Raw genomic sequence first — 72,089 nt, 5'->3', positions numbered from 1 at the left:
AAAGATCATCTAGTTCCAACCCCCCTGCCATGCACATGGAGCCCTTCCACCAGCCCAGGTTGCCCCAAGCCCCATCCAACCTGGCCTTGAACCCTTCCAGGGAGGGGGGCAGCCACAGCTTCTCTGGGCAACATGTGTCAGTGTCTCACCACCCTCACAGTGAAGAATTCTTTGTTTCTTGAAAGGATCCATCTTATGAAGCTTTACCCTCTCAAATAAGATTCACTTTCATTTATTTGTGAGGTCTCGGCGCTTAGAGGACAGTTATAAAGGCCTTCAGAGGAGGATTCATCTCAGATACCTTAGCCACCAAATTAGTATAAGATAAATCACCATCTGCAAGTGCTTGTACCTCTCTACTGGCTACAGAAGGAGCCTAGACATTTATCTAGAATGAGTCACTTAATTTATGGATGGTAAATTAATTAAGCTGAACTAAGCCCTTAAAATTTAGGACAATCTCCTTACCTTCAAGATAACTTGATAGGGTAAGGTGCTGTTACCTCATCTGCCCATCATAAGTCCAATATTGTGAATTTGACTGAAGTTGACCTATAAAGGCACATCCCTAAATTTAAAAGCATGAAGAAAAGGAAAATTCATTACTTCTCCTGAGAATCTTTTCTTTCTAGATGATTAGTCATTTTCTACCTCTATTTGAAATGTTTGTCTGGTTTGGTATTGGAATTTTTCTAACCTTGATTCCAAGCATTGGCTCTTGTTACACTTTTCTCTGCTGGATTGTAGAGCTGTTAGCAATTGTGCTGGGGTTTTTTCTCCTTTTGAAAGGCTTTATTTGCCTAATCAAATCACTTTAATTTATTTTGTTCAGATAAACAGATGGAATGCACTTTACTTAAAACCAGAAATAAACAGGAATGGTAACCTCAAAGCAAGGTAGATTTCTCCCAGTTTTGGGAGTTCATTTGTAGATGACATGAACTTTTCTACTTTTTTCTTATGCTTCCAGGGCATAGTGAATAAATACATGGGGTTCTGGAAGGATATGAATAATGGTAGGATGCATTTCTACCACTCTTTTTAGAGGAAGTTACGCTCGTTGAAAATGGATTGTAATGGGGAATAAGGAAAAATATTGACAAAAATGTTTCTTAGTATGATATTAGCTTTTGAGCTGCTTCTTTTTTTTTTTTTTTTTTTTTTTTTTTTACCAAAATGTCTCTTGCAAAGCTTCAGCATCTCAATAGCTCCTCTCATGGGCTAGACAACAAACAAGTAACAATCAGCTAGAGAGGTTGGTCCATAGGCTATGGGAGGAGACCATGACAGGAGGTGTGGAAGGAGGACTATGTCTGGAGGCGAGTCCCAGGGTGAGATTACCACAACTGATGTTGTACAGGAGGGAAGAGGAGAAGGAATGTCCTCTCACTGATTTGTACATGGCTGGAATTTTTTTCCAGGAGATGAGCAGCCCACAGGCAAGGAAAACTTCCCAAAGACAATTTAGGAACTTACCTGATTTCCATGGTCAGTCTTCCCAAACTGCATCCTTCACAGCTCCAGCTCCAGTCACTACAATAACTGTGTATCTCTGAATATTTTTTTAAAAGACATGGTGGAACAGTTTAGGGAATTTGCATGATTTATTTTTCAATTAAAATTTCAAAATTCAATATTTCCTAACCTTTCTGAATGTTCAGAATGAAATGTTTCTGCTTTGAAAACACCATTGGAAACAAACACATATTCTTTTTATTTGAAAATGTAGACAGTTTCAAAATAAAAGTGAAATTATAGATGCTACCTGAGCACAGCATTCCTATTGATCACAGATAGGCCTTGTAATGTTTTTTTTTTTTCAAAACTTTAGTCAGTGGGTGTTGCATTTAAGGTGAAAAATTAATTTGATAAAATACGAATGCCCTTGTGTTCTAGCTGGTCCTCAGAGATTAGAGGAGCGAGGGTTGGCTGGATTTATCTCTTAATAGCTATGCCAATTATTTCCGTGACTATAGGCCTGACACCAGATGGATGAACAGCCCCTGTGCTGTAGGTCTGGTTGCATTCAAAAGAAGCAGTCAGGCTAACAAATAGTATGGTTTATTATTATGCAACATCAACAGATTTTTTGAGATTGCCTACCATAAATGCACAAACTGCAGGTTGGCTATATGACATTACACACAAAATGATTGCAATCAGACACTTAATTCTCAGGTAATCACTCATTGTGGGAAAAGAACGGGAGATAACGTCCACAGTTGTGCCAAACATTCCTTGAGAAAAGCAGAAGAGCAGGAGATAAATCTGTATAGTTGTGTCAAATATTCCTTGAGAAATGTGGAAGAATAGGACCACACAGCCTCCACCTCACTTAGCATTCCTCCTTGGTGCCATGACAACACAAATCACCAGATCTTCACCCCACCCTGTGCTTGTTCTGGGTACCATGTGTTAAGGAAATGTGTATTTTGCAGTTTTTTCGCTGTTCTGTATTTCCCACACTTCCAACAGTGGGAAGCTGCCATTTTGGTTTGGGAATACAGTCAGAACTATAAATATTTCATGAAATGGTTCTTGCTTTACTCTTCTTCTTAATATCACTGTGAATTAGGGAAATTACATTATCATATTTTCCTATTAAGTCATCGAGGTCACAGAAACCAGGAATTTGAAGAAATCCTCATGACAGCATGGCATTGCGGGATGCCTGCAACCTGTATTGCACTGAAAGTAGTGTATTCTAGCTAAGGAATTGAGTCATTCTTGTTAACAGAGGCAACAGCCTCCTGAACCACAGATTTCTTCTGCCAGGGCAGCATGGTATGAAAATACACTCTGTAAAGTTACTCTTTAGCTGCTGGATACCTGCAGCAAGCATACCTCATGACTTTACCAACAAAGATAGATTTTCTTTTCTTTTCTTTTCTTTTTTTTTTTTTTGTATCTGATAAAGTCCTATGTATATTAAAGCATCCCCTGGCAAACTTGTGGCCTCAGCAGTGAGGGTAAAATATCCCTAGGAAACAGGTTTCCTTTTTTCTTAAGCATCGTACTATGGTTCCTCTAATTTGGCCTTTGCCAAAGTAGGGTAGAAGCTGGTCAAAAGCTCCTAAAAAAGTGCTTGAAAAGGATGTTTTTCAAGCTCTGAAAGACACTTTCAGACCTACAGCAAATACATTCAATCCAGATGTTGCATCAGCAGCCCTGAAACCAGCTGGCTTGTCCCACGCCAGCAGGTACCTGTGGACGTGTCCACATGGACTCTTGTTTGGCCATGTACATAAGCTACTTTCCACTAGCTGAATCCCTGGGCAGAAAGGCTCAGGAAAGGGTTAAGCAGAGACTGCTGGCTCCTGAAACACAGCCCCATGCATCTACATTTGCTCTGCCTACCTTCTTGGTGTGTGGGTACTTGAAAAAGGAGCCATAGGGGGCATAGTCAGTGTTTTAAATCTACCTAGTTATCCAGGTATGTTACAAGAAGATGGAGGTCTCAGACATATATTTTGAAGATTATAAGGGAACTGACATGTCATAAGATAGTCTAAATATTTCAGCTATAATAACCTTCACCTTTCCTTTCTCTCCCTCCAGTACCTATCTTATTATATTTCGTTGTGTTCCTCAGGGGGTTTAGTCTGCTTGTTACAGCTGGATAATTCTTTTATCACTCTAAGGCTGTCTGTTAGATCTCTCCCTCTCTAAATCTTTCTCCTTAATTATTCCCACACACTTTTTCTTTTTTATTACTAGTTTTGAGCTGGAGGTTCACTCAGCAGGCCTTGGCAATTCCCAGCAAAGCCCCCACTCACCATCAATCATTCTCCCTCAGATAGCTTTGAATTAGATAAGTCCTTTCTATTCCCATATAACAGGATACTCCAGAGGCTTTGAGTCTGGGGAGAGCTGTGCCGAAGTAAATCAGCACTAACTCAGTGGAACATGCAAACAAGACTAGTCTATAAAATGGAAGGTGCCCCCAGAGATTGGCCTTGCTTTCTGAAGATCCCTGGTTCTGCAATACAAAATACCAGTGTTAAAAGCTTGGTTTCTATGTACAGAAGGGGGGAAGACTGATGAGAAGTGGCATTGTAAAGAACAATCCATCAATAGGAGGAGAGATGGACACTTTGCGTAGCCTTTATGTTTTATGGATTGATGGTTGGTTGGATGGACGGACGGACGGACAGATGGACGGACGGACAGATGGACGGACAGAGCTACTGTTTGTTCTCAGGTCTGAGATGTGCAAACAAATATTGACTTTATTCCAACCTCTGCCACTCCTTGTGTCTAATCTGTGGGCAGTGAAAGGGAGTGGTTCAGCAGAACCCTCTCATGGAGTGTCAAGAAAGGCAGATTTAAAGCAGCTCTGTTTCTGACATTTGCATGCAGAGTACATGGCTAGAGAATGAGGCATGATGAGCCTTCTCAAGAAGTTGAAGGTGGTTCCATTAGCTAAAGAGTCCAAGACAAATGACGCTGGGCATCATGCCGAGATCTCTGCAAGCATTCCCTGCCTTTGAATATCCTTTCTGCTTGGGCTGCATTCCAGCTATGACCTGGCCTGTCATGATAAAACCTGAGCTCCTCTCTGCCAGGCTGCAGTTGTTGTGTTGAGCACAATTCATCCTTTTTCCATTTCTCTTCCTCTGATTCTTTCACGACTGCATTCAGACACTGCGTTAGTTATTATCTAATTCCTTCTTCAATGTAATGGGCTCAAGAAGATGGACACAAGGTCCCACAGTGTCTATCATTTCTTACACATAGAAGACAAGTTCTTCCCACAGTTTGCCATCTCATTCTACACAAAATAAAGGAAAAACTGGACAAGAAAAGAAGGTAAGGAGAAGGTGGAGAACATAACAGCAATGGCAGCATGAGGTTAGCAGGTTCCAGGGTGCAGAATCATCAGAAGTAGAAACACTTTCCCCACTTTGTAACCCTCTTCAAGACCTTGCTCTAGACATGTTTTCTCTGTTTCCCTTCCAGTCTTGTGGACATTTAGTTTTGCTTCCATGGGCAGGTATGCATTGAACTTTCCTAGAGATGAGCCTGAGTTAGTATATCAAAGTGTTTTCACGGTGCTATGCAGGGTTTCAAACTTTGAGTGCAGAGTTGGAGTATCTTTGGCTGGTGTGGTGGGCAAGTTTGAAGTGTGGAAACAGCGAGCTGATAGATGCCTGGAAATTTTCCAGTAAATATCCTGGGATGACATCTATTTGGGGTGTTTACAGCCCTGCAATGGTGCTTGGCATCGTAAAAATTATAGCAAATCACTAGCCCACATATTCCATGTCAGGAGAAGGGTGTTCAGCTCCTGTCTTTGAATTCCGCCCTCCCACAATGAATACACCATATCTCAGAGTTTCCCATATAAAAGCAATAAACAAGTCTTCTTAAGCCAAACTAGCTTCCTCTTCCTAAAAAGCAGCCTTTGTTCTGTCTTAATTAATATATTTTCCCCCATGAATTCTCTAGATTTTGCACACCTCCTGCCATGACACTTAAATACCTCCTCTTCCTTCTGTCCCTCTGTGCAACTATGGTCTTGGTGTCTAGACTACAGAATTCTTCATGATCTTCATCGCCACTGCCAAGGAGCTCATGGTTTGGTTCACTGAGTTATGCCCACGCATACGTGCCATGTGGGGTGTCATGATGTGTTTGGGGTTTGGTACATCCCCATGGCCCAAAAAAGAAAGGGTCACTACCACAAGTGCAAGTTGCAGGCAGGACTCCAGCACACCAGCAGATATCTGCAGCTTTTTATCACTGTCCTATATGTGAGAGAGAGTTGCAGTCTCGACTGCATGGAAGAAATATCAGATAAAAATTGACTGGAAATCTTCCACTGGAGATGTCAAGATTGACAGGGTCAATAGCAGAGCAGGAAGGCTTTAAAATAATGATGGTGAAGGGCTGTAAATTAGCTCAGTTTTTGTGGGACACAGAACAGAGGAACAATTTTCTTACCTGTTTCTTGCCTTGGCTGTTCTTTCAAACTCCTTTGTTGCTTTTTGTTTCTGTGTATTTCAGCTACCCTGTAAGAAGCTGGGATACACTGGAGAGGCAAAAAACAGACCTGTCAATCAGTGTAATCATCTGGAAAGCTTTAAAAAAACCCACTATTCACAGAGACAGAAGACTGCAAATGGTCATTAAGTCATCTGTGTAGGTGCTAGGACACAGGGAACCTCACAAGGGAGAGTTTTAGAACAAAGTGATTTTGACGATGAACTATTTGAAGCAAAACACATTTGCTTGTGTTTGTGTGCATGCATGAGGAACATGTGTTTTTGCAAATGATCACTTTCCAGTTAGCAATAGGAGAGGCTGGAAGGCTGTTTTGACGCCAGGACTCTAGACTGGTGATTTCTGACAGCGCAATGTTCATTTGGCTGAAACCCTGTAATTGCAGTTCAGCAACCCAAATGGTTGCCCTGGAGGAGGAAACCACCCTCCCACCTTCAACTCAGTGTTTGCCCAAATCAATTATGCTCATTCATTCAGGATATTGATTTTGCTTCAGTCCTTTGATCCAAGCCCTCCAGGCAGGCGGGTAAATCAGCGCAGGTGACGGAGTCCTGCTGCATCCTCTTAATGTTGGTTCTGACAAGGTGCAGTCGCTCTGCCCCAGCTCGTGGATGCTCCTGTGCTTTTATTATAGTCACACTTGTTTGGAAAGCAGTCATCCAGATATGTCCTGCCAGAGACAGGCATGTTCATCCCATCAATAAGCAGCACATTCTGCACTCATATTTTGTCAAGGGCTGACAGGCAGCCCAAGACACCATGCAATTAAAGGCCCTCTGCTTCAAAATCTGCCAAAGACTGTTAAAGGATTCGCCCCTTCACTGGAAAGTTTTCATGCCTGAGATCTGATGGGTGACAATAACAAGCCTGGGAACATGGACAGGATCCAAGACACCTCTCTGACCTACTCAGTATCAACCCACATAGATCTACACTTTCCGCTCAACCCTGCAACTCTTTCCCCGGGACAATACGAAGGTGTTTTTCTCTCTCCCACATCAAAACAGGAGATTTAAACTTTTTTTCAGGCTGCAAACCCACCAAAATCTAAGCCTTCAAATGTCTGAGTGCTTTGACACTCAGTTTAAGGTAAAAAGTAGTAGCAGCATTACATTTATGTCTAAAGAGAGATCAGTTTTTTACCACTCACCCCCAGGTTGGGGTATGAGATATTTCTGGCTCAGTGGACTGTGCCATCATATTAGCTCATGTTTTTTGTCCACACTAGAGGTCAGAAATGTCCCTATAGGACTACAGTTCTCTGACATGCCTTGCATCCCTTACAACTTTCCAGCATCTCCATGATTTACTTTCCTGAGGTTTTAATCTGAATTTCTGTGTTTTCCTGATAAGATGTTCGATCAGCTCCATCAGGTTGACTCAGAGCTGCTGACAGGTATGTTATTTTTTAAGAACTACAACTTTCCAAATGCCAATCCTTTATATCAGAGACCCAAAAAACATATTCTGGCAGGTATATAGGTGCTTGATTGTCACTGTGATATAATTTAAACACAGATATATTATTTTATAATGGAAGTCTGGACTGTGTTTCCCCAAACTCTATTTTTCCTTGCAAGTTTCTGCTAGTATTTCTACATGCTACCAAGTCTTGACAGCAGGGTTTTCTGAGAGTCTTAGGAAAATGTTTCACACAGACAGTCCAAATGCACTTTCCAGGCCTGCAGAGTTCACTAAGCAAATGATCCACCAATTCGGAAGTTACTGCGTTTGATGGTGTATATCATGAGTGGTTTGGAGACAACAGGTTAATTGTTCTGTTCCTTCCAGTGAGAGGTCACCAGGAGGAAGAATCAAAAGAAACAAAAGCAGGTGATTCTTCATCCAAAGTGTAGTTAAGCTGTCCTCGGATATGATGAATGCTAAAAGCTTAGCTGAATTCATGGAATAAATGGATAGCTCCTGGAAGATAAATCCATCAAAGCCTGCCAGGAGCATCTCTGTCGCTGGAAGTCTCAGGGATAAAAATGACTGAATGATGGGAGACCAGAGTTTAAAAAATCCCTCTGTGCTTATTCTACTTATTCTCTTTCCATGCTTAGAGTCTGCTTTTGGTCACTCAGAGACACAATAGTATCTAGATAGACCTTTATCTGACAAGTATGGTTAGTTTTATGATTTTTGTGGGTAAGAGAGATAAATGAGGTTACACATAAATTATATGACAGAGGAGAACTGGGGTGAAGCAGAGAAAGAGGACTGAAAAGCATGAGCAGAGAAATCATCAGTACAAATATGAAGCTCAGGAACCCATCTGCACCAGAGTCAGATAGGTCAGAAAATTTCCTAGATGGTTGTTACAGCCCATAAAATTCATCCTGACCTTTCTCCACCCATGGTATGTCTGACTATTGAGCTGGTTTCAGGTCACCAACCATGCCAGCCTGTCACTGGCGCCTGAGCAGGAGATGCTGAGATCCTGAACATTCACTGTTCCCTGTACACCTGCCTCCTGATGTACCTCTTTTTGGAATGCTGGGTCTGCTATTCCCAGGCTTGGAGGAAACAGCTGACTGTTGGAGGTCTTCTCTGAGCCTGTAACTGTGCTAGTAGAAACTACACAGTCAACGGATAGGATACCCAGAGGGTCACATGCTCCCCAAACATCTACTGTTTGAAAGACAGTGAACTAGCTGGTGAAACATTGACCTAGCAGTCAGAAGATCCGTCTTTCATTCCCACCGCCAGGTTTAATGTTCTCAATAATCGTGTACAAGCTCTTTCTTCCTCTGCATCTCTTTCATGCTTTGTTTTCTCCATTACTCTTCCTATAAGAATTGTGAGCCCTTCATGACAAGGTTTTCACCAAGTCAGTACACCCCTGGCAATGGGAAGGGCCACCTCGGTTCAGCCTGTTCAAGCTCTCCTTAGACCAGTTACAATTTAGCCTGTTAAAGGAAAAGGAAGATGATGTCCACTGACTGCAGTCCTGCAGAAGAGCAAGACTTAGGATGCCCTCCAACATGGGGGAGTGCTCAGGTGTTCAGCAGATGCTACAATAGTCACATGAAGTAGGCAACTTTTCTCCCAAGTACTTGAAGTTGAACAGCTCAGCCAGGCTATTCATGGCATTCCATACTTCTCCCATGCTGCAGACACCTGCCATCAACCTGGAGTGGAAATCCTTTGTTGGCCAATGTATCTGTTATCACTTCCCAAGATAAGAAAGTAGTTAAAAAATAACAAAAGTATTGAAAAGTGAAGTTGCATATTCCTGTCCACATCCATCCGCACTCAACAATCTCATTGTCAGGGAGTCTTTAACATGAGCACCTAGAGCATTTCTGCCCATGATGGCACTGACCCCTGCACTGGGGTCAATATGTGGGGACCACATTGCTGCTGGGGCTGGGAGGCATGACAGACAATGAGATCTGCTGCAAGAGGACAAGGCTACTGGCTGGGATGACCAGTGCTGGCTTCAGATTGAAGTTTCTGTTTCATTTCCCTAAGAAGGAAGGATATCCCTTGTACTTATCCCAGAGAATCTGTTTCCCCATTACCTCCCTTTCTTATCCCCGTGCTGTTGCTGAATTTTGAGCCACTGGCCTCACTGAGCTGCTGGAAATGTTGACATTGCAACTCCATATGGGTCCTCAGAAGCAGAAAGGAGCTGTAGATGGGACTTTTCCATCTGCCAGAGGGCTGGGCTGTGGACCATGCAAAAAGCTGTGGGTAAGATCAGGCTTGGAAAGATCTGCTCCAGTAACCTGATGGCTAGTACACTGGGCTAGTGGCCAAGACACCTGGGTTTTCTTCCCAGCACTAACATAGCACATGATATTGAGTGGGCTCCAAGGTCTGAATCTCCAGAAATGGCCTGCGACAATGCTACATCTCATTTGTTTTTAGGTATTCATTACCTACAAGTCAGCAGCCACTTTTCTGCTCAAAGTTGAAGCGTGGTCTTTATTTGTTATCTTTCATGGACTAACAGCTCTTTGGTTCTATGCTGTTCTTGTTCAGACATAAGAAAAGCATTAGTAGCAGTCCTGCAGGAGAACATGGGGACACCAGCACTGCACTGGGACTGCTGGTGTTAGGAGCAGTGTTAAAAGGTGGTCCTTCCAGAAATCATTGCATGGGAAGCAAGCCCTCAGCATCCTTCTGCCCTCTGTGTTTTCCTGCATTAAGGATTATTCTCAAAAGCTGAATAACATCTGGCTTTTTCTGCTTCTTACTTTGTTCTATCCAGTTACACAAAAAAAAAATAATCCCAGCAAATGCAGGCCTGAGAGGAACTTGAAATCAGTTTGAATTTGAGGAAGAAGGTTTTTTTCTTCACATTTTTTAAAGATATGTCTCCAGATCAGCTTCCTAAAGAAGTGAGATTTTTTTCCTATTTATCTGAACCTTTTGTTTGTCCATCACTTTCTTGAAGAGGGTCCCAATACGGAGAGTGGCCCAAGTAACAACAATCACACCGATGCGGCTACATGTCGTCCCCCTTTATTGCCCGAATCACTTGGTTTTATCCTTTGCAAAGCAAGCACCTGCTGTTTACGCGCCCCATATCCCTTGATTATTAGTCATAAGCAACTTGTCACACCCTCAAAGGGAAACTGTGATAGGCAAGAATCTTGCTGTTTGCTGCATATTTGTGCTTAGCGTAGCCAGATACATAGCTGGGAAAATTCCTCATTAACAGATACAGTTCCTCACAACACAGCCCTTCAAGGTCATCCTCATAACACAGGTGTTGTTAGCAGTCTGATCTCAGGCCTGGATTGTCCAAACCCTGCAACAAAGTATCATGGCCATTCTCTGTCAGAAATTCTACTACACTTTCTAAAATTCCTTGAAATCCAGTGAGTAGTTTCAAGCAAATTTGACAGCATCACAGATCTTAAGCAGGTAGGTTCCTGAATATTTTACAATAGGAAAAGGAAATTCAAAATTTGATCCCCACAGAAGCAAAAATTATTAAGCATAGTCTTTATTACCCATTAGAAAGTCCACAAGAGAAATCAGCAAAGGCATCTCAGCTTGACCAGTTCTACTGCTCACAGTAAATTTGAAAATTATTTTTTTTTCCCTAATTGAGCCCTCATGATTTTAAAAATTCTATTTTTATTTCTGACTTCATTTGAATACATATATTTTTAATTGGCTCACTGTATCAGTGGCCATCATGCTGGCAATGTGTTGACTGATCACTCTATAAATAGAGCATTTCTAATGCTGCTGGAGGCACTTCAGCATTTTGAATCACTTTCCACTCTACTGTATCACTTTAAAGTAACAGAAGTGATGGCATGTTTTTCCTTCTGAGTCACAAAACACAGTAGGGTTGGGAGGTCTTTGGCAAGAGGCCCGTAGAATGATTTCCAATTCTTTCTCTCTTTTCCCTCTTTCCTTGGATGAAATGTCCACCAACTCACGTTTGAGAGCCCAAAACATTTTTAATGAAAGAAAAGAGGGGAGAGAAGAGAGGAAAGAATGCAGAAGACAGAGGAGAGATGAGAGACAAGAGACGAGAGATGAGAGGAGAGAGCAGAGAGCAGAGAGGAGAGAGGAGAGAGCAGAGAGGAGAGAGACAAGAGATGAGAGACGAGAGACGAGAGATGAGATTTCAGTGGGAAGGGACCTACAACAATCATCTGAACAAAAGTTAAAGCATATCGTTAAGGACATTGTCCAAATGTTTCTTCAACACTGACAGGCTTGGGACATCAATCAGGTCTCCAGGAAGCCTGTTCCAGTGTTTGACCACCCTCTTGGTAAAGAAATGCTTCCTAATGTCCAGTGTAATCCTCCCCTGATGCAGCTTTGAACCATTCCCACATGCCCTATCACTGGATCCTAGGGAGAATAGCTCAGCAGCTCCCTCTCTACTTCCCCTCCTCAGGAAGCCCCAGAGAGCAATGAGGTCACCCTTCAGTCTCTTTTTCTTCAAACTAGATAAGCCCAAAGTCCTCAGCTGCTCCTCACAGAACATGCCTTCCAGTCCTTTCACCAGATTTTTTGCCCTCCTCTGGATGTGTTCAAGGACTTTCACAGCCTTCTTAAATTATGGGGCCCAGAACTGCACACACTACTCAAGGTGAGGCCACACCAACGCTGAATACAGCAGGATAATCCCCTCTTTTGACCAGCTGATTCTACTGTGTTGGATGAACCCCAGGATATGGTTTGCCCTCTTGCCTGTCAGAGCACAAGTAAACCATGATTGAAAATTAGGAGATGCTTTAGTTATTTTTTTTACCCTGAAACCAAACAGAAAGAAAAACAGGAAGAAATCCCATCACCATCTTTACACTATAGCAGTACATCAAAATCATCAGCAACAGCCACAATTTGGTAGTGATCATTTCACAATGACATGTGGCACCTGCCTCTCTTCTCTCCTTCACATGTGAATAAAGAACTTTGAGGTGGTTATTTAGTGATTGATCAGTATTAGAGATGCCTTGGACTTTACTTCAAAACTCTAGTCTTTGTTACTGGTGGAGAAAAGGCATGATTTTAAATGGATTTTGACTGGACAGCTACTATCAGGATCTGAAGGCAGGAAGCTGTAATCATTTCAGCAGTTTAGATAGCTAGGCATGGCACTAGTCCATCAGAAACCATAGACTGTTCTTCATTGCAGGACACTCTACCTTTAATATTGTTTTGCCTTTCTAACAGTGTTGTCCAGGTCATTCAGGAATTGTTGGATCTGGTGGATAAAATCCTCTACCGTGTTTTATTGTGGGGATCAGAAGAGAAAAGTCTGAAAAATATATGATTTTAATCTAGTCCTACATTTCCAGGACATACATAGTATAAGCTCTCCACAGGAGTAGACAAAATTCATTTTGTTCCAATGCATATTTTTTGCTGCCAGTCTAATATCAACAAGATTTACTGGAGTCAACACCTGTTTGTATTCTCACACAGTTCTAAGATGTTTCTTGTCCTGATTTAGAAACTGGCAATGAAGAATTACACTCAGCAACCCTTAAAAAAATTCTATCCATCGATTAATATTAAAAAGAAACTTGAATCAGATTTCTTCTTTGAATTTATCTAGCTTTAGTTTCCAGATACATGCTGTCATACCTTTGTTGGCTAGGCTAAATAGTCTGTTCCTGATGTAAATTTTTACAGTCTGTGATCAAACAATTTCTCGACATTCTTTCTGATAAGTAGGCTCTGTTCTTTTCATTTAAAGCCAATTCCAATCCCTTAATGACTCTCATAGCCTTTCTCTGAACTCTCTCCAATGTATCAACTTCTTTCCACTGTAACACAGGCCATAATCTCACCAGTGACAAATGCAGAATTAACACAACTTTGGTCAAACCGAGGATCCATGTTTATGCCTCAAGGAATCATATTAGCCCTTTTTGACTACTACACTGAAGTAGGAGCTCATATTTGGCTGAATATCTGACATGAGTCTTTCTCAGAGTTACTGCTTTATATAAGCCCTATAAAGAATCAATCCACTCTATATGTAAATTTGTAGGATGGAGTCAGTCCCCGATGGATGACTGATCTGCTTTATTTGCTCTTAAATGTACGTAGAATTTTTACCTCATTGAAATATACACTATTTGCCTGAACACAGTTTACCAAACAATCCATGTGTCACCATGCTGATAATCCCATCCTTCTTACTTAGTGTGCCCCAAGCTTAGTAGCATCTATAAAATTTGATAGTTATATTTTATTCCTGGCAACTAACCGGGTGGAAATGTTTGATAGTGAATGGCCAAAAAATTGATTTTTTCAGAAGTCCATTAAAATAATTATTCAGGACTGGACTGACAGAGCCTACATTATCTTATAGAAGAATAGCTGCAGAGAGTATTTCCTATTTCTTGATCTATAGTTGGAGACAACTCCAGATCTATTTTCTGCTGAGAATCTCCAATGCAAAACAAGGAAAAGATGACCGTGTTTTCCTTTCAAATCCAGAGAGATGCAAGATGGTTAAATAAGAACCTTCAAACGCACAAAGACGTCATCCTCCAACAAGAAGACATAATGACACAGTAGAGTGGGTTGAAGACAACATCCCACTCAATGAATGATTGGAGTGAGCTGTTTCTACCTGGCAGATGTTTTCAAGGCATATCTATTAGCCTTACCTCTCTGCCTGGTCAGATCTTGATGTATTTTTCTGCAACTTTTTCTCCAGTGTTATCAGTTCTGCTCCCCAAGGACTGGGACGCTGGCATAAAAGAGGCTTGATGATGCCCTTGGATCAGTAAAGGATCAAATCTTTATCATTTTTATTGTTCTTTCCTACGTTCAAACCACAGAGTCCTGTGGTGGCCCATGTGTCATGAAAAATAAAATGAGAATGGTAAATGCACATACTTTTTGCACCAGACAGCCTCTGTCCAGTCTAAACTCGCAGCACCAGACTGGAGCCACATCAACTGCTGACCACAGAGCTGATGGCATTTTGGATGTGTGTCTGCTGCCAACTGGCTGAGACATCCCGATCTCCACCAGCTTTCTGAAATCACTCTCTGCTGGCAAGAAAAAGGAGTCTCAGACAGAAACCCCCACACTATCAGCAACTGCAGTTAGATGAAACAAATGTCACCTTAGGTGACCCTAAGCCAGATATCTAGTCTCCCTTTAAAAGCAATCTGAAGCCTACAAGGGAGGATGAGCACACCAAGGACAGGAAAGAGCAGAAAATTATCCCACTTCTCCCATTTTCCATTAATTGTGACATCCTTTGGATGATCTAGGACTACAACCCCAAAGACTATTAATATTTTTTATTTATTTCAGTAGATAGATATGAAGCACTGCCCTTATTGCTCTGGGTGTTACATAATAAGCATATATAAATGAGTTTATATGATCAGCTAATAAAAAGGTAGACCCTGCCCTGAAGAAATGAGCATCTAAGATCTACTTTAATTATAGGTATAATTACTACAGTTGGGCATTCTTTAATAGAAAATGAATACTGCAGAGAGACTCTAGGAAAGCATTCAGACTCGTTTATTAGCCATTTGTTCTGATTTTTTCCCTGCTTTTCAGGCGTTATCTGTATGGATATAAGTAATTCTCTAGAGGTATAGCCATTTCCACATGTAAAGTAGTCCTACTTCATCTCTGTATAACGACAATACTATTTTCAGTGTAGCAGGCCTCAAGTAACCTTGTTGCTATGGGTTTTTGAAAACCCATCAAGCGGGTATGAAAAGCATCCCTTTACATTAGAAAACACACAGAAAAGTTCATTCACAGCATATAGAGTCTGCACATCAAAGCTTATTTAAATAGAGTCAGGATGTTAAATTAAAGCAAAAAAAAAAAAAAAAACAAACCCAAACAGTCTTAATTAACATACTTTGTGGAATCTATTGTTCCACAGTAAAAAAGTCATATGACAAATGAGTCTCTGAAATAGATTTAAGTTCACTTGAAACAAGGCTGTCTTGTTCTAGGTTATACATATTCAGAGGAGAAATTGATAAGGATGAACCAACCTAGATTTGCTCCACAGAGACAGAAGCCATTGCAAAAGGAGGAGGATGTAGCTTTTTTAAACTGCCCCTCTTGATGGACCCATGGGAGTGGGGAATGCTTCAGATTCACTGTGCTTGATTTGGCAGTCCTCTCCAAATTCTTTTGTCTGCTGGAGTATTTTTTTCCCTCACCAAACTGGAAATAATTGTCTGTGATATCCAAATTAGTCTGTGCAATTTTTATCAGGAACATTTGTAATTTAAATTGGATCTGCAAAAGGAGGGGGATAAAAAGAAAATATGTTCATTTCATGCTCATTATGTATCTCAGCGAGCCTGATGACATTTTAATATTAACATTGTTATGGGTTCCATATAAAAAAAATTAAGTCTACTTAATATTCCAGACTCTGCTGATTGGAACCTAGTTATTCTTGACAATGGAAAATCAATTGGTATTCTAATTAAAAAGAACAGCAGAGAAATAAACAAAACAGTAAAAAAAAATATGTATTCCATATATTAGATGGAAACTTATGTACACTCTTTCTGAAGTGTCTCCTCTCCTTTTTCAATTTTTTCCCAGTTGCCTAGTTTGGACTTTGGCCTTGAGCTGGAAGAACAAAGGTGCCTCAAAAGATCAAGGAAGCACAAGCACACAACAGTTCAATTAAAGACCATATATTGAAAACTTCAAGAAGCGTGTGCAACTGGAAATTAGATGTGATCTCTCTCTCTTGCAGACAGCCACATTGACTCTTGATGAAAATGGTTTTCATGAGAAAGTCCTAAAGCTATTCTTGTTTGCTTTTTCTTGCAAAGGAAAAGTCAAACACAATTCCCTTTTCTCAACTTCAGTTTAAAATAGGTTTTCAAAGTAATTTTTTTGTTTCCCCCTCCCCTTAATTTTCAGTTTGCATCCTTTTAGCTAGGAACAAAATGAATTCAAAAATGAGGGGGGAAAGGAGGGGGGGGAAGGAAAATAGTACAAAAGGAAGAAAACACACTGTATATTTTAATTCAGGATTTTTAAAAGGAGAAATAATACATATTGATAAAAAGATAATTCTTACTAAATTATATACTTTAAGAAATGCTTCTGTTCTAACCCAACCTCTGACATGAACCTGAAGCCTTTTATCCAGACCAAGAAGTTAATGAATAAGTGTTCAATTTAGGTGCTTGGCTCACCGCTCTATAAAAGCTCTTCCTCCAAAACGATCTGCCTCTACCATTCCAGACCAGTACACAGGATATTAATATATGCTGAGCTTAGAAGAAACCATGTTTTATTGACTACAGCTATCTTCTTCGTTGTGCAAAGTGAAGAGGCAAGAAGCCACAAGCACAAGTGCCAATAGGGAAAGTTCTTATGGGATATTAAGTAGGGAAAGAAATCAACATAAGGGTGGGCAAACATTGAAGAAGGTGCTAGACAAGTCATGAGATCTCCATACTTGTAAAATATTTAAATCTTGATTAGATTCCTAAGCAACCTTTTCTGACTTTGAAGATGAAACTACCTTCAGGATCAGCCATGCTTTGAGCAGGTTTTTTGAGCAGAACTCCAGTGTTCCCTTGTAGCCTCAGATAACCGGTTATTCTGTGATCATTCTCATTTCATCTGTTCTCCAGCCCATTACAGGCCAAAGTGCTTCATGCCAGAACATTGTATTGTCCTTTGTGGACTTCACTGCGACAGTGAGGAAGTGAATAAAAAAAGGATCAGAAACGCAGAGAACAAAACCTGCTCTGGCATGTCACAACTTCAGTGTAAACGCTCTCTGAGTGTTTCAGTGTAGCTCCCCAAGCAATTTAAGATGGTGTAAACAAGTATTGCTACTAAAAAAGGGAGATCTTCCACTTTGCCGCTCTTATCCATATTTTCCTGGGAGATCAAGACTAATAGAAGTGGTGAAAAAAGTAGGGGGGGGGGAGGAAGAATGAAAGAAAAATAAGACTGTCAGAGAAGCATCAGGCTGGAAAAGGGTTATTAACGAATAAACCTAAAGATCAGTCCTGGGGTTGAATTTACTTACTTTTTTCATTAATCATGATGATGCAAAAAACAGGAGATTCTTCAGTTCAATACACAAATTTACAAGACATTTTCCCTAGCAAGAAGGATCAAGCTATCACAAAGAAAGAAACAAATGACCTTGAAGATGAAAGTATTCAAGATGAGATGAAATTTAACAACATAAGCTGCAAGGACCAGTAGCAGGAACATGTGCTCTAGGGAGGGAATTAGTCAGCTGGAAATGATGGAGAAGAAAATGCTGAGGATGTTAATCAAACTCAGTGGGGTGAGATCTCTCTCATTTAACATTCACTGTCTGCAACACAGGTGATCACAGGCTAATCACCCCAAAATCCCTTTTTAGTCAATGAAGATTGACTTTCTGTATTGACAGAGTCAATAACATGACTCATCTAACAAAATGCTGGTGTCTCCTTCTAGTTGAGAAGAATAAATAGCACCTCAAACAACACTGGCTTTATTGACTCACTTCTGTGGAGTCAGGGGAGTCTAGAGTAACTTGTGCCAAGATAGATGCCTCCACTTTAGTGAGTCATGGTTAACCATACTCATGTGACAAATGCAGCCCTGGGAAGAAGTCTTTGATATTTTGGAAGGAAATAATGAATGAATTATATCATTCAAGTCTCAAGGATAACTTCATGTGAAACATCATGTACAGCTCCAGTCACCTGTGTTCACAAATTCCACCATGACCTCATGTAGAGACTACAAGGGTTTTCGGGGGAAGGAGAACCTCTCTGACCTAATGAGAAGACCGTGAGCTAAGTTCATGCAGCTGAACAAATCAATGGCTGGGCATGAATTGACTGCTGTCTATAAATACACTTGGGAGGGAAACGCCAAGGAATGAGAACTGTTTGAGCTAAAGAACATTACTGGCAAAAGAACAAATAGAACTAAATTAGCTATGCATAAATGCAGGGAAGAAATTAGAAGGAGGTTGCAGCTGATTAGAACACCCTTCCATTTGGAGAAACAGAGGCAAACACTATTTATGTCATAGAGGAAGCTCATTTATTTAAAAAGAGATTTGGAGGCAGGGTGGCTGTTGCCAGCAGGGCACCAGATGCAGTGCACCAATGTCATTTCTAGGTTCTCATATGCCTTCATGGGACATCTTTCGTGTATGAAAGACCATCCACCTTTAATGGCAGATAAATTTGCTCCAGAGGTCAAAAGGGTAATTTTTCCTGGCTTTACTGTGAAGTGCAGAAAAAATCAAATATTGGCAAAATGTAATTGCACCAGGTTGAATTTAGAAGCTGCCTCAGATCTAAGATGCATAATGTGGTAACAGAATTATAATGCAATCCTGTAATACCTGCAATTGTTCAGGGCTCCAATGCTGTATTCAGCTGGGAAAAAATGTCATTCCATCATAAAAATCCAAAATACTGCAGTGTCAGACCTAGCACTGGTTTGGAAAAGCCCCTCCAGGAAATTCCCTTCTTCTGGTAACACCTTATCTTTTCTGGAAGAACAAATTGCAATATTTTTCCCCAGTTATTGTCCACAAGTTCATCAGACCACACCCTGAGGAGGCAGTACAGACATGTGACTCTTCTGAGACATTATTCCCAAAATATTCCCAAACAATCCTTTTTGCATGTCACACTTCTGTTTAGCAGTGGTTTCTTAAGCTTTCTGCAGCCCAATCTAGTGAAGGAGAAAATTAACTAAGCAAATATGAACAGATTTAACCAGCTTGCTCGTCTGACTTTATTATAAAGCCGAATTGCCTCTAAGTTCTTTGCCCAGCCTTCAGTTTGGCTGCCACTCAACCAAGGTGCCAGAAGAGTTGAAAACCGTGATGTCTTCTGAGCTGATAGAAGGATAAATCCCCCCCTGACAAAATCAGTGTCTCTTGCTTATTGTTTCTGGCTCATCCTGACCAGCAATTAGTTTTAATAGCCCAGCTAAGTTAGCTCAGATGATGTGATATCAGTATCAATCACATTAATGACCCATCTGCTAGGAAGCCAAGGCAAACTATTACCAAGACCAACTTCAGCCCATAAGAAGTCTGTGTGGCTATCAACACGCGGCTGTACTGTTATTTGTAAGTTAGACAGCAGTTGATTCACGTCTGAGAGTTGTTTCGAACCAAGCAGAAGTTTACACCCATCCTGTCCAAATGGAGGCTCTTACCACCAGCATTTACTTTAGTCCTGCTGAAATCACTAATGAGAAACAGGGACCTCCAGATGGCAAGTCAGGCCACCGATGAGCTGAATTGTCCCTGGAAGGCACTCATCACTCATTGATGGAAGCTGAATAGCCCCATAATGTAGGTACTTCCATTTCAGTGCTTAAAACCAGGTGGGTTGAATCTGGGGCCTCTGTGCACTGGGAGCATGAGAAGAGCTAAATTCTGCAACATCACACTGTTATAAAAGTCTGTTTGTTTTAAATATTTTTCTAGCCCCTATCTCTGGAATGACATAGTACATTTTATTTATTAGAATATTTATCCTCATGTCCACACTCAGTAATGCAAGTGTTACTATTAGGCTGGGTTGAAGCATAAAAATTCTGTTTTGTCGGAAATGCCAATGTTTTAAAAACAGGTTTTGTAGAAATTAAAACAGAAATGGATATTAAAGTACAATTCTACAGAACACAGTTTCTGAGGAAGACTGCCTTTTGGAAAAATTTCTCAGAATTCTGAGTCTTCCATTTTAAGTTCTGCTTATTGCTGCTATATGATGTGCATCTTATTTCATGGTAGCAATAATTAGTGTGCTGTCTAGATTTTTAATGACATTATTCATAACCAAGTCTCAAAACTTTTAAAAATCATGCACAATTATCCTGTTTTACAGACAGGAAAAAATGAGGCACAGATAAATAATTTGGTAACTAAGAGCCTAGTGATAAATTCTCAGCCAATTCTCCCCTCCTCCTCTAAAGCATGTATGATTTTTCTTGATTTAAATCTTTTACCTTCTTTTCCTCCTAGGCCACCTTCTCCACAAGCTAATGGGATGGTAGTGCCTCTCTCCATTAATGGATGCAGTAAAAATCACTGTGGAAAACACTGCAGCAGGTTTGATTGGCATCAGAAGCTTAAACAAAAACATGTCTGGGCATTAAAACAGTCTGTTAGGACAGCCAGAAATACTGCAGACGAGCTTAAAAAGTATCTAAACACCCTATAAGGGGCTCCAGGTTTGTGGTATGATGCAGATTGTAAATACAGGTATGTAGAGGAAACTTTATCACAAGATGTTTTATCCCTCAGCTGGGTTCCTTGGACTCAAGAGATTGCACGCCCAAAAGAATTATCATTTTAAAAATTGCTTGAAATGAAAAGGATCAAAGAATTAGAGGACCCCTCCCAAACAGCTGCTGATCAAAGAGCCACAGAGGGAACAGGACAGTTATTATGAGAAAAGCTATCAGGAGGGATGGTGGATCAGAGGTGTTTCAGGTGGAAGGCAGCAGTGTTAGGAGTTAATGAATTCTCTGAAAAAAAAAAAAAAAATACAGGCAAAAGCCACTCTCATGAGGTTTTATTGATTTTTCACCACACTAACCTCACATTAAGCAAGAGCAGGTCACAGCCAAGTCAGGACAAATGAAAATATAATTGTAGCCAGTGTGGGAGAGTGGACTTTTTGCTGTTGCATGAAAGCCGAGTCTTTGATACAGAGGCAGAAGCAAATGTTTCAGTTTTGCTTCGCTTTTCTGCAGCAGCTTTCTTCAGCCTCATTTCTCAAAACACTGATTTTTAAAGGGAGAGATATTCTCATTTGCCGCATGCACACACACTTGCTCTGGATACAGCATATGGGAGAACTGTGAGGTTCCTCTCCCAGCATAAGGGGGATAAAATGGAGCAGGAGGACCACACAAAATGGGGACAACACATCCCTTGCTCTGGATTCTGCTGCTTGGGGGCGGGTACAGATGCCCTTGCTGGGTGACTGATGTCAGGTCAAATGCCATCATCACAAAAATTGTTAAATGCTGGGCATATATCTTTACTAGCTAATTAAACGGTCCTGTGAAGAGTCCCAGGTTCTGACTTCAATGCTATTGTGCTGTTAGGCTAGTCCATGCCAAAAGCCTTTACCCCTGTGCACCTCTCAATCATGGGCCAGGAGCTGGTACACGTCAAGGATCATCCCCAGCAAACAGCACTGCCAAGAAAACCTCATTTTGGAAAGCAGAAGAGTTAAATAATAAGAAATAGTGTCGCTATGTGCCGGCTGGCATGTGTCCCAGAGGATGCTCCTTAAACAATTTTAATTTTCTAACGTGGGCTGGGTCCCTCACCCCCCAGTGCCCTCCCCCTCCTGAGGCTGGCTGAGAATGTCTGATCACTCTGCTTTCCCTGTGCACTCGTGTGCCATAACATAACGGTGCCTGTGCTCTCTCTTTTGCCTTTAGCAAAAAGACTTTTACAGAGTTTTCTGTAAGAATTTTCCTTCCCTAAACTCAACTGACTGAAAAAGGGAGTAGGAACTCCAGATGGGTTGACTTGCTTGGGGACAGAAACCTGCATTTCAGGCAATGAAATTTATTAATCCATAATGAATCACTACTCCTGGATGGTGAGATGCTGTCCCCTCCTCCCTGAGCACACAGAATAAAAATTGCAAAGGCTCTCCCAGTGCAGTTCACTTTTATCAACACTGTACTTTGCTGAAGAGTTTTCTAGGCAGAAAAATTGCTAAAATATAAATTATACATGTTAAATTTTATGCATACATGTGTGCACACCCACATGCCAGGAGGCATGACATATGTGAAAGGGACTGCATACCTTGGTGTGGGTATACTAACACATACCATACATATCCTAGGTGGCTCTGCAATAACCTTAGCAGCATCTGAATGTTTTACTAGAGTACAGCCTATTTAGCAGAAAAAAAAAATCCATCCTCTCCTCTTGAGCTTTTTATAACAAAGGTGATGGGGAGCCAAATTCAAGCAACATTAGAAGGTTCTGCCCGCATATCTCATCTCTTTCTAGGTATTTTAAACCACACTTGTCATCATGGTATCTAAGCTGACTATCTCAAGCTGGCTTCAAAGCCCAAGCCAAGCACTAATTCAAAGCTTTAATGCATTTTTCAGTATGCTGCAACATTAAAATGAACTTGAAACATTTCTCTGCGTTGATGCAATTGCTGAGTGCTCTGATCAGAGAAGTATTTTCTCTTCGTTGGGATATACTTATTGACTTAGAGTGCATCTGCTTGGGCTGAAAGTCACTGTGTTTTGTGTTATTTTTTAAACAGAATCACTGAAGATCCAAGAATTTTCATATTGATGAAAAGAAACTTCTTATTCAGATGGGTTTAGTCCTTCATTTCTATAGATTTACTTATTGTTTGCCCCATACAAGGTGAGAGAAGAGCTTTCTCTCACACAGTAAGAAGAACTACAAGAGAGCATAAGTCATCAAGAACAATTCACTCCCCCAAGAGCACAGCCAATGGTGTAATAACAGATGGTTATTCCAGAAAAGGCTACATCCCTTCAGTTCTAGAAACCCCAGAACTCCATAATAGGTGTACAATTTTTTTACAAAAGTTTAAAGTCCCAAAACTATGCTGTACCTAGAGAGTCCCTGACTAGTATACAGTCCAGATGGAGACCAAAGACCATTTCAGCTTTTCTGGTTTGAAATGTAAGTATACTTTAGAGATATGTTTTTCTTCCAGTAGCAAAGACTCTCTTCTGGTAAGGCAATATTCAACATCCAGGTGGGAAAGGTTTGTGATTTTGAGCTGAAAGATTTCTGCTTTGGGTCTCTTTGTTGAGCTATGCACAGAGGTGAAGGGAAAAGAAACAATATTGTATTGGGTTTATGTGGCAAGATTTTGGTAGCTGGCCGTGGGTACAGGGGTGGCTTCTGTGAGAAGCTGCTAGAAGCTTCCCCCCATGTCCAATAGAGCCAACATCAGCTGGCTCCAAGATGGACCCGCCGTTGGCCAAGGCCGAGCCCATCAGTGATGGTGGTAGCACCTCTGGGGTAACATATTTAAGAAGGGGAAGAAACTGCTGTGCAACAGCAGCTGGAGAGACGAGGCAGAATCTGTGGGAGAAATAACTTTGCAGACACCAAGGTCAGAAAAGAAGGAGGGGGAGGAGGCACTCCAGGCACTGGAGTGGAGATTCCCCTGAAGCCCATGGTGAAGACCATGGTGAGGCAAGCTGTCCCTCTGCAGCCCATGGAGGTTAACAGTGAAGCAGATCTCCATCTACTGCCCGTGAAGGACCCCAAACCAAATCAGGGGGATGTGCAAAGGAAGCTGTGACCCTGTGGGAAGCCCATGCTGGAGCAAGGTCCTGGCAGGACCTGTGGACCCATGGAGAAAGGAGCTCATGCTGGAGCAGGTTTGCTGGCAGGACTCGTGAGCCCGTCGGCAACCCACAGTGGAGCAGGCTGTTCCTGAAGGACTTCACCCCATGGAAGGGACACATGGAAAGGACCCATGCTAAAGAAATTTGTGAAGATCTGTAGCCTATGGGAGGGGCTCATGTTGAAGAAGTTCATGGAGGACTTTCTCCAATGAGAGGGAACCCACACTGGAGCAGGGGAAGAGTGTGAGGAGGAAGAATCAGCAGAAACAACGTGTGATGAGCTGACTGCAATCACCATTCCAGGTTTGTCTACACCAGTTGGAGAGAGGAGGTAGAGAAATCAGGAGTGAAGTTGAGCCCAGGAAGGAGTGGTGGGGAGATGTTTTAAGATTTTGTTTCATTTTCTCATTTCCCCGCTCTGATTTTGACTGACAGTAAATTAAATTAATTTCCCTGAGTTGTGTCTGTTTTGTTCATGATGGTAATTGGTGAGTGATCTCTCCCTGGCCTTTTCTTGACCCATGAGCCTTACATTATGTTTTCTCTCCCCAGTCGAGCTGAGGAGGAGGGGGAAAGATAGAATGGTTTGGTGGGCACCTGGCATCAAGCCATGTTCAACCTACCAAAAGTATTTAGATGATCTGAGGGTTTGTAATAATGAATGGAAGACTGAAACAGTAAAAAAAAAAAAAAAAAGTCTGACTGTTCAGGTTCTTTCTTCAGGACCTTTTTACTCTCCAGAGTGGTCTAAAGCAGGAAGGATATTTCTCCCTAGCTAAGAGTTTTTAACCATGAACCCTGAACCTGAACCTGTATCTGAGGGGCTTCCATGGAACGTCAATGGCATCAAAGCAGGATTTATGTAGTCTCTGAGACACTTCTTTTCCTAAAGTGTGAAGTCAGTTTGTGGTAGGATGTCTTTGTTTTCATTGCAGTAGGCTACCTTTGCTCTCATTACAGGTCAAGAGATGAGTGTGAGGTTGAGTGTACATCCTCTGCATCTGAGTTCATATAAGATATTGAACCTAAGGAGATACCGTATCATCAATATGTCACCTGGAGATAAAAACTGCAGTCAAAGACAGATGTGATTACTTCAGAAGGTGTTATGCAAGCATGGTCAGTTGGTTTCTGGGTTTAAACTGGTATCTGCATGAAGTGTTCTGATGGAATATGCAGATGGACATATACACTGTCGCTGTCCCCGGCATAGCTGACACTGTATTATGCATAATGACATTATATTTTACACCGAAAGAATCACGTCCTAGAACTGCCTAACCCTTTACATGATCTATCTACAGGAAAGCCTAGACAAATAGCTGAGATGAGATGCCCCACCTGCAGACATAATCCCAACTAATCCTTGGATTAGATAGCATGACTCACCTTTAGAAGTGTTTAGGATTACACAGGACATCTGTACCAGAGCAAGGAAGAGATCTGATTTCCTAGATCCCAAGTAATCATCCAAACATCTGGGCCATGCTTCCCTTAATAAAGGCAGTTTCCTCATAGGTGAGTAATTAGTGAAAATCCCCAGCACACACCACTGGACAGCTGATATAGAAAAAAAAGGGGACAATGTGAAGGCCAGTATTGAGCTCAGCAGCAAGAGATTGAGATGCATCCCTTTACTTCTGTCTTTCTTCCATGGAAAACACAATTAATAGGAGCCAGTGAGGCTTGGAGGCATTTCTGCAGTCTCTGTGTGATCTGAATCCCAGTTTCTGTGAATATTTGTAATTGTTTCAGTAGATCATGATTTTGCCAAGAAAAGAGAGAACCAGAAAAAGAGAAAAGCTTCCCTGTATTGCCAAGCTGATCAAATCATACTTATGGATCCTGTTTCAGGAGGGACCTTGAGAACACAGCGCCTAAAACAAACTGACTGATATTGACTGCACCAGTTTGGGGTTTTTTTGCTGAGAACAGGAGATCTCTGTTTGAGTCAGCCCTTGGCTGGGTTTCAGGTCTAGAGAATGGCTGAAAGTTTTCCTGGAAACCTAGTGCCTTTCTCCTACTTCAGATTCTCTTTCCATAGTTCTAGTGATTTCTGGACTTGCCGAGTTAATTAGTGTGTATAATTGGGCATTCTGGTAGAACGCAGCAAACCCTGTGAGAAGCAGGCAATGCTTAAAAGTTCAAAGCTTACCTTTAATTCAGCTAGACTTCTTACATATTCAGCCTTGTTTCTCTCTATCAGTCAGTTGCTGAACGGAAGGATAAGGCTCTTTATTCCAACCTCATACTTACCTAGCCCCCGGGCACCTCCAACCCCCTCCTTTTAATTATCACTCCAAAAGCATAGAGCCCACGGTTACATGAGTCACAAATTATATCTCCCGGCAGTGCATAATGCTCCTTTTCACACCTACAGAGGATGACTCATTAAAAAATAGGAAAAAAAAAAAAAAAAAAAAAAAAAGGAAATTCAACATTCCCCATCGAAAGAAGCAGAAGGAAAAAAATCAAAGAGGAAATTACTGATGGACATATCCCAAGTACAGACAGATCCCTTTGAAATAGACAAAACCTGGAGCTTGTTTTCAGGTGAGTTTTGTCTCATAAAGTGCTGTAGTAAGCAAACAGAGCTATTAAGTTCCCACTACCACTGCCCAGCTGTTCTTTAGTTGAGAACAACAGGAAAAGTCAATCTTGCAGCAAAGGAAGGGAGCACGTGCAGAAGAGATGAAGCATCCTCCCATGTAAACTGGGAATCAGTTCACAGTGCTTGTAAAGATTAACCAGGGAGGGAAAAGACAGCACAAGTATCAGAGGTTGGGACTGAATGCAAGGCCAAAATTTACTGCTTGGATTTGGGTCTCAAACAGAAACTGGAGGCATCTGTGATATGTTCGCTACTTGTAGGCACAGGGTGGGTAGGAGGAGACCTCTGGTCCAATTTCCTTCTCAAAGCAGGGATGACTTTAAAAGAAAATCAGGTTGTTAAAGGCCTTATCCATCGTGAAGTAGGTCAATCATTCTGTACATGTAGGAGATAACGGGCAATCTAACAGGCTCTCAGGAGGATGGGGGTGAACACACTGCCAGAATGTTTCTCTGGGGACACCATCATCTATCATGCCATTGATAGAGGGTTATTTGTCATCCAAGGACCAACTGGGAAATTTTACAGCAATGGTTTTGTTCTTTTTTTTTTTTTTTTTTAGATTAAGTTTAAAATGAACTCTAGTTCATTGAAAAGGAAGATGTTTCCAGGAATATATGCAAGGACAGAAGATTTCCTTTCATCTAGGATGTTAACAGATGAACTCCTGCCTGTTGTGTTATTTGGTCGTGATTAATAAAATCCCAAGAGTGATGCTTCTAGTGAAGATAAATTTCAGGTAAGCAGGTAAACAAACAAACATTAGAGGAAAAGACTGTGGGGAGGCAGAGGGATCCATCAACATCTGCCAGCTCAGAAAAACAACTCTCCTGAACCAGAATGTGCTGAGGAAGCTGTATGGAAAGCCAAGCCTCTTAAACTACAAAATGCCTCATATTTCTACAACCTAAAATTAAGAGAGATTGTAGTAAAAGCAATAAATAAAAAAGTAGTTTTTCTCTGCCAGTCTACCAACAGGTCTCTTTTGTTTTAAGCATTTCCAGAGTGCTTCATGGCTTTATGTCCTTATATTGTTCTGCCTGTTCTCCATATCAGCCCTCTTCTTTAGCAAAGTTTGAGACACTGACACCTGAGGTCTTTTCAGTATCAGAAATTCAGAAAATATCATTTTTCCCTTCTTCTCCTTTGTGGACCAAGCTGAGGATGTCTTTTCTCCCTTTGCTTCTCTAGGAGCAAGGAAATAAATATCAAAACCTTTTGAGCCCTGTCCTTTCCATAATATAGAAACACACTAGCTCAGAGCTATAGAGGTAATTGTTCTTAAAATTCTTTATTTTAATGTTTCACTTCTGTTTTCTTCATAGTATTTGTAAGAATTTAATGTGGCTTTGATTTTAAAATCAGAATAACCATATTGTCCGGTAGGCAGGACCCTAATTCTTCATTAAGTCATTTCTCATGTCAGCTAAGGAAGTCAATGCTGAAGGTATTTGAGACTTTAAACAGACATTGAAAAAGCATGGGCCTGAAAAATGGAAAAAGGCAGAGTTAGTTTCTTTAAAATAGGAGATAAGTTAACATAGTGGATAGATGTAGTCCAGTCCAAAAGTTCCTGCAGTCCTGATCCTACATCGAGAAGATCTGTAGACCTTCAGAAAAACCACTCAGGTGATGACAATTGTCATTTTACAGTATCTTGTTCCTCTAGAGCATGACTCAGGGCTTAACAAGATGGGAGTTGAATTAAACATAGTTGTTTAGTGCGGTTAATACATCAGGGTGCATGCATGCTGAAAGACTGTAATACAAGCTCTTGGTCTGCCTCATAGCAGAACCATCTCTCTAAAAGAACACCACCAGACAGACAGAAACAGAAGTCAGATTCTTGCTCTATCAACACATGTCTTGACCAAGACAGGATTACATGGAGAAGGAGGAATTTGTTCTCCAAACGCTAAGTGTATGACTATGCTAATAGATTGAAAGATCTGTCACTGAAGCCAACTGGCTTAGCCATATTATTCAACATTCTTTCCTCCCCAAAGAAGACTGATATCCATGCGGCCTGCTGAGATGCTCCCTGACCCATTTTAACTCCTAAACTATGCCTAAAATATGTTGGAGAATGCTGATACAGACCAAAATTGACACCATTCTTACGATTTAGTTGAATAGAAAGCATAATTTCAGTGGTCAAGAATATTGTCTGTCAGGGCTTAATTTGTTAATACAGGTAACAAAATCTCTTGATGACTTTCCTCATATCCCTGCAGATGATCCCTCTAAGCATGTGGATGTTTTGGTGTTGCCTGGACTGCTTAACTTCGTGCTGAACTGGAATGAGCACAAAACAAACTCATGGTCTTCCCTATGATGTGAATGGCCAAGTAATCTGCTCGTGAAGCCACATTCCATGCTTTCTTCCAGCCCAAGTTAATTATTTCCTCTATCATAACACAGGAAAGGTGGCAAATATTCTTTCACTCTGCCTTAGTTACCCCAGCAATCGTGTGAATGATGGAGTCTTGAATTTGGCGTGAAAGAATATTCCACTCCCTTGGCAAGAGTTTTCTCTGGAGAGGTGCAATAGGAAGACTTATTCTGGTCAGACTTTAGAGGAAACTTAAGAATGAAATTCCTTGGTGCTTCAGTCTTACAGTAGGAACCAGACTTTTTTGAGAAGAAAGACTGGATTGGCACCTCAAGTGACTTTGGAGAAGAAATCCAGTCAGGGTTTGGATCTTTGCCACTCAGCTCTTCCTCTCCCAGGCCAATCTGGGACATGTGCAGAAGTTCTCAGCTGCTGGACATTGCTAAGAAAAAAGAAGGGAGGTGCCTATGCAGCCATCACCTGTCAGATAGTGCTGGATTACTGTCCACATAGTTTGGCTTTAGATATGTAAATTCTACTTAAATAACTTCTCATGTGCCTGAATCCTGCACTGAACGTGGCTGTGGGTGTTCTACCTATTCACAACCTCACCCATTTAACCTGGACCTGAAGGAGAACAGTTTGATTTTGCTTGTTTGCATGCATTTATCTTTTTCCTCACAGCTTTGCATTGCAAGAACTGAGATGAAATAAAGGTTGCTTTATCCTGGAAGTTAGGAAATTCTGAAGGTGTTATGAATGTTTCTGTCCTGGTGAGAGATCCAATCTAGGAAAAACAGAGACAGTGTGCTGTTATGCTTTTACAAATCATTGTGGGGGACACAAGTCCGACACTAACCCACTATACTAAATTCTGCCCACAATACTGACTCCTGCATAGCTGCTGGTTCCTTCTTCACCTTATCTTGTCCCCATCCTTGTGATGGTTAACAGACTTTAATTCATCCTGACTTTCCAGGGAAAACAAAAATATGAGTCACTAGCTAGGGGAAACCTCAAATCAAGTCATTATTACTTGCAATGTGGTAGTACTGAATGTCCCCTAGGCAGGGTGAGGGATTCGCTGTGGTCAACACTACTCAGATGTGTAGGACAGGATTCATTTCACCTACCAAGAGGGTACATAACCACATCTCAGTCTATCATCTCAGACCTTCTCTATGGTCAACAAAGGAAAAGAAGCACTTTGAGGGCACATTTCCTTTGACCTTGTTTCAATATTGACTCTAGCTTGAGATGAGGTGACAAAAGGAGTCTTGCACCTCTGCACAGCATTAGCTTCCCTTTGCAAATTGGGGATGTTAAATTACTATGTTGACATTCTGCATCTTGGGAAAAAAAGTCTAAAAGAGGGACAGAAAGTACCTGAATCCCTGTCTTCCAACACACTCATTCATATTTCATCTGTGTTGCAAGGAACCACACATTCTCCAAAAATCTCTACCTTGTCACAGAATTTCACAGGTATCAAGTCCTTGGTGGCTTGACCTTCCCTGAATGACACCAAAAAATCATGATTATCCAGTGGCAATAACTGATGTAAAAAGAGGAGTGCTCCCAACTGTTGCTTCCTTTCTGCAGGCATCAGGGCCATGGATTGAACAAGGCAGGTTCAGCCCAGACTGAAAGGTCATGCCGATGAACCCAGAGCTCACAAACCTCATCTCCAGGCTATCTTAGAAAGCTCCCTAACGTTTGCCTATTTTCTACCTAATTCTGCATGTCTGTTTTTCCTGCCATTTGTGTTCGCTTAATTGCTTGGTTTCTGATGGTAGTGAATTTCTAGCAACTTACTTTTTACTTTTTCCTTTTTGGCTTTTGAAAACAAGCCATTTAGCCTTTTGGGCTGATGGATTTTCAAGGAGGTTGTACAGCCGTTGAATCTAAGAAGTGCAGGAAGATGAAAAGAGATCAGACCAAAAACAAACAAAAAAAAAAAGTCTAGACATACTATCACTCAAAGAAATGTGCTTTGAGAAGCTTTAAGGATCTCTATTTCTTCCTGCCATTGACTGTCTGTGCAGGCCTGTCCTTGTCTTAGAGGTTTTTAATTCTTAATAAAGTACAGGAAGTACAATAATAATATATTAGACATCACTGTTAATTAAATTGCACAATGCAGAAATCTTCTTAAGGGATTATGTGTGATAGAACCTCAGTATTAACACTGCTTATTCTCAGAGGTTCACATGACAGACCACCAAAGTAAAGTAGTTGATATGCAGTGTTCAAAATAAATGGCATTATTTAATAATCAAGTTTTTAATTTTGCACATTAAGAAACAGGATTATCAACCACTGTTTTGTCCATCAATAGCTATAACTTTGATCACAGGAAAAGCAGGATTAGTCACTGATTAGAAAAAATCAAAAGCTAAAAAAATCAATATGGTATTGCTCAGGTAACGTGACTCAAGTCCTGTCTTTATTACTGCTTCCTATATGGGGCTTTCTAGTTTGCATTTTCTCCAACTAGAAAGTGGGAATAATAGCACATCCCATATCAGTATCCCAGGAGAATGTATTGCCTTAAGTTATCTGATTTTTTTCTATGTATATATAGACAACATAACATGCTAAGTACCACTGTATTTAGTGCTCTGAATATACTCCTTTGTGTTAAAAACACAGACAATGTCTCTTAGAGTACTTTGCTTTCTTATCTTCTCCCTAGGGAATAATCTGCCCTGGGAAAAAGCATGTAAATTGGAGTGCTGATTTGGTTGGATTTTCTTTTGATGTATCTATTCCTGAGCACAAGAAAATCAAAAGGAAATCAAATGTATGTACTTAATTCTTGGAACTGAAACTGTTGCTCAAATTATGAGAGGGGAAAGAAAAAAAACAACAACAACAACAACAAAAAAAAAAAAAAAAAAAAAAAGAGGGACATGTATACTGTACATTTAAGGCAAATAAGGCAAATATGAGCACTTTTAGGAAGTGAATCTGAAATTAAGGAATTGGATTTCATATTTTACATAGACCTTAACCTCAAAATGCAGTTTGCTGTCAGGGAGGTTCAGTCTGGGCTTTCTGGGTGCTTCTTCTCTCATCTTTTTCTTTCCAGAGGCCAGTGATGAAATGTGATGACCAGACAGCTAGAAACAAGCAATAAGAGTAGATCCTCAGGGAGAGTTATGAGAAGGAGAGATAGTGTGATAAAGACAGAAAAAAAATAAAATTAGCAAACAATAGCAATAACAGAAGGAAAAGTCAATAAATACAGCATTGATTTTCTGATGTTTTTAATCAGTTGAGTCAGTCTGTATTGGTTAAGTATTTTTCTGCCTGAATAACACTGTAGCTTGAATACCTTAGCATCTGAGCTGTCTTTGCATATTATTTTATCTCCCATAAGGTTGAGCTGAAAGAGGAGATTTCAACCTTTAAAGCTGAGAGATCAGCTGGGAAAAAAAGAATGACTGTAACAATATTCAAAGGAGAAATAATTTCCCTTGTGCACCAAACTCATCAGTTTGGGTTCAATTTATAAAATAACTTTTCTCATGACTGACAAAAAGCTTGTGGTCATTTCTTTTGCTCTTCGTTCACAGTCAAAGGGGAGCTGAAGAAAATCAGACTGAAAGAACATATTTTCTGAAGCTTAATGAAATCTTACAGCAGGATTAACATTGCATTGAAAATGTGGCAGCTCTGAAGCAGGGGCTTTCTGAAGTGTGCTTCTAATATTCTGTAGAAAATGTATGTGAATTTTCCAGTCAACCACAGAGACTCAGTAATTAACACTGACCACCGAGCAAGTGCAAACAGAGAAGAAAATTCCAAAGATGTAGCCTAATTTTTGTTTACTTATATATAGCTATCCATAAAAACAGAATGGAATTTCACATTTTAATACTCTTAAAGTTTCCTTTATAATAGTGTATTATTTTCTACATTTTTTTCCACATTTTACTGTCCATTTTTATGGAAATAATTGAACTACAGGGCTAGTAAAGCAATGTGAACTGGCATACACTACCCATATACTACATGTGCTTGTATAACAGCACAGTAATTAGTAGCTACTGGGGTTTTTTTCCTAGCAGATTTTGTCTTTAAAATGTGAGGATCACAATTTTTGACCACTGTGTGCATTCACAGTCACCAGAAAATCAATTAAAATAACACATTTACAGTGGTCTGGTCCCATGACCCTGGCAGTCACTGGAAAAAGTATTCTCACTGACTTATCAGTAGATTTTAGCGCAGTTTGTTCATACAACTGTTTCCATCATCACGATCCAGCAGAATCGTTTCAGAGAGAAATTTCACCTTCAGTTTGTTCTCCAGTATCGTGGTGGCAAAGACAATTGGTCTGGTTGGAAAGCAGTAGTGTGGAGGGAGAGCCATAGAGACATGACTCCAGAGTCATGACTGCCAAGCTGAGGATTGAGGACTCTCTCTACAAACACAGATAAACAACTAGCCCGTTTCTTTGGCAAAAGGCTCTGGGATCCTCCTGGATGGAGATGGCTCACTCAGTAGCCATGGCAGTGCCATGTTGCAATCCCAGCAACTAACCCTGAGCTGGCTGTGACTTCCCTTCAGCACAATATGCCCGTGATGGGGGAAGCTGGCTTTAGCCTCAGCATGCGGATATGCCTCAGAATCGAGCCCCAAGAGTCTACTGCATCTTACTTCAGACCTGCTTGGTGTGAATTCAGCTCAAGGGTACAGATGTTGCTGCCTTGGAAGGTGAATGTCGCATGACATCAGTGTAGCACTCCCCCAAAGGGACCTTTCTATAAGGGTTGGTAAAATATGTTATATTGTAACACACTGCTTCCATTCCCTTTCCTAAATTCTGGGTTAAATCTCCAGCAGATATGGACTGCTGACTTCTCTGCCTCTGCTCCAAAACAGGGAGAATCTGTTCTGTCCTCAGATACAGATAACTCATCAGTCTTTTGCCCTCCTCCCCTGGCATCTTGTCTGTGGCCATCCAGATTGCAAATAAGCAGGTGCCACCTCACTCTGACATCTCCTTTTGAGGCTCACCTCAACCTAACACATGCCCCTCTGTCCTGGTTTGGGCTGAAATAGAGTTAATATTTCTTTTCAGGGACTAGATGAGTGCTGTGTTTTGGATTTAGCTTTGGGTTTGTCGTGAGAAGAATGCTGATAGCACGCTGATGTTTTCAGCTGCTACTGAGATTTCAAGGACTCTCCAACTCCCCGTGTCCTGCCCGTGCGCAAGGAAGCAGGGAGGGAGCACGGCCAGAGCACCAGACCCAAATTGGCCAATGAAATATTCCATATCATGGAACATCTTGCTCGCTATATAGAGGAGGGGTGGTCAGGAAGGAGCTCTCTCTCTTGCTTCCAGGATTGTGATTGCGAGATCTTGGTATTTCGGGGTCGCTAGCCGGGAACAGGCTGGGTATTGGTTAGCAGGTGGTGAGCAATTACATTGTGCATTGCCTGTTTATATATTTCTCTTTTTTTTTTCTATCATCATCATTGTTCTCGTTTTATTGCCATTATTAAACTGTTCCTATCTCAGCCTGTGAGTCTCCCTTCACCCCTCTAATCCCCTCACCCATTCCCAGGTGGGGAGGGGGAAGGGAGGGTGACCAGATGCAGTGGTTGGCTGCCGACCAGGCTCAAACCACAACATCCTCACATCCCTGCACTGCCTTTAGCTACTGGAAGTCCCTTTGCCCTCTTCAGAGCTTGTGTTCACTTTCTGTACACGGGAGGGTACTGACTCTTTCGCCTTCCTGGACATCAGGTTTGCACCAATCAGCCTTTCATTTCCTTCATGTTAATCTCACCCTCCTATTGCCTATTTAAACCATTCCATACCCCTGCATAAGTGAGGGTTGATGGTTGCTGTTCATCCCACCTCCTTGCACCTCAATATCCAATTGTTTATGAAGCCTTGGGATACCCTTAGAAACTGGGATCCCTCAATTTATATCTCAGAAATGAACTGAAAGAAAGACAAAATTAAGAGTTGTTACACTGAAGGTAACTCAAAAGACAGTGGTCTCATTGATCATTGGATCTAAGCATATCAAATTTACATCCAGTGCTATTCCCTTTTGCCTTCCTTCAGGAGATGTATATTTGTTTATACATATATATGGACTACAAATAAACATAAACTACCTCTGCTATGTGTAGACAGGGAGGTTATGTTAATGCTGAGCTGTCATTGCAGACCAAGTAAGGCTGGAAAGACATAAGGAACCCCCAAATTCTACTCATTCATCTTTCTCACCAGCACCCATCCATGCTACTGTCAGCAGGATCCCCACACCTCTGCAGTGTGATAATTAGAAACGTCAAGCAGCAAATTCCCTCTGCTTAAAAAAATAGGCAGCAAGTTGAGGTGGGTGGGGTGTGTCTTTTTGGGGGGTTCAGACGTTTCCTTGGCTTTAGTACCTGTGCTGATGGCAGCTGCTGTTCCTTCTTCCCCTTGCAGGTATCACTTTCATCACCCCAAGTAACCTACAGTTATCTCTCCTGAACATGTTTTTGAAAACCAGAGGGATAAAAAAATAACACACATGGGATTTATTAGGAAGTAATCAGTACAGTCCTACAATTTTTGTCCTCCTGAAGCCTGAAAGGAACCAGCCACGTCTGGCTGGAGAGTAAAACCTCATGAGAAGTTATCCTGATGATCCAGATACCAGCAAGGAGAAATGCATCTTGCTTAGCTCCCTTACGCAAACTATGACTGTGCTGTGGGAGGATTAGTCAGAGGCACTTCAAGGTGACAGTTCTCAGAAGGATTCGGTCACACTTGCAGGTATGACGATGCACCGGCACCTTGGAACCAAAAGAATGTGTATTTTTTAGAACTAAATACCATGTATTACTCACCAATGTGTGTTATGCTCTCCAGTTACTTTATGTAAGTCCTGTTCAGAAGGGAGAACAGTCATCTCTGGGGTGGAAAGCTTGCTTTCAATCCTCTTCTCTGCTGGGAAGGGTGTTTCGGTTCAGCAGCAAAAAAGTTTGAAGAAACTTTTCCTCCCCTCTACCCAGTAGGTCTTAGCTTAGATAAACTCAAAGGTAGTGGGTTTTTTTTCTTTTTGAAATAAATATATGTGCATTTGAAAGTGAGTAATTTCATCTGAGACAAAGGAAAACATTTTTTTTTGTGAGATGCTTGCCTGAAACAGGCAATAAAAAAAGCAGAAAAGGAAACAATGAGTGTGATTACTGAGTTTGTTCAGTACACTGTAGTGGTTCAAGATTCAGGCTCAGAATTAAAGCAGATACTGGATTTTCATTCAGGTCTTTTAAATGCTGACAGACTGCCTAGCCCATGTTGGAGTTAAGCTCTTCCTGGTCTTATCACTGAAATTGTTCTTTTTTGCCTGATATATTTACAGCAAGTGTAGATGAAGACTGCGTTTGGCAGGTGTGTTACCCAGCACGTTATAAAGCCTATTCATTGCTATCTTCACTTCAATGGATATTTACACATTTCTATGCAGAGCACAACAGCATCAACAGACAGAAACCTTGCCGTGTCCTGTGAGAGGCACTTTTCTTCTTGAGAGAGAGATTTTCTTTATTCAGAGAGGGGAGTTTAACCCACAGCATGGTTCACCAAGCCGTTATTGTCCCTGAGGCTAATTGCAGAGGTTTTATTTTAAGTATGAAATAGTGATTAAGCATAACTGCATTAAAATATTTAGCCAACGTCACTAGAGAAACAGGTAGCAAATTTATTGCTGTGGCAACCCAGGGAGACTCTGTACCATGGAGACCTGGAAAGAAAAATTCAACCAGCCTTTTGTTTCTGTCCCCAAATAGATAGGAATGCAGCAAATATCTTCACAGCATTAAGAAGTGGTGCTTATTGCTCTTTGTTAGCCACATCAGTGTTGAGCTTAGCACAGTGGTGCAAGGAGAATTTGCCAGACACCACAGGGGTGGCACAGAGGACTTTGTTTGTGCCTGCAAAGCAGCAGAATTTCTTTGTTGACTTGAATGGGCTTTATAAAAATAATGAATGGATAGACTGATAGAGTACATATGAATAGATGTTTCCATCTGCAGATTAATTATCTTTGGGTATAGTCCATCATTATCTACCAACAACTTCTTTTCAGTGGGAAACAGTGCATCCTTTAGGCAAAAGTGTTGTGAACTTAATGACTGCCTATTTCAGCAAGGAAGAGAGCTGTCCTGCTCTCCACTCTCTTGGATTGTGCTTGTGCTTGACCCAGATCTCAAATTAAGCTCTCAAATCTCAACAGCTTTTGAGGAACAAAGCAAGCAGATTAAATTATTTTAATACGTGGCTCTGTCTCTGGCTACCAGGGCTGGTTTGAGTGCTGAAAAAGCCAGAACAGTTGGAACTAAAACAGTTGCAGGTAAAGCAGGAAAAATTATCTAAAGTTGACACTGGTCACATGTTTATGTAGGGACCCAGGCTCAATTTTTCATTTCTAAAATAGAAGTGGAGCATGTAAGTAGAGAAACGGCAGTCATCAGGAGAAACTGTCTCGCAAAGGGACAAATTTTTGGCGATTAATTGATACAAAATAGTGTGAGATCCCCTTGCATGGCGGTAAGAGACCAGCCATCAGTTCACCAGTCAAATCTTACCACGGGTCCTAGAGCCACTGCCTTCCCAGACACCACTTCTCCCAGATGCAATCCCATGGGCCATCAGTCTTTGACCCCTGCCAAAAGTGGTTGTTGACTAGAACCTCAGGAAAAGTAGCTTCATTACCAGGACATTTCTGATCCTCAACAAGCCCCTTCTTCCCACTTAAGCTCTATGAGATGGAGGGCATGTTACACTGTCAAGCCAATTCCTGAGCTAAAAACCTGGTAACGGCTATGGGGACTTCGGGGATGCTCATAGTGTGCTGCAGGAATCTCTAGATAGACTTGCAAACACCAGATCATATTCTGCAACCACCGAAATTTAAATTTCCAAACTAGGTGAAATTCACGGAGTTCCAACCCGTCTTTTCTTTCTTTAATCAAAATGAGACTGAAATTAAAAATAATTAACCACTAACATCTCAGTTTTTGACAGAACTAGTTATGTGAGAACCTGAGTAAAAGTAGATATAAGTTTTAGGGTTTGGTCAAAAAATGGAATAGGATCACATCATCTATCGATGTAATATATCCGTCTGGGATGGAACATGATTCATTATTTGTAATTTGGTAGTATCCAATGGCTCCAAATGAGACTGGGGTCTGATAGAGAGATTTCCTAGGTCTGGCCAGCACACTGGATTATAATCAATTTATATCTCACAATTCTAACAGCTGAGAAATACAGGGAGAGACACTCTTTTCAATGACACACTGCAAGTGCTATGAACTGAGATCTGCAACCCTCCAGGAATGCCCAGTATTATGTACATGCTGTTCAATCTGCAGCTTCCAAGATTTTTAATAACTTCACCTGATAAAATAGACAAAGCTGCTACCTCCAAGACTGAAATAGAAACCACACAGAACATACCAAAGATGCAAGTGCTAAAATGATCACAGGCGACAAACTGCTGGCAAATGCGAAAACTGACTTCATCCTTCATTTGTACATATTCCTTATCTATAAAAATAACTTTAGGTTGAGCAGGCCATCTCTTGTCATGTAACTGTGATTCAGTTCCCCGTGCATCTTGCGACATCTACAGAAATACGGCTCTAGCAAGCCAGTCCTTTAGAGAGTCTTGGACCAGAGCCTTGTAGATACAGTCAAGGTATCAAGGGAAAAGTAGCAGGAATGAGACCAAATACCAAGGATGGGCAGTGTGATGGACATGAGGTAGTTTGATAAACCCTTAACACATCTTCAATTGGTTGGTGTAGTCCTGGAGATGCTGAAATGGGTCATGTAAGGAGGTAGAGACTAGTAGGAAGCTGATGGTGTATAAGGGTTAAAACTGATATAGTCTGGTGAGATTTAAATTAGAATAAATACGTTGCAGCCTTGTTGCATCTCCTTCAGTTGTTGCATGCGCTTCAGGGATTGTGATGATTTACTGCAGATTTTGGAAGCCTCGTGCACACTGCTGAGACATACAAAATACTGAAGGAAGAACCTCAAGTCTTTGAGGGATTGAAACGTCCAAATTTCCATTAACCAGGAGAAAAAGAGGAAATGAAAACCTCAGTGGTAACTTTGCAACCTCGGTAAGTGCAAATCTCTTGTTTTGCAAACTAGAATATTAGCCACATTAATGAAGCAATTCCAACTCCCTGAAGTAACACCCAGCATGGGTGCAGGACACATGGGAAACTTTGCTATGTGGGAAAAAGGGAAATTCAGAAGGACAAGGGAGGAAAGAACCTCTATTAGAGCTGGATTTTTGTTTATAGTCTTTTATATGGGACTTATGATATTTTTCTTTTTTTTTTTTTTTTTTCCCTGAAAGTTGCCTGTCTGTCCTTGTCACCTTAACGCTCAAAAATATCAATAACTGGAAACAAGTTATTCTGTCTTTTGTCCCAGGAGCTACATGGATACTCAGCTGGAGATATTGCCTGTTTAAAAGATCAAAGCTCCAGGACTCTTTGTGAGAAGAACAGGAGTAATAGAATCATGAGATATTGCATGTAAATGATAACAGTGCTCTGGGCATCTGACACCTCCAGATTGGGGAACTCATCAGAAAAGAGAGAAAGGATGGGAAATGATACAGCCCATGAAAAATGCCTGATTGATGGTCAAGCAAGAGTCACTGTTGAAACAACGGGACATTTGACATCTTGGCCACAACTCTGAAGCTGATCCAGGTCTTTTACTTATTACTCCCAGCTCCCTCCATCTAGCTGTTGCTTAACAGTCAACGGCCACCTCTGTATTTTATAATGAAGAAATATTTTCTGACACTGAGACTGCTAGGCATGGAACAAACCACACTTGTACTATTATTCTCTTACCCTCCAAAACAAAGTGGCCACTTCCAAGCCACAACTGCGTTCAGTCCCTGACCCTGGGTGAGTTCCCACTCATGCTCAGGAGTTGTCGAGGAGTGTGCTAGCTGGCCTGAGAGGATGCTAGAAATCCAATGAGATAAAAAAAAAAAAAAATCAATTTTCCGCACCTAGCAACATCCCCTGACACTTTTTAATTTACTGTTGTAGACGAAGCCAGTGTGAAACAGGTCATGGTTTAACAGCAGTTCTGTTTATAAAGGGAGAGCAGATGATTACTAGTATGAAATGTGTTACAAACATTGAAGTGCACATCATGCATTACAAACACCTTGAGACGAGGTTTTTCAGACGGTTCTAGGAGAACTGCCAATTTGCATATTAGTTAACAATTTATTCAGCTGTCAGCAGTGACATATTAACCATTTAAAAGTGTTAAAGGAGACAGTGTAATTCCTTTTTTGCATTGCTAAACAGACTGCAAAGGCTCCAATATCTGATTTTAAGTAATTGTAACAGCTTCATTACAGTGGTGTTGTGCAAATCATCTGTGGGAAGGTCAAGACCCTGTCCTATCAAACCAGCTCCCCAGCTCAGGTCAGTTGATGTTACTGATGCTACCGAGCATCCTAGAAACTTCCATAGCTTTGTCTAAGGCACAATAAAAAACTACGGTCATCTAAGTAGTTTATTTGGATAATTTTCACAGGCTGTAGGGGCACTGCAGGTAGCTATTAATTCCATGAAGTCATATGGATCCAGATTTTGGAGACACTCTGATGAAAAGGAGAAGACTGCCTTCACTGGCAGAAGAGACTGTGCAAGGCCTTGAATTCAATGAAGACAGATTAAGAATGAGGGGTGGAATTTGGATGAAGTATGACAATAATAACAAGACATTGAAATATGATGCAGCAAGATGGGGACAGCATACAAAACATTCACTTCAGAGGTATCCATACTCCTCATCACCGAGAAGGGGAGGAGTAGATTGAAAATAGCTCCAGGATAGCTACGGGACATGAGAGTACGAGGCTGTCTCTGACACCAAACTGGCACAGTCGTGTGTCTCAGCCCGGTGGTCAACTGAACAGTCCCCATGTTTCCCACCCAAAGTGTTCGCACTGCACTGTTTGGGTTGTCCATCATGGCAAAGCTTGAGGCATGCCATAAGAAATGTCTGCCCTGCAGCCAACAGGCATTGAAGTGGTCCAAACCATCATCAAGGATGGGGTTAGGGACATCAAATTTCAGATGTAACCTTACTTCTCCGCGTCACAAGCAAGCAGGGATAAAATTAGAAATGGCTATCTTTGGTTCATTAGCTGTGTCTGGGGATCTCTAGTGGTAGGGAACATTCTTCACTAATGAGCAAGGGGAGGGGCAGATACATAAGCAGGACATTTTTTTCCCATACTTTGTCTGCAGAGTCCTCCTCTGTTATTCACAAAGGTGGCACCTGAGTGCCTTGCAAGTATTAATGAATCTCCTCACGTCTCTTAGTTGTATTTACTGTACATGACTTATTAAATACCATCCAGGCCATGGGAATCGAAGAGGAATTCAAACACCCATTTGTACTGTGGCACAGTCACTTTTGATCCATTCAATCCTCTTGGGCACAGTTGGAGACATGAGAATTACCCATTTAAGTGTAATAAAATCAAACCCCTGTAAGCTATCGGTCTCTATTAAAGCTTTATGTAATGTGTGGTTAGAAAGAAAGCAAGGTTCCTGTTCTTTTCTTTTCAACTTGCAAATCAAGACATGTCTATGAAGTTCTTTGAAAAGTTCTGGTGAAAATCCCAAGGAAAGTAGGTCATGAGGAGTTCTCTGAAGCATGGCAAAAGGCCTCTTATGTAAAGTGGAATTTCCCACTTACTTCCTGGTAAACACTGAGTTATTTTCCATCTGGTTGGCACTTAGCGTAGGATGGTTTCAGTTGCATAGCCAACCACACCTCAGTCTCTCCTTCACCCTGATGGTGAGGACATTTTCAAGCAGCAGAACAGGGTGATTTTCAGAAGCTAAAGGAAGCCCACGGGATTTCGTTCACCTCACTCAGCTCTCATCACAGGACAACCTGCAGCACCAGGTCATGGGGTATGAACCTCTGAAACCTTCTCCCACTTACCCCTGTGGTCATGTTCCCCAGGTGGGATCTTTGTCTCTCACCCCAATTTCTCAGCCTCCTCCACCCTTCATTTTTCCTCCCAAATAGCCTTGTCTTTCATCTTGTCATCTCTATAGTCGCACCTTATTCTGGCTGTTCTCAGACATTACTCCACACAACTCCCACCATGTAAGGATGATGCCAGTCCATCACCACCATAAGCTCAAGGATGACTGGTTCTAGTTAACCAAGTCAGTCCAGAAGTCTCACCTCCCTCCTGCATCACAGCTGTTGGCTTAGATATCAGAGCTTGGATGCTGAAAGAGCATCTGAGGAGCAAATACATCACCTTGTCTCTACATAAGCCTTAGTACCCTTCTCAGCCCCATGTCCTACTTCTCAGGTCAAAGTACAGGCTGATTGAGGAAGGGACCATCTCTCTCACCGTTAGGAGTGACCACAAAACCGGGACTTTATCCTACCTGGGGTGCTAAGTCCTGTTTTCAAACACATGATACAGATGAGCCACCAAATCTTTAAAAACAAGTGATGCTTTTTGTTTTCCAAGAGGATTTAGAAAAATAATACAGTTTTGAAAACTGGGGGCTGAATAAAAAAGCCTAATTAAAATTAAATCTTGTCCTGGCCAGTGTGTATTTTTCAATATTACAGAAAACCTTACACCTTCTTCTCAAGCATATTTTTTAAAATGAAAGAAAAAGTAACCTTAAACTGAAATAAATTGTTATAAACAAAACATTTTAATTTTTCTGCTTTTTTTTTTAAAAAAAAAAAAAAAAGAATTCAACTTTCCCTGAGTGGTTAAGAAAATTTTTCACTGAGGAAGAAATGCTTTTTATATGGCATTTTTATATAGCTGAAGGGGCCATTGTTGTTCTACAGTATGCTTAATTTTCTTCACAATGAAGATAATTATAAATATATATGTACTGTTATAAATAAGCATATAAGAATCTGTATTTTTCTAAATCTATGTATATGTTCCTTACATTATATCCTAGATAAAGCTGGAGTGGTGGCGTAATACATATAATGGGATGAGCTAAATGTCAGCACAGAGTGGGCGAACCTGGTGTTGTTCCAAACACTCTAGCAGGGTAGAAAATTTCAAAAATTTACTGATGAATAAAAGCAAATTGCTTTAAATAATGTTTTATCCTTTTTAGGAACTTCTGTCCCTGAAAACTTTGATGTTCTAAAGTAAAGAAAATTCACAGGTAGTCTCCACTTCCCGTATTCACTTCTGCCAAGGAACTGACATTTTTAGAAATGACTTACCCAACCTCTTCTGGAGATCTCCTGGTTGGATTCCATGTCCACTCTTGCCAAGAAGCATTTTTGCTGGAATATTCGCAGTGAATAAGCCTTTCTTTATTCCAGTTCTGTGTCAGAGTAACATTACTGCTTTCAAGAGTTTCAAGGACCTCAGAAGAGAGATAGCATAACAGCAAATCAGTCTGGGAATGACAACGGTAAGTCTTCAGTCTTTAGAGTTTTTATGCTGAAATCATATCTTTGTTTGCTAGACTTTTGACTTTTTTTCTTCCTTCTGCAGGTTTAGGTGGTGCCTTTGCATTTTTCAGCCCTCTCTAAGTCACCAAGACCTTTTCAAGAAGAAGGGGCTTCTGTGGCATAACTCATGGAATTAAGGGAAATGACTATGTGGCCACAGCTTAAAGAGCATTTCCACCAAGAGATGTTACTTCTGTTCTTGGCAGCACAAAGATCAGACTGTGCTGTGGCACTCAGGAGAAAGCATGAAGAAAAGGTCAAGGAGGCTAATTTGTAATTAAAGGCATGTAATTAAAGGGATGATTCATTCCACAAGTGAGCTGTGAACCTTAGCTCGTCTCTTATCTATGTGAACACACTGATGTCTGCTAGAAGCAGACATGGAGACTTGCTTCATTTGAATGTTAAACATCTGTCTGGAGCTTCATCTGCTTAGAAAAACAAAAACAAACAAACAAACAAACAAACAAACAAACAAACAAACAAAAAGACTCTTTGGACTTCAGAGCCCACAAAGAGACCTCGTAGCAAGTCCCTGAAAACCAGTTCCACTTCTACTCTTTCCTCCTTTTCAGTATAATTGCTTCTTCATGTCGCATTTCTTCTGAGAGTCATTTACCAAAAACCAAAGGTGTTTTCCTAACAAGGATGCACCTGGAAACCTGCTAGTATAGGTGCACTGGAAGGTTCTCTGTGCAGAAGTCATTGTAAAGAGGAGAAACAGCAAAACAATGAGTTGGAAGGAGGATCACAAACCTAGGGACATAGGGATATGTTCAAGTGCAGGGTGAGACAGAAAATATTTAAACTCTCCAATGTTTGGCTGAGGTCAGTAAGAAAGAAAAGATGAGATCACTCAGCAGTAACAAGAAATCTTCTGAGACCAACTACTGCCTTCTATTCTCTCAGAGATGTTCCTATGATTAAGCAGAACTGAGTTTGGTAGAAGGAACCAAATACTTTTTTGCTAAAAAGATGTTTTTCTGGCATCTTGTGCAACCTGAGATTACCAAAGGCAGCCAAGACTTCTGCAGGACACTGTCTGATTCAGTGCAGTGTCCAGGGGAAACCTCTGTCCATCTACAGTGGATGTTGGAGTGCTGCTGGGACACACATTCTCATCTCCACTGGTACTCCACAGTGGTGTGCAGGTGTCTCCATCTATGCTGGAAATGAGAACTTTAAGAGTAAGTGGACCTGTTCACAGTTTAAATGGAAATTTGCCTTCATCTCTGTTTTGACTAGTGATGTCAGACCACAAAATTCAGTGATTTCTGGGCAGATACATGTTCCATTTTGTCACCCAAAGCTGTATGGAGAAGTAGAAATAACAACCTTGTAAACCCTTAATACAAAATCCACAAAGAGGACTTCTGCCAGGACCCACTGTTAATGGACAAGAATATTTTGTTCATAGGACAACTGAAAGTTTGCCCTAGGTCTGCAGAGCACAGCCAGTCCTGCTAGACATCTGGTTATTTGAGGTTCCACAGCCTTTCTGTATTCATCATCTGGATCCTGATGGCCCAAGAAGGAGCTCCTTTCCTTCCAGGAGTGGCTACGCCAGGTGGCTGGTTGGACACACTATGGACATCTGGGAGAAGGAGATGATATCTGCTTGCAAGACATATTTTCAATCACTGCTTACTGATCATGTCAGGAGAAAACTATCTGTTGTTGATGCCAGCAAGAAGAATGAATCCTGTAATACAGATGACAGCTTTCCTCTCTCAGTCTAATGTTATTTTCTTGAATCTCATTCAAAAAGAGCAAGCTACCTGGGTGTTATATCATCCCTTGCTGTAGATCTGTGTTTCACCAAGCTTGTCTTACAGCTCATGAAGAGAAACAAAAAGCAAAGGCAGATTGATGTGGCTGAGCAAGCTCTCTAAAGCTAATATCATCCAACAAAATTTTGGCTGGCTCATCTAATTAGAAAGCAAAGAGATACTTCCACTAATGGCAATATACACACATGCCTATATATAAACATATATATATGTCTGTGAAAGGAAACAGCTCTTATTTCTAATTAACTGCCTGGCTCTCCTGGCTGTGCTCCAGGTTGAACTGACAGATGGTGACAAGCCACTCTCCTCTATCCTCACTATATTAATGTCCTAACCAAGAGCAAATGCTTCCTCCGTTCGATGCAGAATTGCCTGAAGCCTATGACCAGCCCTTCTACTGTGTTTTTCATTAAATCATGAATATCTGAATTCCAACTTGTTAATGCACAGGTTGTTGAAGACCTCTAGTGCAATTAAGTCTTCAACTGGCATCAGATTTCTCTGTAAAAGCCAAATCAGGACTGACTCATGATGAAAGCTTATGAAAAGTGGTGTGAAAGGACAGCTGCAAAGTCAAGTCCCCAGTGAGCATATCCACATCTCTACCCTAAGCTCCCTGAGTAGAGGACAAGAAGGAAGTTCTTCCTCCCTCGCTATTAGCTCCTTGGCTTCTTATTTCAGAGTAACAGTGCTTAGTCCCACTGGGCTGGCATGGAGATGCTCCATGATTCAATTTTGGTGGCCTTCATGCCTGCAGTATATTGAAGATGAGGAAGACGGACAATACCCTGTGCTAACGAGGACAATTTTTTAATGAAACAGTCATGTGGATAAAAGTTTAGAGAGGATGAAATGGCATATTTCTACCATGCAGTGAAACACAGATACCTGAGTTAATGCCAGTCAAGGTAATCCTAGAACTGGAACCAGTATGGACCTACTTCCTAACTCCTCTATAGAGGGAGAAATTATTGTCTCCATTACAACAGCGTATGATGATGGGTAATGTTTTCATGATCATAAACCTGTCAGCATGGTTTGAGCTGCCCTCCAGTTTTTGTGTCAGGTTCTGCAGTATTATGTTATCATACACCCAGTAAGAAAGGTACAGAAGGATCTGTTGTGCAGGAGATGTTGGTCACATTAGGAGATGAAGGCACTGGGCAGAATCCTGAATGTGAAGGAGAGTACATTGCATTGAACACAAATATAAAAAGGAGCCCCAGTTTCAGACCCTCATCCTCCAGCTCAGGAAATGTTTACCCATTTACATGTTAACATGAGTTAGGAAGTTGGTCCCACTCCAGAAGCATCAGACCAAAGGAGCCCTACTGAAGAACAACATTACCTGCTGCAGCTCCTGACATTCCTCTCCTATACGACCCAATGTCCCCTGCCAGGAGCTCCTTTACTCTCCCCTTACTCACACGATGGTGACTGTGCTACAATTATTACAGGGCAATCTCAGGATCCACAGACTGATCTTCAAGACTCTCAGCTTTATTACTGCCAGTGGGGTGACCTTAGGCGAATTTTTTACTGCTCTGTTCCTCAATCTCCCAGTGTATATAATGGAGAATAATAACACTAGATTTGCTTCTCTTCTCTCTCACTATCCTGAAGCGTAATGACCTTATCACTTACCAGCCCTACCAACACACCTGCTTGCTCCACAAGTACAAGATGCCTTTCTTCTCAAATTATCTCACCAATTAACACTATGAAGATAACTTAGAGCAATTTTGCTCTCAGCTGTACTTATATTCAAGCCTGCTGCTTCTGTTTTGGACCTGATGAGGGGCTTTGCTGCCTGAGAGCTCAACAGTGTTCTCCAGCTGCATCTGTCAGTCTCATAAACAATATTGCTTCCCTTTGTGAGCTCTGCCTGCTCACTAAAATGCTTTGGGATAAGCTATTGAGGAATGCTAAATAAGACCAGCTACGATTACATGGCCCTGTGCAGCTGACCCATAATTAATATGCCTATTGGCACATTTTTCTGATTTGGGTAGCCAAGGTCACAAAGAATGAGAGAGGGTCCCAGATCACATCCAATAATTGTCCCTTTTCAATAATTCTTCTTCTGTTCTGTAAATCCCAGTTCTGCAAAAGGCATTCCAGAATGGTTCCTATATATATATATATATATATATATATATATATATATATGTTCCCACTGGATGTTTTTCCACTTTTTATTTGTTCTCTCAATCTTTCTCTGGTGGGTTCAGGTGAGCCTAGGATGGTCCCCATCATGTATTTCATTCAGCTTCTAGGGGAATGAAACAAACAGAAAAAAAAAAAAGGCCCAAACAATAGGCCTCAAGCCAAAGTTGACTTCTGAGTGAATTCCCCGACCAGCAACCCGCATCTTATCAGCATGAAATGCAACCCTGGGAACAATCTCTGAAAACTATAAGCAAACAACAGGAAGTAACTATAAATCCCAAATGTAAAGATAAAACAGAAACTCTTCAGACGTGCCCGGATCCTGGCCAGATCCGGACACACCTGAGTGAGGCACGTCAATCTACCATGCATCATCCCATGCATTTTGTATAGATTTGTTTGTTAAACTGTATAAAAGCCAGACCCTCTCACAGCACAGACGCAGACCTCACCTACGAGCGGACGCCCTGCGTGGGACTTCCCAATTGCCGGGAAAGGCTCTGCGACCCTTCGCTGTGACGGGGCTCCCCAGCTGGTGCACGGATCTGGATGATGGTAAAGTAGGAGGGCAATTGGTGATGGACCTTTCTTAATCACTATAGCCAGCTTTATGTAGTAATGACTAGGTGCATTACCTTGCTTATTCTTTCTGCTGCTTTAAACTGAAGTAAAATAAGCCTATTTCTTGAGCTTGGTGTCTGTGTCCTTTGTGTTAACCCCGTCAGTTGGCAAAACAGGGAAGAATTTGAGAAAATTCAAGTGCAATAATTACACTTTTCAGTAGCATATCAAGTCTGATCTTACTGTACAACTTAATCTAGTCCATTAATTTTGTATATTTGGGAACTCCAGAAACATCTTACCCTGAGATGGTATATATCTGATAGGTTTTGCTCAGCTGTGAAGTTTCCACCTGTCTGTTCTCAGAGGTTAAGTAATGAACAGGAGAAAGCAAAAGCCAAAGCAGAAATAATGGCAAATAATCCACCTGAATGATTTGTAAATACTTCTGTTTTAAGATCTTCCTTGTGTTCTTTTTTTGCACTTTTTGAATGCTTCTATTGAGTGTCTTCATTTTCAAGACCACTGGCAGGAGCAGCTCTGCTAAAATATTCATAAGGGAACATTTTCAAATAAATTAATTTCCTGGGTTTACCCTGGAGACTCTCTAAGATGAATTACACTTACTCAACCTACAAGAATCAGTGTGCCGGCAAAGCAAGAGGGGTGATTCTCCAGTCAGCCCCAGGATCCTCTCCACAGGGCTGAGGGGTGCACTCAAGGGAGTACAAGCTGACCCCTCACAGCATTATCCTCCACCAACAATTTGTGAGCTACCAGTACAACAGGCACCCTGTGAATCACTTCAGATGAGGAGACAGAGCAGAAACTGTGATGTGTTTGCAGATGTGTTTTCCTGCTGCATTCAGTGCCCAGTCCGTTCTCTCTCCAGTGGGTACTTCTAGGGTTTTTTTCATGCTGATTCCACCAAGGGAAAATGCAATAATTCCACAGTGTTTGTGTTAATTTGTTTCTTAAGTCTCTTCCCCTCTTGGGCACCATCCAATTTCTGCCTGACCTCTACAGGTGCATCACATATATTGCCCCAGATTGGCAATAATTGCAATGCAAAGGGAGAGAGCAGAGGTTAGACCAGTACAAAAGGAAAGGGAGCAGGTGGAAACTGAGTTACATTTAGAGCAAAGCTGTTGACTGCTCTCTGCTGTTGTCGCTAGGCCAAAAGCAAGTTCTACCACAAGTTAAAAATGTTCCTATCTCTATTATGAACCTTTGACATATGCTAGTGAGTTCTCTGAGTCCCCGCTCAGGATCTGGTGGGGGACTGTTTCCCATGTCCCTACCCAGTTTCTTCTGCTTGTGTTTCCTTGGATGTCTTGCTCGGTGAGATCCCAGCTGCCTCTGCTGACTTCAAGGGCTGGGATAAAAGAGAAATCAAAGGCAGTGCAATCTGAAATGTGTTTTTCAAATGCTTATCTTCCCTGTAGGAGGGTAAGAGAGCTCCCACCTTGAGGGAGCAACCACTTTTAGTCCACAGAAAAGCATGTGCTGAGCACAGCAATGCCCAAGGAGGCTTAAAGGGAAAAGAAAATTTGTGTGAGTGCAATCAGCCACTGGGAAGTGCCCTGCCTGCAAGACTCAGGCCTATCAATTCCTCGAGCATCAGCCTGTGTGAAACCAGTACTGGTGAAAACCCTGAGAGTGGTTAGGGAAACAGGATTTCCCTGCAGTGTCGAGCTCTGCAGACAGAGCTTGTCTTCCTGATGGTCACAGCACTCTTTCCCTTTGGTAGAAAGATGCTTCTTTAGGCTGTCCTCCCCCTGCACAGCCAACTGTCTCAGCACTGCACCCATGGAGTGGGCAGTACTCTGCGGGACCTTCTCACTCTTCCCAGCCACCCTCATCCACATGCTCAACATTCATTGTCTCTGTGGTCTCTGGCCAATCAGGACCAAAATCAAGTTGATTTTCTAGATTTGTCAGAACCAGGGGTGAGAAAGCTCAGTGACTCATTTGTCACCTGAAAAGACACAATTTATTGAAAAGGTAATGACCCTTACATCTGTTGGGCCAGGCACAGGGCTTGTGTGTGATGTCTTTTTTGTCTGTTCATTCATTGAACCCTAAAACTGGGAATGAGATGGAAAGTAATCACATGCTTATTTCATATATACACATATATATATATATATGGGACAAAACTACATCATCATCCCTGGTCTCTTCGGGTCTTGGATGGATAACCTGGGTGCCATTCATCAGGAATTTCCCGATGTCACAGCTCCACTGTCCCTAGATAGCTTGCTGGCACAGCTCAAGGTAGAGTGGTTTAGAAGAGAAATCGCACCAGTCATACTTCCTTCAACCCTATGAATGCCACTGTCCTCATTGCTCCCCACACCTGTTCTTCATACAAAAACAGACATGAAGACAGTCCTGCTCACTCCCTCTTCTATGAAAACAGGCTGGCAGGGAGCACATTCATCACTCCACCTTTACTTAATACGTGCTGCCTGAAAAAATATAACATTGGCTACCATCTCTGAAGAGTCTACAGTCCTGCCAGCAAGTTTGAATCTTACAGCTATGATTTATGGGGGAATATGTACCCTATCTGCAGCCTTAAAAGCTAAATGGGAGCTGAAGAAAAGCAACAGGAATGTCAGCACAAATCGCCTGGAACATGTTATGGACCAATTTCTCTACAGAGAGCCTGAACATTGCTACTGTTCTATATCCTTTTAACAGCAGCCATTCCCTGAAGTAAAATCACCAAGGGAGGCTGGTGAAGGAAATAACATCCTGAACTTCAGGAGAAGCTGAGAGAAATCAACCAATTCTTTCTGTTTGTGCCTGGGCTCTAATTCACTCACAGAATCAGAGCATCATCGAATACCATGTTGGAAGGGACCTCAAAGATCATCTGGCCCAATCTTTCTGGCAAAAGCATGGTCTAGACAAGATGGCCCAACATCCTGTCTGGCTGGATCCTAAAAGAGTCCAATATTGGGGAATCCACCACTTCCCTGGGGAGATTATTCCAGTGGCTGATTTTTCTCACTGTGAAAAATCTTCCTCTTGTGTCCAGTTGGAACCTCCCCAGGAGTAACCTTACCCATCACCCCTCATCTTTTCCCTGTGACCCCCTGCAAAAAGGGAGTCTCCGTCTTCTTTGTAGCCACCCTTTAAATACTGGAACATGGTGATAAGTTCTCCCCTAAGCCTTCTCTTCTAATCTTACCCAAGGAGAATCCTTTCTTGAAGTCACGCATTTTAAAGCAGTGGGAATTGGACATCTCCTGCCTCAGAGCCTGTCTGCTTCTCAAGCCATTCCCCAGGACTTCAGGAAAAGGCAGCAGTAATGGCATCAATAAAAACACACAGAATAAATGGAAGAAAAAAAAAAAAAAAAAAAACAAACAAACAAAAATTGATAAACAAGGAGGGAAAAAAACTCATTCCCAGGTGAGCAGGAGGAATGAAGAAGTATGTGTTGACTCAGGGGGAAACTGTGTAATACAGGATTTCTCAGCTGCAACCCTTAGGAACTTCACAGTCTCATTTTATAGAGGAAGAAGTGACTTAAACAGGAATGTCTACAGTTGAACTGCAACCTTGTCATGAGTAAAAGTTTCTTACCAGCCTCATCAGACTTGAAATTTTCATCGGGTTGAAATTTGTCTTTGGGCAACGTACTGCTCAAATTTTCAGGATTGTCAGAATCACCAAGAAGATGCTCAAGGCATAACTGGTTTCCCAAGATCTGTGCAGACCTGCTGAATCCTGTAGGAGATTTGGGTGGATCTCTGGATCTGACAAGGCTTAGGTGGGAATAGTTGATTTGTTTCCTCATCGCACTACATCTCAGAGGTTAGCATTAAGCAATTTTAAGCATTCTCATGATGAGCAGTGATTTTGATGATTACAGCCTCAGCATTAGGTATTAGTGGGTTTATGAACTTCAACATGTCTAGATTTTGGCTTAATTTGCTCATCTTGCACAGGGAAACCCCAGGCCAGCTCTTCAGACATTTCCACCAATGGGAGGTATATAGATAAATGTTCTGTAGGTTCTGGACTGATCTTTTTACTCAAGGACCTAAGGGACATTTGCCAGCAAAATGCAAGAAAATGCTTCAGTCAAGCTTAGGCCCCCACTGACCTTCTCCAGGTGAAAAGCAGACATAAGAAATCATGGTTGAAGAGACATTCACAAACATTTATTCTCCAACAGGAACATTGTAAACTATATTTTGTGTGTTATGTTACCTCTAAATATTTTGCAAAATTCAAGGTGGATTTGCAAATAGTTTCTGGCAATGAATAGGGTCTTGAAAGCCAGTGTGTGTTGACAGTTAAGAGAAATAAAAAGGGAAAATAACAGCAAACCCAGACATATAGATCCCCATTTTCAGTGGGGAAATATTTGACCTCTTGTACAGGAAAACTCCCATGAAGGACTCCTTGCACATCAGCAGAGTTAGCAGAGACACAGAGGGTTGGATTGCCAGACCAGTGGTAGAAATCCATCCATCTTTAAAAATCTCCTCCTCTTTGCTGCTTTCCAGACATAGAAAGTGTTCATTGAACAGAGCAATATGAACTTTATAGCAAATTAAACCTGGCACGAGAAAGATGCTAGTCACAAGGAAAAAAATGCCATGTGCTTTGCCAGCAGTAAATCCATGGATATAACCAAGAGCCATGGCTGAGAATACCAAAATATTGAAACTTGGGTGGTTGGTGAGGAACAAGGTGTCCTGTTTCAGCTGAGATAGAGCTAATTTTTCTTCTAAGTAGCTGAATAGTGCTATGGTTTGGATTCAGTATGGGATCCGGTGTGAGAAAAATGTTGATAATGCACTGATGTTTTTAGATGTTGCTAAAAAATCAAGGACTTTTGAACTTCCCACATCCTGCTAGTGCACAGGTGCACAAGAAGCTTGGACGGAGCACAGCCAGAGCAATGGACCCAAACTGGCCAATGGAATTTTCCATACTATATAACGTCACGCTCAGTATATAGATGAGGAATCTGGGGCTCCTAGTTTCAAGATGTTCTCCCCTCTGGGATTGCTATCCAGGGATGGGCTGGGCGCTGGTCAGCATGTGGTGAGAAATCGCATTGTGCATCACTCATTTGTATATTTTATTATTACTATCATTATTATAATTTTTATTTTAACTTTATTTTATTTCAATTGTTAAACTGGTTTTATCTCAACCTACGAGTCTCCTTACCTTTGCCTCTGCAATTCTCCCCCCACCTCCCGGGCAGGGGAGGTTGAGTGAGCAGCTGCATGGTATTTGCCTGCCAGGTGGATTTAAACCACGACACAGGGATAGAAGGGTTTCCTAAGAAAAGATAAACCCTCAAACATCCCCTACTTCCCATCCCTCCATGTGGCCACCTTAATGAGCTCTGTTTCTTGGGTAGGACAGAAAGAGGTCAAGGGAACATGTCTAACACAGCATCCAGCTGAAGAGGGAAAGCACAGAGCTGGTGTTGTAATTACACTTAGTTATTTAGCTATAGATGACTCCACACCAGCTCTTAGGAATAATGCTTGGGTTTTTCAGAGCCCCACTGCGCTCGGCACAAAGGTCTTCAGCTCCCTTCAGAGCCAGAAAGATCTGGAGATGTGACACTGTTTTTTGTCAAGATGTTGATACATGGGCAGTGTGAGAACAAAACCAGAATAAAAGAGAATTATTCTTACAGTGGAGCACCTGTTCCACTTTGTTCTGCACAAGCATAAGGTGGAGGAGAATAAAGACCCTAAAACACCAGGTGTTCTTGAATTTAATAATGTTTTCAACCAACTTCATTCAGGAGATCATTCAAATAAAGAAGAACTGTCTTTCACTTAAATGTGAACATCCAGGAGAGATAAAGTAAAATTTCCAGAAGTGCCTACTGGTTCTGAGTGTCTTTCTTAGTAATTGCCCTATCTGAGGTGCTTCACAAAGGCTAATTCCTCAGCAGACAAGAGCTCAAGGACCTTCAGGTATCACAAGTCACTACTCTCTCTGAGGTAGATGAAGATGTCAGCAATCACAAGAGCTGGCTTCTCAGAACTAGGAACTAAAGGTAAGGAGAGTGTTACTATCATAAATCAGCAACTGTACTTCGCCAATACAAAGTTAATAATAATGTACCTATTAAATGCTGTCTGACTCATGATATTAGGCAGCTCCTTAACATCTCATGTGCTGAGGTGTTTTCAGGAGGTAAGGAACTCCTGCCCAGCTGAGGCAAAGACTTTGGATGACTTCATATCTCAGTCATTAAGAAATAATTTTCCACATTTTCACAGGCTTCATGGGAGTAGTTTTCCGCCTGGAGAGGTTATGTCAGCGCCCATGTCCCCATGGCAGGACCACATTGGGAGAGGTCAATAAATGCAATTGAGCAGGAGATCACAGCAGTTGTTAGTACCTGCTCACTAGCCCAAGGCACCGAAACATGTTCATCACCTGAATGCCAAAGGTGACAAGCAACATTTCTTTTCCCCCTTTTAGACAGGAACTTTCCTTAATTTCCCTCAACTTGCTTCCTGCCTTTTGCACTAGGGGACATCTCTTGGAGATGAAGACTGACCTAGGAGACACCTGAATAGAGTTTGGATGAGGACATGTGTTCCCAAGGGAAGCCAAACAGGTCTGTCACTCTTGCAAGGGTCTGCACTTCTCCACATGACTGTGGTGTTTAACAAACCTGACATGGTTATATGGAAGAGAGATCAAAGAAAAAAAAAAAAAAAAAAAAAAAAAACACAACAAAAAAAAATGCCTAGGGACAAAATACATAGCCTGGAGACAATATATAGAGCCAGGAGGCAAGATATATAACCCTGCTAAAGGAAGTCTAAGCAGTATACTAATTAAAATAAAAAAGGGGGAGAATCTATGAAACTAAGTACCATTCTTAATACGTTACTTAAAATAACACTGTTTCCCTTTCTTCTACACAGAAGAGGGAAAGAAAAGGCTTCACAAGCCTTTATGATAAATTGCATGTAGTTAGAGAAGGCAAGGTATTTACAAGTTGTGGTTAATAGAAATGTTTATCAAAGACAGTGTAATTACCAGACAGCTTGGGTGCCTGAAAACAGAGTTGTTAAAAAAAGATGGGGAAAAAAGCCAGAGGAGGAACTAAAAGAGAAATTCACAGGGACATATGTAAAAGCAAGAGGTTTTCAATCCAAACTGGTGTCTCAGCTCTCTTTAAGTGGTGCAACAAGCACATTATGACAGTGCATTATGGCCAAGGTAAGCAAGTCATATACCTGTAGTAGTGGGAATAAACAACAATAAAAGGTCAGGAGGTGTGGAGGGTGTCCCTATCCATTGTTTGATGGCATGGTTAGTGAGTAAGACACTTGAGTTTCTTCCTCAGCCAAGCCAAATGGGACTTATGTACACATTTAAGGTTAAGTACATCCTTAAGTGCTTTGCCAATTACCATCCCCAGGTAATTAAAAAGACGCCTCTGAGATTCCAGCTCAGAGCAGTGCTGGAGGCTGCTTCATCAGAGATGCCAGCTGCAGGTGAGATGAACCACAGTGGGGCTCCCCACCAGCAGTAATTGCAGAAAGAGTCAGCCACGTGCCTTGGCCAAGCTCCTTGCCAGACGAACACCTCCCTCAACCCTAAATCCCATAATGATCATCACAGAAACGCCTGTCCTGAGCTGCCCAGGCAGCATTGTCATTTAGCAACCTTCCTTTTTCACCCCTCGAGGAGGTTTCATTTCAGCACAGAGGGAAAGTAGTGACTGTGTATTTTGTACCTTGTGAACCCTGGCTGCAAGGAGGAGTCTACCAGCCAGCACCACTGATTATATCCCTGATATGCTCAGTCATTGAGCCAATCGAGTCCTACTAGACAAATTAGCAAGTAACGCCTTTGTGTCATGTTTACATGGATTTCTCTTTAAAACTGTGGTCCACCTGTGCAGAGTCATCCATTTCAGAGACTTTTTACTCCATTCTCAAGGGGTGTATTTTGAAGGTCAATTTGTTTTTAAAAGCTGCAGTATTTAGTAGACGACAAGCACATCTTTTGCTCTTGCCATTTTTTTGTTTACAAATGGGCCAAATATTTATCCCACCTGGAGCACACTGATGTGAAGGGGTTAATATTTGCAAAATGCTTTAAAAACCTCCAGCCACAAATTCCACACCTTCCTCCCAGATAAGCCATAAAACAAAGCTGGTCAAACAGCCTGGCGGCTGCAACTGCAGCCAGGTTCAACGTGGAAGTGGGAGTCATCCCAATTAGCAGATTGTAATTGATGCTTCCATGGCCAAAAAGCCTCAGTTCACTGTAAAAGCAATGTCCTTATGGCAAACACTGGCTATTTCTGTGTTTGTAAATTAAACAGTGGCTGGGGATGTTTCCTGTACTGGAACACCATTGTCTGTCTTGACTCTGGGAAGGTTTTAGTCCAGGTCAACTAACACCTTGCTGGTTTGAAAAAAATAAATGAGGCATTACAAATGAGTGATTTTTAAAGTTTTCTGTAAGAAAACATCAATTATAAACAAATCAAAACAAGGCTACACAATGCTGTATGGAAAATAGTCCAAGTCCAAATGCAAGGTACAAGTAGTACAAATCTGTAAACATCTCAGAAAGAATATTTTATTCCTGCTAAAACTCTCACAGGTTTTACAATGTTAAGCAACACTAACAGGGGTCAGGTGTTTTGGGTTAAATCATGTTAAAGCTGCTGGTGTTGAAGTAGGAGGAAGTGTGAGTCTGTGTCTCCACACATGGGAACCGCAGCATCTTCAGGGCACAACCTATCCTTTTTTCTGCAATCCCTAGCACAAAGTTTCATTATTACAATTACAGTAACTGCACATGCTTAATTTATAACCTTATTTCCAGGCAAACTCTATCAAAAATTTAATCTAATTTTTATATTCACTCATTATCTAAACCAGTCTGATTTTGTACTGTGGTTGGTGCTGGCTGTTCAGATGGAAAGTTCATTCTTTCTGCCCCTCTCACCTATGCCTATTTCTTTTGATCCCTCTTCCCTTGATGTGTCTTTTTTTATTATCTTAGGTTAAAAACCTTAACTCAGATAACCTTGCAAAACTTCATCTGTCCTGCTACATCCCCATCAACATCATTTGCCAGTAACTCGCTATTTATTCTTTTTATTTAAGAGCAGTCTTTTCACTCAACACTCACGTAGCACTGAGTGTAATAAATGCAGCTAAATGTCTATCATTTTCCCAAAAAAATTCTGTACGGTTTGGGCCAGGGACTCTTTCCAATAGTTTTGATGCAGCCCTCCTACCTGGGAGAGTAAGGGAATTTGCAGCATTTGCACAGCTGTTTATTGCTTGTTGTTCTCAGTAGCAAAAATAATAATTAGAAAACAAACCCAAAACCAACCAACCAAAAAAAAAAAAACCTTACAAGGATATTTAATTTACTAAGAAGCATATAGGCATTGCTTTTCAAAGCACATGTTTGTAACTTTGTCTTTGGAATTTTTAAAAAGGTTGCCATGGCTTCAGAAATGAATGGCCAGAGGAAAACAGCAGACCGCATTGCTTTAGTTCCTGCAGAAGTGAAGTTAACCCCGCTGACACCATGCTGAGAGCAATACCCCACCTTTGGCAAAAATCTACCTTTCAAAAAGGCTTCCAACCTTGAGCTGAAGACCTCAGCAAGAAAATGTATCTATTGGTACAGAGAGAAGTAAAAACGGTCAGCAGTGGTCTAGAATATGTGGCCAGGGAGAAAAAAAATACTGAGCTTATTTAATCTCGGAAAGAGCAGATGTGAAGCTGAAGATAAGAAAAGTTTTTGCAGAGGATATCTTAGCACCCAAAAACTCAAAAGACTGAAAAATGGGTGGGAGTAATCCATAAAGACAAGTCTTTCATAAAAAAAGCAGAATGGTCTGGATGCTACCTCCTGCTCGTGAAGACACAAAGCCACAGGTAGCCAAAATTAGGGGGGGGTGTTGTGGGAGAAAGCAGTCTTTTCTGGGTTTTCCTCTTGCAATCTTCCCCTGTACAACCACTAAGAGCCAATGTCAGAGGCAGCACACAAACCAGATGGACACTTCGGTCTGGCCAGGAACGGCTGTTCTCCCCTTCCTAAGCAGCAGGAGCCCCACAACTTCCCTGGGTAGTTCTCTCTGATGCCTAATCAGTCCTACTGCTAAAAATAGCCGCTGCTTATTCATGCTAAAATCATTCCAGTAATTAATAGAAAATTAATTCAAACCAGGCTGCTATGCCCCTGAGAGCGTACGACCTTGCTTTGTGCAGTGACGAAGAATTAGCCAAGGTCCATCCAATGTGAACCATCAGAGTGGGAGAAACAGGCTGTCCCTGAACTCCTGACTTTTTTTCTTCCATGCAGGGCTCGTGGACTGCAAGGTAGGAATGACATCCATTACTTTTCCTATTACCTCTTTATCTGTTTTGGCCCGCAAGTATTTTGCATCGTTCTTAACATTTTCCTGAAACCCTTGACATTTTCTTTGGTGGTTTTATCCTGTTTGTTGTTGTTCTTCTTCCTTTCTGAATGCTGTTCTTCTAGTTCCGTAAGTCTTAACCTCCTATATGGAAATATGGTTTCTCTAGTTGCATTGCTTGTCCATCTCTCTGTCCACGTATCTGTCTGCCCATGCATCTGGCCAACTATCACCCTACCTGGGTTCAAACAAATTCAATGAGGAGAAAGGCCTCAAAGGTCTAGACATACTCTGTTTTGTGAAAATGAGTTGAACAGAAGAGAAATACCAAAATAAGTGCTCCCACCAGAGAAATCTCAGCTCCTCAACTGTTCTTAGAAGCAGCAGCCAGCTGGCCAGACAAAAAATCCATACCCTGAATATGATGCCTTTGCCCAGCCAAAGAAAAAGGAGTTTTAGGAGGGAGCCAAAAGGCAAGTAACAATACACAAACAGGGAATTGGGAGTTTAGAGGACAGAGGATACATATCCATGGCAAACTAAGCTTTATTAGTTTTGTTACTCATGAACGAAATGCACCCCGTTATCTGTGCCCAGGCTGCAGGGTCTGCAAATCCTCCACTTGGGTCCTGTCGAATCTCTGTTTTAATCCCAGGCACTTTCCTGTCTCTATCCTTTGGCATCACAGTTTTTGCTGAAGACACTGAGGAAGGCTGTTGTTAAGTTGTGTGCTCAGTGCAGGGCTGTGGTATCGATTACAAAAAAATCTATGTTTGGGGTTGGTGGCACTTCTGAAAATGTTACAGCGAAGCAGCGTATGCTATTTTTAAAGATCAAGTAAGCAAAAGGATCTCTGACTCTTGCTCAGGGATGTGTGAAGGATGATTTCATTCCAGTAACAAAACCAAAAATGCAACTGCAGGGAACAGCTTTGCACACCATATGAACACTGGTTTGTTTTTTTTTTTTTTTCCCTTTTATGTGTGCAATTATTGCTGAGCACCAGACAAAACATCACCGTCTGCAAGGTAGTGGCCTATTTAGGGCTGAGTATCCAAGCTCCCACTGCAGTCAGTAGGGATTTAACCAACAAATGGAGCTGGGGGGACAATTTGCCTGATCCAGTTCAGATGTCAGCTTTAGGATACGTTGGACAACACCCCATGCTTCCTCGACCAGATCTCCCCTGAGCATAGAGAGTGGCCTGGGTGGTAGGGCCAGATACAATACTCAATTTCATCAGATGAGCTTATTGTTTGTGGATGACATGGGAAGAGACTCTGAGATTCACTGAATCAGAGTATGAGACAGGAAGATGAAAACTGTTAATCTGAGGATACACCAAAGAAAACTTTGAGGATACAGCAGGGAAACTATGAAGTAATGATAATCTTTTTCTAATCTGTATTGACTACTTTGGCAACTTAGATACTGTCAGGATAAGAGGGCAGTGCTTCAAGTTAGAAACGATTTAAATCCCCTGGGGCTGCTTGCCAAAGAGCCTCCTAGCCAGTACTTAAAATAGGGTATAAAGACAGAATAAATCCCTCTCTCTAGAGCCATTCATATACACCTTATTTGGCAAAAAAAAAAAAAAGGTCTCTTTTCATAATGACTCCAAGAAACTGTGGGTTGATTTTTCAAATTAATTTTCCAGCTAAACAGTTGAAATAGGACAAAATGACAGATATTAACCAGAATTCTCATTATGTCTCCTGGTTTGTACCACTCATCTGCTGTCCTAAACATTGGAGCATTTGATAAAGCAGCCAGGAAAAAAACCTTTTTTAGTAAAACAGTTTTTGTAAGAATTTGCCAATTCATCAAAATCGAATTGCTTCACAACACTGCATCTCTCTGGCCCAATTAGTTTATAATTAGTTAACACAAAGTGGAACAGTTCTAAGAGGAGGGACAAAGACAAGTACAATCTGAATTCCAGTATCTGTAGATAGAGGTCAAGCAAAAGGAAATATGACTTAAAAGAACCGATCCTGTATCTCCCACATCTTAATTGCATGTTGTAACCAGCAGAGTTTGGTTATTCTAAATTGATCTTGCACTCTCTACCTGAGTTTAATTGCAAAATCCATCCTGGACTTAAAATAGTCTTATTATTTCTGCAGAACATTTATTTGTCAACGAAATGGTATTTTCCAACCCAGAAAACATTTTGTCAACAAATTCACAACTAAGTCACAAAGCAGCCCTGACAAACATGTTCCCTCAAGAAAATACTTTCCCCATACATAAGACCGTGAGCTGAGCTCCGGTGCCAAAGTTTCTTCCCTGAGTTGTGCTCAGTTGAGGTAAGTAGTACTACCCAGGAGTACTGGCCTCAAAATGAGGACAAGAAGGAGAAAGGATGGACCATAAGTGGCCATGCATTGAATGTCACATGAGGAGCAATTGTCCCTGCTGGTTCTATATGGGGCTTTGTGTGTCCAGCCATCAGGTCTATGCTTTTCTACCTGGATTGAAAATCTCATCATCTTCCCCGTCAATATTCCGTGGTTTCCTATAGGAGTCAGAGCAATCAAATCATTTTCCTGATGGAAGGAAAAGGACATAGACTTGGAAGCAGCTAGGGTGCTTCAGGGTCCTGGTCTGAGGTCTGACGTTGCCCTGTGGTGTGATCTCAGGAATGTCACGTTTTCTGCCTGTATTTCAAACTACTTTTCGTTATATCTGTCCACAGGAAACTGAAACGCCTGGTATTCGAGGGCATCAGAAAGTGTTTTGAGAGGGAAAAGCAAGCACAGAACTGATTTGTGATCATAGCACAGGCTACTCTCCCCACACTTCACCCCAACTCCAAAGCGTAGGAAAATGCACTCCTTTCTTCCTGCAAGCAACTCAGAGATGCGCGAGGCATTGCCAGCAGAAGCTGGCAGGGATCCCACACTCCGAGTCTTTTACAACCAAAAGAGCTTAGCAATTAGCAAAATAACAAAAAAAAAAAAAAAATGTCAAATGCATTTTTGATGCTCTGAAGTTGCTGAGATTTTAAACAAACAGTCTGGGTTGCTCCCACACAGCGAGAGGTCTGTGCACCGGCAATGCAGCAACAGCACCACCATATGGGAATCTCCAACCCCTGCAGCCCTCAGAATCTTGTCCATCTACAGTTTGCTCTGCAGACAAGATTAGCACCATGGTGGGACTAATTTGCAGCAATGGCATTGATTTCGTGGTTGTCAGCAAGAGAGCGTGTGATGTGAAGGTGAACTTTTTCTTCCAAGGCTGGTCAGGATAGCTTCTGAAATCTGAAATCCTGAATGGGAATAGCTGGGCGTTTGGATCTGTGCCTGGCCTCTTATAGAAATACTCAAGGTCAGACAGGCTCCTTGCTTATTAAACCTTTATAATGTTCACTGTTTGTACTTATTTGCACCTACATATCTCAAAACGCTTCCCTTGGGATGAAGGAGTCATGAGCCCTATTTACCATTAGCAGAAGAAGAGGTACAAAGAAGGGAAGGCACATGTCAGAGGTCCATCAGCAGCCCAGTGACAGAGATCCCAAGACCTTTCTGTCTTTGCTCAATGTTCTGGTCTTAATGACAGCTCTGGTCTCTGTTGCTGGACTCTGGAAGTTGTCTCAGTCAGCCTATCCTTGCCTCCATGAGCTCTAAAGCTTACTTGAACAGCAAACCTAGAAGTAAATCCTTGTAGTGTGAGCTAGACCATGACATGCAACAGTGTTAAGCATCTACAGATGTAGCAGTTGGAGTCTATCTCTGTTGGCAGCCAAGGACAGCCCTGGAACAACAGGAATCATGTTTCCTGCTGCTGGGCCAGCATCGTGCCTGTCCATCACAAGACATGTGCACAGGAGAATGGAAAACAGCTGAAGGGTTGATAAGAAATACTTTAGGCTGAGATAGGGGACGTACTGTGGCCTTTTGTCACAAGTAAAGCAAAGCCTGCCTGTAATCACGTTCACAGTTAGAAGAGGGTACGCACGACTAGCTACTCCAGCTCCTCCTGACTGCAAGCTATCCATCCATCTCTCAGCATCTGTATATCTAGTCATTTTTAAATCTTTCTTTCCCCTTATCTATCCATCTGTCTTCCTGTCTATCCAATCACATGCCTCATTTAGGATCTGCGCTTCCCTCCTTGCAGAAAATCCTGTAATGTGATTTGCCTTATTGCCATCTCATGACTCAGTTTCATTTATTCCCCACCCATTCTGACTTGGGACAGGGTGCTGCTCCTGAGGTTGCTTGCCTTCCCAGGAACACAGCTGTGCAGCTGTTAGAAATTACCACTTTGATGGCTAAAATTGGCCACTAAAATCCCTTATCATGCATGCCCTATCCCCACAGCATGAGTAGATTTGAAGACATCACTGCAGATAGTACCTGCTCATTCACTGCACATGTACCAAATACCTTCCAGGAGTGGAAAAGTCAGTAAGAGTCCCTCTGTAGCCCCTTGCAACCTTCACACACGTACTTCAGAACATCCCAAAAAGGACCTGCAAGCCACACTCATGCTGAGCAAGCAATGCATTGACATCTCTTCAGGGCCAGGCAGCCTTGGAGAGCAGCTCCTGTTGCTCTTACACTTAATTCTGTCTTGAATTAAGACATTTGAGAAGGTGTTATACCTCTGAGCTCGGAATCCCCTGATGACCTGGTTCCTTCAAAAACTACAATTCATTCAGGAGCCTTGATGAGCATGTAGAACTTCATCTTAGTTTTCTCTTTGCTGGGTTCTGTTGTTTGTTTTTTTTTGTTTGTTTGTTTTTTTGTTTTGTTTTGTTTTCTCTTCTTCTTGTAAAAGACATCCCCATGAAAAAAGGTAATCTGTGTTTAAGTCTTAATACATTATCTCTGTCATCTTGCAGATTTCCCTACAGCCTCTTCAGACCACCTAGCCAAATGGTTGACACAGCCCAGGATATCAGACCAACTTTCTTTTGCCTTCAGAGATACTTGCTATCTCTATCCAGATTTCCAAGGCACCATAATATCTATTATCTTTCCTGTCCTCAGATTTCCAGCTCATGCCTACTACTGTTATCCAGCTCCTCAGTGATCTGTGACACCATGCTCTGTACAACGATCCACCACCACTTCCCCAACCTGACACCAGGCAGGTGAACCAGAATACAGCAAATAATCAAGCCCTCTTTCCCTCCCTCCCTCCTCAACAGACAACTCCAAACCTCTAGCTATCAGGAATCTGCAGTGACAACATGAAATAGTGTAAAAATAAATAAAACTCAAGAGATCTGTAGACGTCCTTATATTCCCTGGGGAAATAGATGGTCTTTTTCAATGCAATTAGATAAACTAGAGATTATATAATATCATTATGCACACACAATCTCATGGACAACTGCATGTTAATGTATGTGTAATAATTACAACAGGGCACGTTTGCCATCTTCAGGAGTTGAGCAGGAACTGCACACAAATGTTCAAAAAACCAGTGAGGAGCAACAACTGATGCAAGGATCTAGGAATGACCAGGTTCCCACACAGCCTCAGGCTGCAGCCAAGCAGGACTGAGACAGGGACAGGCTTTTAGCTGTGTGTGTCCCTTTCACAACAATATGAGTCCCGGTCTTCACTGTCGGCCCCGATACTGTTCAAATAAAAAGAATAAAAAGAAATAATAGTGCTAGAGAGTTTGACGGGCAGCAAGTCAGGCTGCTGCGGATGAAAAGAGCACTCTCTCTTGCTTATTGATTCGTTTCTTGAAGGAAGAAATACGTAACTCAAGGCCTGGGTGGATTTGATGAGGTGACCAGGTAATGCTTTTCCCCTGGCCCTATTCTTCCCTAACACAAGGAACCAAACCCTACAAGTACAATCATTAGGGATTAAAGAAGAAAAATAACCTTAAATATCTCTAAATAAGTAACACCAGAGTCTGAGAGCATATTTCCACTTTATTTATCCACCTGTTCCATAGAAATTAGATGTCTGCAAAAATATGATGAAGCAAAAGTCAATAGACAAAGGAAGAAGGTGCTGGGTTGGTTGTTTTGTTTTCTTTTTAAACAGAAGTTCGAGAGTCCAAGGGGAAGCACTTAAGATCCCTACAGATGAAATAGGTTTTTCGATTTTCAAAATCATCCCCTGCACCAGATTCTCCACTGGTGTAAATCAAGGCAGTGCCATTAACTTCATCAGACTTAGGCCAGCTGACCTTCCATCACTCATCCCACAGCAACTGATAAAGAGCAATGAACCACTAATATGCCAGCACACCTTTCTTTCAATTTGAAAAAGTGCCTGGCATCCTAAGAGCTAGCCTGCACGAGAACAAGACTCTGCAGGCTATTACTGCAAAGTGCTAGATTCCTGAGATTTAACATAAATCCTAAATAAAGAGAGAAACCATGGCAAATTGAATTTATCAGAAATGCCTGGTTTATACCTGTGTACTGAGAAGTGGTCAAAGCACATGAGGGATGGGAGAGGTCTCCAATCAACGCACCAAAGCAAACTTTCACAGTTCAGTTTGGAATGTTGCTGACCTCACCCTCATTAGTGATGAGAAGTGACATTTCTTTGACAAGCCTGAATTGTTTACAGTGCACGCTGATGTGAGTTCAAGTGCCAAAACCGTATCCAACCTACACTAGACAGAGAGACTGGCAAACAAAGAGAAGCATGCCACGGTGCAGACTTGGCAGATAAAAACAATACCAAACAAAACCATCACAAAGTCCCTTTGGTTTCAACACACCTAAAAATTTGAAATGGCCATTGTCTTTTACTAGACTACAGACAATACATACGAATAAGGGCAAATGAGCACCTGGATGCCTGGAAGAGGCCAATGCACTGTAATTTGTCCACATACCTTTCTACCACATACCATGAGTGTCACAGAGATACTCACACATGCAGATAGTGGTGGTGGTGTTTATTAAAAGAACATTTTGTTGTTTAAACACAATAGCTCCACTCAGAATAGCAATGGGGGTGGAGAGACTTGTTCATAGGGTGCAACCACAGCAGCGTCTGTTGGCTCTGGGGAAATGCATAAGGCCAGCTTTGTTCTAAAGAGTCTGGGTTTTTTTCCACTCATGTGAATGCTTTGCCTAAGGGTAGGAGGAAAGGCGGGGGTGTAGTGGTAGAGGGGAGCCACTGGTAGCTCCAAGAGGCTCCAAGAGGCACCTAACATAAATATCATCACTACAAACCAACCCCTCCCTTGGTCCAGTGAGCAGCCTCGCTCAGGTGCCTTCGCAGGATAACCTTCTGGGCATGCCCGATTGCTGCTTCCCACAGCATATAAACTGCCCAAAAGGAAACAACCCATATTCAGCATTCGAGAGGCTAATCCAAAATGAAGGCTTTCATTGTCCTCCTGCTGGGAGCGGTCCTGTGGTTGGACTCAGGTAAGACAGCCTGGAGAGTTGCCCTTCAGCAGATCTTCAGCTAGGAGAAAAGACTCGTGATGGTGTTTGACAGTGAAGGAAGAAATGCTGATGCAGTTATCATATGAAGACATTTGTTTTTTGATGGGATAACCTGGGTGTTGTACAGAAAAAAAAATGCATATTCTCACCTTGCTGATGGTGTGATCCTAGTGTTAGGCAGAGCAGCTTCCAGGAAAGATAAATCCTATACAAAACTGAATTCAATTGAAATCAAAGTTATTTAAAACAGACCATATAGTTATGTGCGTATGTCATTTTTTTTTCCTAAGTGGGGTGGGAGGATTATTATTCTTCTTCTCAGGCTATCAAAATTGCAGCACTTCTGCAAAGGTAAGTTTTGTTTCAACTTTTTCTCTGACTATTAATTTCAAAAGTTGCCTTTGACACTGCACAGATTGTCAGAATTTTAAGGGGACAGAAAAAGGGAGAATGCCATGGTGTGCTATTACATAAAATGGATGGGTGGAATTCAGACACTGTCAGGTTTTTCTAGCCTCACTGGGAATAAATTATTTTAAACCATCTTTTCCTTATTACCATAGAACAGAAGAAGCAGATCTGAGCAGAAATGTTTCTCAAACAACAAAGGATGTTTAAGGAATAGTCTGAGAATGGGCTTGTACAGTCCTGGCCAGACCCTCTCCTCTGCCAGAGTGCTCTGAAATTTGACTTTCCTTGCACTAAAAGTCAGATAAGTGTGAGAACAGAGTGCAGGACTACAGACAAACTGGGGTTTGGCTCCTTGCCTCTATGACTGCGTCAGTCATTTATACAAGAACAACTTGGACAGAGGGAGACCAAGTGCCTCAATTCACTTCTTCCTGCTCTGAATAATACTTATATCTAAATAGGGTTTTTCTGTGTCCTAAAAGAGTATTTTAGGCATTAGGGTATTGACTTGAGGGATTCATAATACAAGCCTGGTTGTCAGAGGTTTAAAGTATATATATATATACATATATACCTTAACTCTCACACTTGCAGGGCTCCAGTGATGCCCTGGGGCATGGGTAGGTAGTAGCAACAGGTAATTGCACCACAGTCTCACTCCTCTGGGGACTGTTTTTCATCAGGGTTAGAGCCTTGTAAGCTGCAATGGTTATTTTGCCTTTGCTTGATGCACGTAACAGCACAGCAGATGTTAACAGCACTGACTTGTGTCCCCTATAGACCAGCATGTCCATGAGGAGGTGGAAACATGTGGTGACCTGGTTTTCAGAGGGAGGTGAAATCCATATTTGAACTTCGCTTTCTAAGAAGGGGTGATGGAGAGTGTGTATCACAAATTGGTCCAGCAAAGACAATGGGCTGGAAGAGACCTTACAAATTGCCTGTTCCAGACCTTCTTCACCTTTCTTCCCTCTTGGCTTTCCCTTTTTCATCCAACTCTGGCAATGCCCGAGCTAAGGCTCACAAGTCCACCTGGTAAAACACCAATGTCTATAGCGGCAGACAAATAGTACGTCCTTCTGGGGACTTCATCTCTCCATCCCAGCTCAGGAGGTGGGAATATCACAAAAGGCCTGTTCCAGACAGGACCTGTGTTAGGCATCGCAAATTCAGAGGAAGAAGCATGTGGGAAGCAATTCCCATTGACTGATGAGACTAGTCAGTGATATTATCTATCCATCTGATCTCTTTTTGATTCCTCACTGCACTGACTACATCTGAAACATCTTCAACACCTGCAAAACTTGTCTCTCGGTCCATGTGAGTGTACTATTCTCCACCAAAAATGGAAAAAGCTTGTTTTCCCAGTAGCAGAAGTTCTATCATCCTTTGAGGACCCACGGGAATAGTCCTGTTTCCCAGTGGAAGCGCTAAGTTGGGTTCTCTGAAGATCTTCAAATAAATTTATATTATAACCCCTCTTGGTTTCTTGCAGGTTCTTCTTTGCAGTGTTACAGCTGCACGGCACAGCTCAGCAACTCCAACTGTCAGAAGAAAGTGGACTGCAAGGATAAGGAAATATGCAAGACGGAAGTGTTCAGTAAGGCAAAGTGGGGGTGGGCAATATCTTAGTTATGATGTTGGAGCCAAGCGTGGTCCCAGCTTCGGTGTCCAAACCAGCCTCACCGATTCTAGATGTGGGCCAGCAAAGCTCTGTGTGCAGCAGGAAAAGAAAGGCCATCTGGGGAAAAAAGAGTGGTGAAAAAGCTTTCAGAAAACTTTCATGTTAAGTAGAAATGACAGAAGAAAAATATTTATCCCTTGGTGATAACTGGTCCCTTGGTAGTGGTGCTGACCATCACCAAGTTCTCTCCCCACACTGGCTACAAGAGTGTTATTACAAAGTCATATTAGCATGCTCGTGCTGTACCCCATAAATTCCTCAGTGTTTGCCAAGAGATCATGTTAAAAAATGAGGAGTATGGCCAGTACAGTGCCAGTGCCTAGAACGAATGTCAGGAGGGTGCAGCTGCACTTGACATTGCAAATATCTACCTATGTCTCTCACCTGTATAAAATTAGGTTTATTTCTCTTTTGTAACACCAAAAATTATTTGCTTACAATAGTTAAGTTTATGGCTTTGAAAAATTTGGAACACGAATTAAAATGTGAGGGGCTAAATCTGGTGAAATCTAATCATGAAATTAGGAGAAGAATTCAATCACAGAGCTGACTTCCGGTGAATTCAATGAAAAGGATAGAATTCCACCTAGGCCCATATACAGCCAGCTGTGAATGCAACCACCTGTCTGTCTCTGGGTAAAGTCCTTTGACAGATTATGATTTAATTCTCCAGTTCTAGATCTGGCAAAAAAAATGTTAGCCCTGTCCAGATCTGTGGTGACAGCTCAGTTGCTCTTAGACCTGAGGCACAAAACCCATCAGTGGCATGTTCAAACTCATCTCTGTCAGGCAGTAAATGTAATACCTCCAGCAGGCATTGTCCTTGTTGGAAATGTGTAGACCCATGGCTCCAGGAGAGCCAACACATTTTATAGCCCACTGGACCTATACTTTCAATATGCCAAAGACTTGGTACCCAGAATAGATTTTGCAAGATCATATCTCATGCAGACCATGACCTGCTGGTAACCAGCAGTTACTCAGTATCCACAGGCAACAGAAGAATAGTTTCTGCCTCTCAGAAACAAATCAAACAACTCTGTCATCTGTGAAATGGGGGTAGTCATGTTTCCATAACTTCCCTGGGTGTTGAGAGGCTCCGTGTAACAAAGACATATAGGATACAAGCAAAGATTACACCACATGCTTGCTCCTCAACTGTTAGTAGCTTAGACTCTCCAACAGAGGTGTTAATGGCTGCATTCATTATTAATTAATGGCTACTTTCATTATTAGGACTTCTGTAGTTGATGCTGTTTTAGAAACCCTGAGAACTGTGCTGTGGAATACTCCTCCTTAAGCATACACTTGGGGATTGAAACACTTCCCCTGCTCTGCTGACAAACCAACACCCCAAAAATACGCCCTGCTACAGTAAAACATGCAACTGTTTGGAAACATTGATTTTTTTTTTTTTCCTGAGAAGTGAGTTCAGATAGGCATAACACCTCATTATTCAGTTCCATGAGGCTTGGCTTAGCTTGCCTTGAATCCTTATAGTAATGGTCTTTCTTTTCTTCCAGGGGCTGCAACGCTTTTCAGCATCATCAACAAGGGCTGTGACTCATCATGTGAACCACTCTATCAGGACATGGGCGTAGGCAGCAGGAACGTCTCCTGCTGCAGCAGCAACCTCTGCAATATCAATGCAGCAGGCAGCGTGAGGTGCAGCTATGGGATGGCAGCAGGGATCACAGCCAGCGTGCTCTGGATCTTCCTGAACAACAAACTCTGAGGAGAACAGAGGACTCCCATGAGCACAGCAAGTCTTGGAGCACCCCTCTTCTGATAGGAATTGTAACTGGGAGCAGATCAGTGTGTTGGGCACACAGCATCCTTGGAGCTGATGGCAGATCTTTGCCGTATGATAGCTTCTTCATTACTGTTATTGTATTGTAATGCTACCAAATAAGAAAATACATGTCCATGCTATCTGCATAATATCTAAATATACTTCTTTCTGAACCAAGTGTGAGTGTGTTACCTCTATATCACTTAGTCATTTATTTCTGCACCCAGAAGCAACTGCAGGTGGGTCTGTTGCATGTCTGGCCAATGTTCAATCTTGGTCATTGCTGTTTAATGCCAATATATGTTGAGAGGCACCATGGCAGAGCAAAATAGAGGTGGCAACCGCACTTCCAAAACTTGAGGGGCTTATGACCAATTCTGGAGGGCACGTACCCCAGGAAAACCTGTGAAAAACAATCACACCTGAAGGGGAACTTGGTTGTGACCTACAGAACCTGGACACTGCACATTGTTAGCTACCATACAAGACAAAAGCAATGCTCACCTTCCCTTGCTACATGTGCATACAGCCATTCATACCCCTTCCAATAGCTGTAGCATCCTTTGGATTGTGGGCAGGACTACACACTCAGGTATGTGGAGCACCATGGTGGGCAATAACCATTAAAGTGAAAAGGGTGTCCCCATGGTATCCTGGCCAACCACTCTAATTCTGGGATTGCCAGCCTCCATCCTGGCCATAGTGGCAAGCCCCTGAACAGGCAGGTTCTCAAGCTTCTTTTCCAAGTTCATCCTTGATCCATTCCCCATGCCACAACCCCGGGACACAGGTCCTGTCACAAGGTTGAAGAGTTGTTTATCTTAAAGGTCCTGGGGCGTTGTCTAGCAGACAGGAAGAGTGGAGAAAGTAAACGTCACAGCTTGCATTTTCCCCTCTGGGTACCTTGATCGTGGAGGTGAGCACACACCTGTGGGCACACACCTACTGCCACCCCCCAGGTGAGATACAGTCACTGAGAAATGGGCAAGTGTGTGGAAAAGATGAAGGAAAACAAGAACAGGGGAGCTAGAGAAGGACATGGGCCTGACTCTTCTCCTCGTGAGGTGCTCTCAGGACAGGGCTGGGAGTGCTGAAGAACAGGGTGAGACTGGTATTTCCTGAAGATTTGTTGAGGTCATGAGGATACCCACAGAGTCCTCTATTCCCTTCCTTATGATAAGAATTTCCCTTCTTCACCCACTGATCTTTCATCCTTCCCGGGATTCCCTGCTGGAGCTGGAGTGGCTTTCTGCACTCATCATCTGTAGAAGATTTGGTTCACACCTGTTGAAGGAGTCGCTTAGTGCAACCTCTGGCACTGACACAACCGTCATCTTTTGCCCACCTTTACTTGTGTAATGAATGCGGCAACCATGCAAGCTTCAAATATGTGGAACATCATTTCAAGCCCTCTCTGTTGCTGATACCAATGAGGTGTCTGTGTGCAAGGCAGACTATAGTTTTAACATCTCTCCTATACAGTTATAGCCCCTCTATATAATTATAGATTCTAAATTATAGTTTGTCTTCTCCAGATGATAGTTTATTTTAAGGATATAAACTTGAGTGCTTCCACCTTGGATTGGGAGATCCTGCACAGTTTTTGGCAAAGGCAGCAGAGAAAGCTGCCTAAAACCATGTAAAGCTGCCCAAAACAAACTCTCAGATAAGATCTTCAAGCAACACATATGTGAAGAGATCTGAAAAACAAGGTAGAAAATGTTCTGGAGAAGACCACTATGTCACATGTACTTCCTCTTAATATAAAACAAAAGAAGACAAGGCTGGTGTCAGCAGAGTGTACAGATGGGCCTGGGAGAGCCCCTGGTGGAAGCGACAAGACAAGCTGGACCCATGAATTCAAGGAGCTGTGAAGTCAGGGCAGCAATGGGTGGAGGACTAGAAAGGGAGGGAGATTGGCCAAGAGCCCCATTTTCCTCTCTCATACTCTATGAACTGGTGGACCTGCATAGGATGTGCAGAGCCACAGGCTGAAGTAACAAAAGAATCATTTACAGGTGGAGATGAGTCATCTGGGGGACCCATAGCCATGGGACAAGGGCCAGCATCAAATTCTGGATGAAGTCAATAGGTTGTCAGAAGATAATGACACTGATATTGTGAAAGAGAAAAGTACATAAGTCCTTGGGAGGCATGGCATTAACAAGCTGCTAATTGTAGGAAGCAGGGAAGGAGTTTCCCTGAAGGGAAAATCCGGAATGAACTATCTTCCTCATATGAGTCGAGTCTGGGTACTGGCAGAGGGAGGATATGGGCCATATGGGGTGACTTATTCTGGCTTTTGCAAAAGTCCTGAGTCTTGGTCACTGAAAAGGGACAATCCAGCTGTAGATCTTCCAGCCAGACTGTTTTCTACATGAGTGACCCGCTCCATGACATCTCCAGTCCAGGGGCTCATCTTGCACTGTAAGAAGGTCCCTGACACGCTACTACCCTGTACCCACTTTCTGAAACAATTCCCAGGCAGTCAGGCATGTCCACATCCAGTGGCCTTTCTCAACAAGCAATTTGTCTACAATTTGCTCCCTTTCTGGAGATGGGAGTTCAGCTGTATGGTAATGGTCAAAGCTTGTTAGCCAGCA

General features: G+C 41.8%; 1 protein-coding gene across 1 annotated transcript; it reads left to right on the top strand.

Moving 5' to 3' along the window:
* The first annotated feature begins 65,277 nt into the window (after positions 1–65,277).
* Positions 65,278–69,664, top strand: LOC104362925 (prostate stem cell antigen). Its single transcript, XM_009969307.3, has 3 exons — positions 65,278–65,578; positions 67,506–67,610; positions 69,218–69,664. The coding sequence occupies exons 1-3, from the start codon at positions 65,527–65,529 to the stop codon at positions 69,427–69,429; spliced, it is 369 nt and encodes a 122-aa protein (XP_009967609.2). The 5' UTR covers positions 65,278–65,526; the 3' UTR covers positions 69,430–69,664.
* Positions 69,665–72,089: the final 2,425 nt, after the last annotated feature.

Source organism: Tyto alba, unplaced genomic scaffold (genome assembly GCF_018691265.1).
Source record: "Tyto alba isolate M040663 unplaced genomic scaffold, T.alba_DEE_v4.0 Super-Scaffold_9, whole genome shotgun sequence".
NCBI classification, from domain to species: domain Eukaryota; kingdom Metazoa; phylum Chordata; class Aves; order Strigiformes; family Tytonidae; genus Tyto; species Tyto alba.
The sequence above is the reverse complement of the archived record's forward strand: the minus strand, read 5'-3'. Positions and strand labels throughout refer to the sequence as shown.

Excerpts from the sequence above, each read along its gene's own strand:
- LOC104362925 (XM_009969307.3), top strand. The coding sequence starts at position 65,527 with ATGAAGGCTTTCATTGTCCTCCTGCTGGGAGCGGTCCTGTGGTTGGAC. Across the intron at positions 65,579-67,505 it reads GGTCCTGTGGTTGGACTCAG|GTTCTTCTTTGCAGTGTTAC; the intron begins GTAAGACAGCCT and ends GGTTTCTTGCAG. Across the intron at positions 67,611-69,217 it reads ATGCAAGACGGAAGTGTTCA|GGGCTGCAACGCTTTTCAGC; the intron begins GTAAGGCAAAGT and ends CTTTTCTTCCAG.